A 57,365-nucleotide genomic window follows, 5' to 3' on the forward strand; every position below is an offset into this window, starting at 1 on the left:
CTCTTGGGCCCTCCAAACCAGGCAATAATCACAACATCAGAAAACTCAATTATAAGACTTTAAAACTAATATTTTTCAAAAACTATCCAAACTAACTTTAAAAATTCTATAAACTTGTCCTATGGTCTTTAACAATATTATAAGGCTATTGCAATAGGAATCGTAATTTTCTTATCATCTGTTAATATTTTATAAATTTTATTCTAACCCAGTACAAGGCAAAAATTGAGTAATATAGAGTTCGAGTTTATTATGCCAAATTTGACAATTGGAACGCATCCAGAACGTCTGAAAATAGTGGGGTAACCTATAATCTTGACACGATTCTGAAATAGTCTCAGCACCTTATCTGCTCGATCCGAAATTGCAGATCCGGACGACGATTAAATTTTCATAAAATGAAAGTACATATGCAAAATTCATGATACTAGAATTAGAATAAAAAATATATATATATATATAAAATAATTATTTAAAAATTAGAGATGTTACAATAAATTTCTCTACATCCACCTTATTATTTTGCATTTGGAGCATATTAGCTAAAGTTAAAAGAGAGATGAAGTTTTGGTGCTGTTAACGTTGACAAACTCTACGTCTTAAGGAAATTTGGATAGAGAGATGTGATCATTGCTTGTTGAACATCATAACTGAAGATTTTTTTTTAATTATTATTATTATTATTATTATTATCTATAGAGAGTTGAACTTATAAAAAATAATATCAAATAGCACTAACTATAAGAAACTTCTAAAGTGGTAGATTTTTTTTTTAATGAATCCACAAATGATTGAATGAAATTTATAAATATATTAATAAGGGTGAATTGAAGTGCTAGCTAGAAAATTAACCTTAATCATATTTTCACAATATGGTGCTTTTTTAACTCTCTTCCTTTCTTTTCTCCCTTTATTTATTTTTTTTAATAATCACTGGTTAAAGATGATCTCTTCCATTCTTTTTATACTTTTTTTTATAATTTTCTTTTTATTTTTTTCATAATTCTCAGTTCTCACATCTTTGCTGATTTGGAAAGTATTTTAGGTACAATATTATTAATAGAACTTGAATGAATAAACTCTCAAATCTATCTTTATTAATACATCTTAAGTGAATGAATGATTTTATTGTGTTTTGCTCTTTTAATGGAGTTATTATATATTTTTACTAGTGAATTATTTTTTTTTTTGGGTTGAGAAAAGTGCTATATGAGGTGCATATCATTCTTTAGCAAGTAAGGATGGTAGGGTAGGGTGTATGCAAAAGTTACCCCACCCAACTTCAATCAATCCAAAACCTGATAAAATTTATTTTTAACTATTTAAATCCGTTCTAAACTTAATTATTATTATTTAAAAAATATCTGAACTCATTTAATTTTATAAATTTTAATTATTAATCTACATAAAAATTTATTTTTATTAATAATTTATATTTTAAAATTTTAATAATTTCATAAAAAATTTAAATTCTATTTTATATAAAATAAAATATATAAAAATTTATAAATATTATTATAAAAAAAATATATTTTATATTTAATTAAATATTTATATAAATAGATTCAGATAATGGATACTCAACATATAAAATTCAAATCCGATTCGAACCAATCACGAGTATTATTCTTTAAACTTGAATCAGTCCCAAATCTAATTATATACAATCTAAATACGTTTTATTAGGATTCAATTGGATCAAATAACCATAAAAACTCGATCTGTTTATCATCCCTATTAACAAGAGATCTAAATTTGAAGATTATTTTGTGAGTTAACGAAAAGACAATGAAATTAAAAAGTTTAACAAGCAGTCCGCCTATTAACCAAGGTAAATATTTTGTTAACACTATCCAATATTTCAAATCCTTTGTATTATATTTTATATAAATAATTAATTTTCTTTATATAAAAAATAGAATGTGTTATTCTCTATTTTCAATTAATTAAATATTTTTCCTATAAAAAAATCAACTAATTTTAATAAATAAGATTTAACAAGCCAGTAGAACCTTGACGTATTGCTTTGGCATAAATATTTGACAACTAAAGCACATAAAGTTGAATGATTGGTGGCGGAAATTAAAATTAATTATTACCATCATGTACCCACAAATCAAATTGTCCATTATATTATGTTCATTAATGGAAAAAATTTCTGTCATTTTCTATCCCTATTCATGTGTACTTGATATAATTATATTGAAATCCCATCAACTTTGAATCTTAAAGTAGCATACCCTCATTTCCATTTTTTAAAAAGAATTCAAAAAAGGTGGACCGTTCATTTCACATTTCAAGTTGGAGCCCTTATATTATTAAGGGTTAGATTTTATTAACATGACTTCCTACCTAATAACTTCAATCTCTTCTTCAAAATGAAGCCAGCTTAAAGAGTTTATTAGGTGACAATAATTCTATTAGTAACTATTTAATGATTAAATGGGTTGTTAAATAGACATTATTATGGTCAATTATTTCACAACTTGTGCGAGATTAATTAGCAACATAATTATTCCAATTTATTTTTCTATTTTACTAGGCCATTAAAGGTGACAATTCTTACCCATCCCAACTTGTTGAAAAACGAATTAAAAAAAAAAAATTCAGGGGATAGAAAGCTGGCTGCAAATTGCAAAAAGCAGCATAATTTGGCTGCTATTCACACAGCTCGTCAACTAATCCAAATATCCAATTGCTGCATTTTCAATACTTTTTGATTCTTTTCATTTTATTTTTTAATTCCATATGGTAGCACATCTAATTTAATATGTACTATTGAATTATCATGCATTGCATGCTTGTCTTCCTCTTTGCCATATTTAACTCATTATTCATCAACATCATGTTGAATTTCCTTTCCTTTTTCCTTTGCAACTTATTTATCTATTTTACGAATTGCTTTGTAATTATGTTGTTTTTCTTGCAACTCATGTTGATGTTAACTGTATTTGTTAAGCTGAGTATGATCATTAAGCCTAAATCAGATATTTTGAGCATTATAATCTACTGATGTCTTTATCAATGGTGGTGTCAGAACTTCAGTTAATGGGTCAATTTTATTTGAATTATAATCTTTACAAAAAAATTATAATTGTTCTTCACAAGTTTTTATATTTTAAAAGTATTGAAATAATTATTTTATTATCAATGCTATCAAATACGTTCTTTCCAATGTGAGTAACAATACAATCATTTATCAATTGTCTCATTCGGTTAGGTAATGATTTTTTACAATAATCATTGAAAAAAAAAATGTTCTTTTCAGTTGTTTTTAAGATTTTTACTCATTTTGTTGCCCATTAGTTTTTTAACAATTTGTTGGTTTTCTTTTTATAAGAAATTTATTCATTACCTAAAAATTAAAAATATTTTGTAATTAAATTCAATTATGAAAAAAAAAAAGATGCAATTGTATTAAAATAATATTAAACTAAATGTATTGAAACAAAGTGGAAAATTTGATGCATTAGATTGATATCAAACTAAATGAATTTAAATAATGTCTACAAACTTATGCAAATTAAATCAAGGACACAAAATGATATTCATACAATGAGGTAAAGAGGAATTTCAATCATTTACTCAATTTACAAATTAAAAACTAATTTTCAATTAAAATCAATAAAATTAAAATAATACCTTTATTTTTATAGCTTCTTGAATATGTTTTAATAATAGTTTCTTGAACACTCTTTTGAAATTTTTATCCTCTATTGTGGGATCAAAAATAGGCCAACAACACATAATTTGTAAGAAAAAAAAAAATTCTAGTAGGATCATTTGATTTCTTTCAATATTGCACAGCCACTGTAATTTAGTGCCTCAAATATCAATTGTAATTGTAATAGCCATCCTACATTGGTGGTAAATAGGTTACTAAAAGAGGTTCTTACCCATATCTAATTAATTATCAAGAATTAGAATATATGAGCTATGTAATTTAAGAATTAAAAATTAATGGAGAGACTAAATAGTTTAGTAAAAATTAAATAATATATTTTTTAAAATATAAAAATTAAATAATTAATTTTTTTAAAATATAAAAATTAAATAATAATATACTCTAAACAAAAAGTTGAAATGTAAGCATGAAATAAATAGCAATCTCAAGAACACAAGAATCAGAATCAACCAAAGCTGTGTTTTTCCATTTCCCTTTGTTCTTTATCCCTGTTAATTACTATTGTTTTATGAGCAAAAGAGAGCCAACACAATAATTAATACTCCAGATAGCATCCCATATATAGGACAACCATAGCCATCATTAGATGGCGTTTGTTTCCACCTTTATACTTCCCAGAGCTTCATTTGAAATAGGTAGGAAGAGGAAAAAGAAGAAGAATAACTTGTACGCAAAAAATGACAAATTCCAATCAAAAGATATTATCAGGAACGAGCTGTGCCTGACTCAGCCACCCATGTTTTTATATCATTGTTGTATTTAATTATTATTCTCTTCTCTGCCCTCTACTTGTTTGATAGCGTTTTGGCATTATTGAAGTATAGAAAACAGCTTCCAAATGCACTGTAAATTTGGTAGAATGTTGATTGGGACATCAATCTGAGTCAGAACCAACGCACACAAATCTAAAATTTCGGTGTGGTGAGCCCAGCATTTGACAATTTCAGCTCTTCATTGCTACTTGGGTACCCTCGATATGTACCTTGCAATTTCAGTCCTTCAACATGTGATCTCTTCTTTAATATATTATTTGTCTAGCAATCCTAATCATTGTTATTTCGAAAATGATATTTATCAACCACGAGAGTTATTTCTTCCTGCTAGCTAGCTGTACATGTATTAACTTATCCGATTAATAAATGAATTATTGATTATCAGTCTGGATGTGTGATGCTGTTCTCCTCCTTTGCAAGTATGGCTGTTAGGTTCAGAAATAGATCCACAACTAGGGCAGAGCACTATTCGGTTTAAACCGAATTAACCGAACCAAACCGTCCTATTTCGATATTTCGGTTCGGTTTTAGGAGTGGTTCAATTCGGTTCGGTTTTATTTTTAAAAAATTTCGGTTATCTCGGTTCGGTTCGGTTTCACTGACCAAAAAGTTCGGTTGAACCGAACCGAACCGAAATTTATTAAAACACATCATTTTGGCCTTGAGATTTAGGGTTAGGTGTCGTTAACTTCTTCAGTCCCTTCCTCCAAACTTGCTAGCGAGAACATAGTCATTCGATTCTCACTGCGCGACTCGCCTCGTCAGTCCTCCAAACTTGCTCGCCGCGCGATTCTGGAGAACATAGCAGCCAGTCATTCGATTCTCACTCGCTGCGCGACTAGTCTGTCGTCTCGTCAGTCTTCACACTTCTCACTCTGCTCATTCCTCTCCTCTCTTCTCTCTCGACTCATTCTTCTTGCAACTTGAGGCTGTCGATTCGTCACTGTCTTGGAGTGCTTGGTCTCTCGCTCTCATTCTCCAGTCCACGGTAGGTTCAACTCTCCTTAGTTCTTTTCTTACTTTCAATCTGAAATACAATTGAGTAGTTTGAATGTTTGATACATGATATTATAAATTTATATCTACTGCATGTTTAATTAAATGCTTGATTTATACTAAAATTTCTCTATGATTATATATCTTCCTTCCATCCCTCTGTGTGTGAAAGACATGGAAAATTCTTGCTTTATTTGGAATATCACTTGTGAAATTTAAGGGCAGAATGATGAATGTGAAAATATTCATATTATACGTATAGCATTAGCACTAAGGAAGCAAACGCTTCAGATAATTTCCAAGCATTCAGTTAAACATAACAATATTGTGTCGTTTATTATCATTGGAAAATAAATAAACATTGAGGCACATTTTCATGAATTTGTACCGTAGGTTCTGTAAGCCCCACCAGAGACAATAGAAATACTTCTCTAGAAATTCAGAGGAGACAACATTCTGTGTCACAGCATTTGCAAATATCCCATAATAAAAATAAGATAGCTTAATCGTGTCTTTAGTAATAAATCCGTAAAACAAGATCCGGATCGCATTGCTAAAGACTGAGTCTTTGCCACGCTTGCATTCATCTTTGGTCAAACTACTACAATGCAACAAAGGAAGTTTGCACTTTACAGGACTAAATTCATGTGTGCAAACAGATTTCCAGCATGTTGCATGACGCTCAATTGACAACAAATACCACGATGCCCCTAAGACCTACAAGATCAGAAGGCAATGCATAACTGATTTAAAATGACTGATAGTACAAACAACATTTAGATAGAGCAGCATGTAAACCAAAAGCACGTTCATATAGAAGTGGTTAAAAATAAGTCATATAAAATTCCAATATTGAATTATGATCCTACTTCAGCATTTTTGCATGAAGTGGTTGCTGCTCTTAAGAATTGAACCTATACCCTTGTGGTTGCAAAACTCATGCCACTTCTATGTTTAATCTAAGGAGTAGGAATGCTGAAATTCAATTAATTATTTGTCTTTGATTAGATTAATGAGCTAATATATATATAAGTAGATGTATTATGTTTAAGTTTCAATCCTTCATAAAACATATTAAATGACATGTAATTGTATATTATATGTAATTATATATTTTGATTTCATATGCAGGTTAATTTTTAAATTTCAAAGATGGCACAACAAGAAACAACAAATGATCTTCTTGTGGAACCTTCTCATCCACCTCCAGTTGCTTCAAGTCAAACCGAAGTTGATGAAGCAACTTCTAAAATGAAGAGGAAGGGCATGAAGCCAAGATCAGCTGTTTGGGATCACTTTTCAAAGTTTGTTGATGGTAGTGGCACACAAAAAGGCAAGTGCAATTACTGCTATAAAGAATTTTTCTGTGACCCAAAAAAAAATGGAACTACTGCACTTAGAAATCACATGTTTGCATGCATAAAGAACCCACATGTTATGACTACTAGGCAATCACAATTGTATTTACAACCATCTTCTAGTATACAAGAGGGAGGGGGAAGTCATTGTGGTACACTAAATACTTGGAATTTTAATCAAGAGAGGTCAAGGCGGAACCTAGCTAAAATGATAATTGTTGATGAGCTCCCATTTATGTTTGTGGAAGGGGAAGGGTTTAAGGAATTTATGGAAGTTACGCAACCTAAGTTTCGAATTCCATCCCGTTGGACAGTTTCAAGGGATTGTTATGACTTGTACATGGAAGAGAGAAAAAAATTGAAGAATTACTTTCAAAATTCTAATCAAAGGGTTTGCATTACCACAGATACATGGACTTCATTGCAAAGAATCAATTATATGTGTATCACTATACATTATGTTGATGATAATTGGACATTGCATAAAAAAATTCTTAATTTTTGTCCAATTACTAGTCACAAGGGTGATGATATTGGCATGGCAGTTGAGAGTTGTTTGCTAAATTGGGGAATTAAGAGAGTGTTTACAGTAACTGTTGATAATGCAAGTTCAAATGATGTTGCTATTGCCTATTTGAAAAAGAAAATAGTTGGTTGGGGGTTTAGCATTTTAAATTGCAAGTACCTTCACATGAGATGCATTGCACACATAATTAACTTGGTTGTTGTTGATGGATTGAAGGAAACTAATGTTTCAGTGAAAAGGGTTAGGAAGCGTTGAGATATATTAGGCAATCTCCTGCTAGGTTGCAAAAGTTTAAATCATGTTGTGAGATGGAGGGGATTGAAAGTAAAAGTTCTTTATGCTTAGACGTGTGCACTAGGTGGAATTCTACTTATTTGATGTTAAATGTTGCACAAAAGTTTGAAAATGCATTTGATAGATATGCTACTATAGATCCATGCTTTAAATTTGATCTTCAGTCAAGTGATGGTTTGCCAGATAGTTTGGATTGGGAAAATGTTAGGAGACTTGTAGATTTTTTGGGCCACTTTTATGATCTTACCTTGAGAATATCAGGATCTCGATATGTCACTTCTAATATATTTTTTAATGAGATCAGTTCAGTTGATTGTTTATTGCAAGAGTGGCAAGGGAGTAATGACGTAGAATTGGCATGTATGGGTGAAAGGATGAAGGTAAAATTTGATAAATATTGGGGGGATCCTGATAAGATGAATAAAATAGTTTATATTGCAGTGGTGGTTGATCCTCGATATAAGTTGGAATTTATGGAATTTGCTCTTTCAACTGTGTATGGGAAAGAAAAGGGTATGGAATTGGCAAAGAAAATTAAATTGACTGTATATGAGTTGTTTGATGAATACAAGAAAACATATCAAGCTGAACATGAACGTGGTAGCAATGTAGCTGGGAATACAAGTGAAAACAATGAAAGTGAAGGAGCAAAAAAGAAATCACGGTTGAATTTGGGGGATCAATTCTTGAAACATAAAATAGAGACTGGAGAAGCTAATAGCAAGTCTGACTTAGATTGCTATTTGAATGAGGGCATTAAAGTGGTGGATGAAAAAGAAGAATTTGATATATTAAAGTGGTGGCAACTTAATTCTGGTAGGTTTCCCATCCTTTCAATCATGGTAAGAGATATATTAGCAATGCCTATATCTACAGTTGCTTCGGAATCAGCCTTTAGTACTGGAGGTAGAGTACTTGATCCTTTTAGAAGTTCTTTAACTCCTAAAATTGTTGAAGCATTAATATGTGCACAAGATTGGTTGCGGAAGTCCCATTGCTGCAAATCCATTGAAGAGCAAATTGCTGACCTTGAAAGGCTTGAAGAGGGTATGTGTTTCGATTAATTTACTTTTATTTGTTTCTAATTTATTTGCTAAATTATTTTTTATTTATTTTTCAGCATTTTCACTTTGTGAAATAAATAGCATCAATGATAACACTGTGAACCGGGATACTTGATATTACAGGTAAATATGGCTATAATTGTTTATTTTGTTTATTTTTTTAAATTTTTTTTACCAATTCTAATCCTTTTCATGTTTGCATATCCATCAATTGGTATTTGAAGCATTCAGGCTTGCTAGTTGGAGACAAAGTGATGGAACTATTGTAATATTTTAATTTGTAATTGAATGATTTTTTATGTTGGACACTTGCTTATTTGCTTTCATGTTTGATGTATTTTATGGAGTTTGTTTAATGTGGACTGTATAAGAACTTTTATTTTATTGGTTTGGATGGCTTTCATTTTATGTATTTAGATTGTCAAGGACTTATCCATTTGCTTTATGATGAATTTTTTTTTTAATTATTTTATTTTTATAGAGATTTTGAGTACTATATGTTTAATTTTATTGATTAATGTGAAATTAGGTCTAAGTAGGGTAAAAATCAAATCAAAAAAGCAAAAATCAGGTTCAAGTAAGGGGTAAAAATCAAATCAAAAAAGCAAAAATCAAGTTAAAGTAAGGTGAAATCGGGCCCAAAACATAAGCCCATTTAGAGCCCAAACCGATTGAACCGAACCGAACCGAACCGAAATTTTTCGATTCGGTTCAGTTCGGTTTATTATATATTTCGGTTCGGTTCGGTTCATAATATTATGTAATTCGGTTTATTCGGTTTTTTTGGTTCGGTTCGGTTCGGTTCGGTTCGAACCGAATGCTCAGCCCTATCCACAACAAATAAGACCACCAAATAGGTTAATTAACCGACGCTCCTTAGTAACGAGAATTGGGCTAGAATAGGATAGATAAACCTGATTACTGTGTATACTTGATAATCATATTTATGTTTTGACGTAAATTTCTATTAGAATTAACAGTTTGTGGTTGAATATAACTAAAAGACTACTTCGCTGGTTGAGATATCTGGGGATCACAATATTTTCTGTTGAATGTGTGATCAATTTATTAATATGGACAAGAACAGTGGCATATTTAGAAAAATAAAATTTTGGATTGACATATAAAAAATAAATAATAAATCAAATACATATTTTTTTATATAAATAATTAAAAGTCATTTATTAATTTATTATATGTATAATTATATTATTTTATCCTGATAAATTTATTATTTAAAAAGTTATAATAAAATTTTGAAAGCACATAATTTTTAAATCCCAATTAATTTTAAAATTTATCAAAAAAAAAAAGATTTAATAATTAAATATATAAGAGTTCATCTGACCCTTCATTTCCTTAATTATATCTGCTACCGAGTGTGAAAAGCACAATATTGTATTTTATTATACCATACAAAACATTACCATATTGGTATAATTCATTTGACAATGACAAAAGAATATGAAAAACATGTGCATTGGTCTCTTCCAAATTGGAAGAAGGTGGTGGACGAAGCTTCTTACTTTGTTCAGAATATGAAATTATAGTTTGTGATTGCATTAATTAATTAATTAATATATAATCACAACTTGCTCCTATCCCTTAAAATATATAATTAAAAACTAATTAATATTGTATAGGCAAGTGGTCAAATACTATCCGATCCAATGTTATTAAATTAAATTAAATTGATGGGAAAATTCAAAAACGTCACGTATTGAATTTTAATTAGCATTTGCATGCCATCTTGTGCATCTCTACTAATTAGTGCATAGTTGAAAATCAGGATGATATCAACTTAATTTGATATTTTCCATCGTTAATTTAATGGTCTAATTTTGATTAGCATACGTTGAATATGGGATTTAGTCTCATTCTAGAGGTAGATCTAATTACAAGTAGTTAAAGTCGGTCCAATTAAAATAAATAATTTTTGAAAATCCTCATTGAATCTTAATTAATAAAGAATAAAAATTTTCACCCTTATCGTCCAAACTAACCCCGTTGAATATTGAGCTAGTAATTTAAAATTGAGAGAAATACTTAGATGTTACACAAAATTAATGAATAAATATATATTTTTACGTAGTTTATATTTGATCAATAAATAATTATTACGTATCTTTAATTAATTTACATTCTCCTCCACATGACGTTCATCAAACCTTGACCGAAGAGAGGGTGAGATGGTCAAGACGTGCAAGAAAAGTTGATTTTTGTATTGAGGAACTAACAACTCGCAGTCGAAAAAAAAAAAAACTAACAGCTCTTGCCTTTTTATGTAAAATTATTATATAAATTTACATATATATATATATATATATATATATATATATATATATATATATATATATATAAAATTCAATTTATACCACTTATATTATGGACAACTCCTCTATTATAAATAGATACCAAATTAAACATTTTAATTATCTCAAATTAATGTGATTTATTCTTCACTAAACTTCTAATTTTATAATTTAGTCATTAAAGTGAATTTTTAATCTACAATTTTGTTTGTAATTACAATTAATTTTTAGTATAGCTACTAAGGCTGTGCATGATTTTTGAGGGTTTCTAATTGAATTGAAAATTTATATTAAACCAAATCAGAATTGAAAAAAAAATTGTTACTATAAAAATCAAACTGAATCGTATTGATTTGAATTTATTTTATTTGATTTAATTCTTATTTTTTATTAATAATTGAACTGAAATTATATTGAGTCGAAGTATTATTTTAATACTAGTATCATTATTTTTATTGTTACTTTTAAGATTATATTTTCTATTTTAAAATGAACACAGATATTAATATTACATTTTTAGGTATAGAAAATAAGATTTAAAATAAAATTAAAAATTAAAATCAAAATCAAAATCAAAATCAAAATCAAAATCGTATCAAAATTATTTAGAATCTAACTAAAATTAAAATTAATGTTTAGTTTTAAGTTTGTATTTTAAAAGTTAAAGAATTGAAAGGTGGATTCTGATTCTTAATAAAAATCACATCAACCAAACACCCCCACATAGCCCCTTGATCAGAAACCACTGCACGGATTGTACTACACGAGTAATTAATTGTGCTGTCTTGATATCTACATATATCAATAGAGAGGTTCCTAATAATATCTATAAACTGCTGACACCATATCAGATATTTATTTGAAAATCATCTTATTAGTAAAGTGAGGCAAAGATATTAAAGAAATTATGAAGAAAACTCTTCTTTTATTCTTAGAAATCTGATTGAGAGAACAGAAATAAAAGTTATAAACAGTCCATGAATTCAAAATAACTATTTAATTAATTAAAAACCAAAGAAAAAGAGGAGTTTAAGGGCGGCCGCGTTTTGCTAAGGAGGCCGCAGGAAAGTTTTCGTTATTTTTCTCGTTCTTTAATTTACTGAACTGGATTGAATCCACCTATTGCAGTTGATCAGTTTTACTTTCAAATTAAGTTGATCCACTTCGAAACTGGACGTTTCCTGGTCTATGTGCAAGTACACAGTAAATAAAAACTCAAATTTTTTTTTTTTATTAAACAACACCACAATCTAAAAGCAATAGCTAAAATTTTCATGAATGAGTTGAAGATTTTCTTATGCCAGTTTCTTTCGTCATCAGAAATCGTTGTGTGAAGTTCAAAGGCATCCTCCGAAAACCTCGACTATCAACTGTATAGAAATTCTATACAGAAACAAGACGGAGAAAATCCTGTCGCTTCCCATCTACAAAATCATATGATATGCACAGATCAGATGGGGCTCCTACCAATCCTCTGTTTCAATCTATTCAATGGTGTCCCTGAACTGGAGCACCGATTCACTGGCCCTCCCATAAAGCTTTCAGGAACTCTACAATTGGAATTTTAATCTTCTTCTTAAAACACAACGCTGTCAAGTTGATGTAATTTACCTTGATATGAAACAGAGTCCTTGATAGCCGAATAGTAGTATCCTTCTGATTTCCTCCTGCCAGGCTGCCACCAACTATACCCGCTCAATTTTCAAGTTGGGTCTATAATTGGCTCCATCAAATTCAAAACCAAAACTCATCAATAATTTACACCAACCATCTTGAGAGAAACTTACCTCCTTAAACTGAACCGCATTCAAACCAATCGGTGATTCAATTTAACTAGCTTTAGCATCTAAAATCTCTCTGTCAAACATCTGCGTATAGATATTGCAAATTTGCTCACCTGGTTAGGGTGGAAGAGGATGGCACATACTCCCAAACAAAGTGCAAAAGTGGCAATTAAAAATACTGTGGGGCGCGACTTCAGGACTCTGTTAGAAAAACAGAGACTAGATGACTTGTTTGGACATTCTTTGCTGAGCCTCACATCCATAACAACCTCTTTACTCAAAAGTGGAACCTTGTCACTTCTAACAACAGCATATAAGTTTGAAATCACTCCCAACTTACCATTTGAGCTTCTTTCAAGATCCTGCAAAAGAAAATAACATTATGAACCCTCCTGGAAATGAGGAATAAGTACCAGCTGTTAAAACAATATGGAGAGGAAACACAAATTTTCAGATACTAAGAACGCAGACCACTAAAAATCTCCTAAACAGAACACGCATGGTACAAAAAAGACAACACAAAGATTCTAGAAAGCAGCAGCAGCAGTGTTGCTAATTTAGCTAGAAGAAAAGGGGAGAAAAAGAGAGAATGAAAAAGAAAACCTATATAAAAAGAAGCCAGACCATGGAAAACAACTTCTTGATTTCAGAAAACCGAACCGTTTTCCAAATAACAAGAAAATTCATGATGCTCAAAGAAATCAACAGAGTCACACTGATAAATGATCCAGGGGTTGAACTTTAAACGAAAATGTCTAGTTGGCTGAAAGCTTAAAGAATAACCAGAGTTCCTTATGAGTCTTGCTGTGTCAGATAATGTTTCCACATCATTTCACAAAGATAACAGTATCAACCACCTAAATCTTCTCATTTATCCCCTGGATGTAAAAATAAAAATAAACAAATAACTCACCTCACTGGTGAAAATGGCAGCAACTGATGGCATGCTACTTTCATAACATCTTCTAACATCACTTTCGTCCACAGTATATTCCCAGTGGATAGCTAAATCATCACTCTTCTTAACCTTTTGAAGAAGAATATCACTGGCACTATCCATATATTTCTGTAATAAAAACATTTCAGAATCACTAATGCCATAAGCTACCCTGTTTTTCTCCATTTCATCCAATATGATTTTCAGATTTTGTAAAATTTTATCCAATGTGGCAGTTGATTCATGGTGTACCAAAAAATTCAACAAAGAATTGAGCCTTTGAATCTGTGAAGACCTCGTGATTTGGTGAAAGCTTTCTGACGAAGGCTTCTTTAATAACCATCCTATATCCACAACTAATTCTGAAAAAGCCATTTGTCTATGTGCAGAAAACTCACACTGTGAACCGCTTGACAGATGAGATGAAGCAAACCTCTGCTGAATTATTTTCATTTCAGAACAAATTTCTCCATTCCCAACAAGTACAGGAATGAAGTTTGATAATCCCCTCTCATTTTCAACCTGCAAAAGACATTTACAGGTGAAAAATCATTTCTAGCACGTCAAAATTTACATGGCTAACTAGAAATCTTATGTTTGTACAAAATTAGCAGCATCTAATTAGAGGTTCCACAGATTCAGAATATAGACCAATGTTATCAGCAACAGCCAGAGTATCACGCACTAGATATAATTTGGCATCTCACAAGTGAAAAAAGAAAAAGGTCTGCACTAACAACACAAGAATTTTTTTTTTCTTTTTTTTTTTTTTTTTAATTTGGGACATAAAACTGTTTAAAGAGACACGTAGGTTAAATGGTCCTGCATAACTACAGAGTCATTGCTAAATGCAATCATTGCGCAAAACTGACAGGACAGCCAACGAAACATTGAAAATGAAGCTGGAGAACTACCTCAATAAATGCAGGACCAAAGAGATTCGGTTCAACATGAGGAATAAATATCTTGCACAACTGATGGTCAAGGCTGGAACATCCTTCAGTGCGATCATGTGGTAATACTATGCAGTAATCATATGCAAGATATTTCCCAGCAAATGATACCAGAAGCCTGCCATCACAAAGATTTTTACCATACTTCATGCTGTTCTATGATGCAAGATAACATGCTAGAAATCCCCAACTCATTAATCACATTTTCCCTTGAACTGAATTCAGCAAAACAAATTCTATAATTTTTCAAGAAAAAAAAAAAAAGGAATTACTTAACACCATTTACAAACAAGGCACTAAGCAAATCTAAAACAAATAAGATAAATAAAAGAGATAGGATTTGGACTTAGCAAGCTTAGAGGTGTTATTCCATACCTGAATTTGGGTTGCAACAGATTACTTCCACAAGCAACAAACTCTATGGGCTTCCCAGCCTCAAAGCATGTTGGATGAACATAGTGCAGTCTTGGGGCACGCCGTTCCATGTTTACTTTTGTTACTGAATTTCCATCTATTTTAATGAAAAATTGAAGGATTAAAGAAAATGTTTGATAAAATAATTGAGAAGATTAAAGAGTTAATTATTTATGAAGGTTTCAGGTTAACCATCTTAGTAACTTGACCTAGCAGAACTTGGAATCAAATTTTCCCACCAGGGAGCAGTTTGTAACATCCACACATATAGATTTCAGTGTACTTGATTGAGCCATTATCTAAATTGAGTTAATTTGCTACTTAAAATCAAAACAAATAAAAAGAAAATGATTTCAACTGTAAATTGAAATGGTTAGCAAATTTGAAGTCCCATCAATTCAAAGGAAACGCATACAAGCCAATTGAGATCACAAACCAAAGCAGGTTAGAAATAATCTAAGTTTGAAGACTCAGACAATATAAGATAATAGCAGTAAGGCCTTTCCATTGTTGATATGATTGGGATAAACATGATTTCGTAGCTTTCTTCAATATAGCACATCACTGTCAATGCTCCAAGGAGATACTGTTTGTTTGAGATAAGCAATTCCTTATCGGAAATATTAGGTTCAAGTTTCATTGGGATGAGAAGGCTATCTCCATTCTCTAACGTAACCTAGGTCCATTAGACCTCCTATGGACCATAAACACACACACACTAAAAAAAACACCTTTTCCACAAGTGTGTAAATGACCACAGAAGTGTATGGCTCGACAATTGCGAAATTCTGCCAGTTTAAAGCCATTAGTAAAACTAAAGAATAATGAATGAGCAAGAAAAGGACAGCATAAAGTCAATGTCATTTACATCAAACAACACATAATTTCAAAAACCTTCCAGAAATAATTCTGAAAGTCTTTTTACTTCCCCACTTCAACCACAAGGTTCCATACAGCAATCCTTTAAAAGGCAGAATTCTTATAACAGCAATATGCATCAAGAAAGAGGACCAAATGAAACCTACTTATTTTAAAAAATAGAATGACAGCAATCAATAGTTAATGAGCTACTTAAAACAAAGAAACACAGCATTGTGAGACGCAAAAAGATGAAGTTACACATTCAATGATATCTTACCCTTCATAACATGGAAGATCATGTTGTTCAGATAAATTAGCATTGGGCTCCTCTTGGACAGCATTTTTCCAGGAACGATAACAAAATCATGCAAGTATGACACAGGGTCTTCCAATAACTACATGATGTGACAAAAGATTGAATTCAATTATGTAGATTCTGCTAATATAATAATGACAAAAGGTTTACGGAGCAAGGTGAAAATAAATAGAAATTGTCAAGGAATAATACTTTTGATAAATAGCACATTCATTGATATCTACACTTGTTTTCAAATTTGTATATTTAAAAATAAATGCGTTTTAATTAGCTGCAGTAGTAGTTTTGTTGATTCAATAAGTAATGAAAACCATGATAAATAGGTCAAATGAAAAAAAAAAAGTATTTTCAGAGTGAGACCCACAAATAGAATGAATATTACAAAATCTCAGGTTCAGTAGTATCATGAGAAAGATGCACACTTCATCAACAGCACTGTATTCTTTTAACATTAGAAGTTATAAAATAAATGGAATGAAATTAAATTATTACCTTTGCCCACATAAATGTTGGCATTGTAAGAAATGCAGTCAAGATGGTACAACCAGGGCGAATATATCCCTCCAACTCAACTGGCATACTGGCCAACCATTCGAATATCTGTAAATAAAGTTAACCACATGTTAACCAATTCCTAATATCCTTGACCATCCAAAAATTCATTACCCTTCAAATACTAAACTGTAAAAATTCTTTAAAATACTTGGTGTCGAAGCCTTCTAGGGAATTCTGCTGGATTCCAATCGTAAAGCTTGAATGAGATCCGACCTGTTGGGCACTACAACAAAACTTAATTTCAATTTTACACATAGTGCTTGGTTCTTATATATTCATAATAAATATGAAGAAATGTGCAATGCACAACATAAAGCATAGAGCGACTCAATGGAAACCCACCGCAGATGAGTAAAAACTCTTATTCTCACAATTGAAAGGAGAAAGCGCAAATCTGGAATCGTCTTTTCCGCTATCCTTTGGGGTTCCGACAGATACACCACTATCGCTATTGAGATTTTGGGAATTGGGAGCCGAGTGAAGGCCGGAAACTTTTCCATCTTCAGATTCAACCAATGCTTCTTTCTCAACTATCTGACAGTCTACATCATAGAAGATCACCTAAAGCCACAGCCAAAAAGCACATTTATCGAAACAAATTAAAAAGTTTGAAGTCATGATACCTTTTTCAGCTTCACCATCACAAGCAGTATCTTCACTAAGCAACTCCCCTTGAGGTTCCTTGTCTACCGCTCCCTTGGAATCATGGGGCTGTCTTCGTCGTCTATTGTTGTGACGCTCTAATTTTCTCCTACAACTCCGTTTACCTTCGTCAAAATCTGACAGCAAGTGAAACCTGCCCAATAACACAAGCCCAAATGAACAAAACACAATGCATCTAATTCAAAATAGATTTTAAAAAATTTTGAGGGAAAACATCGGATAAGAGCTTACTTGCCACACTGTTGACAGTATCTCTTGTTCTCTCCATCAAGTACAACAGTACTAGCATTCGCGCATCGTAAACAAACCCTGTGCCTCTTATGATACCCCTTAAGCTCGCTAATATCAGCCTCGCAGCCAGGCACCTGACACCGAGTAACACCAGTACTGGACCTAGTCGTTCGGACCCGCTTCTTCCCCGGCATACCCTCTTCCTCTAACTTCTCGTCGAGCTCCGGGCACTCGCAGGGGACCCTGCCTGCCCGAAAATTGGAGCAGGTCAACCTCGGGTCCCGCTTCCTAACCCGATCTGGAACTGGAGTTGCCTCAATAGGATCGACTTGCGAAACGATAGTACTTGCGGTGTCGACAGAATCGAAAGATATTGGGAATTGATCGTCTACGGTGAAGTCCAGTAGATCTCCCCAGTCCCAGATTGAAGACGAAGGATCTTCAGCCACCGGTAGGTGAATATCCATATCGTCAAGCTTAGACCGACGAGAGTCAGGAGAAGGTGAAGAGGATGGTTCCGTCATGGATGTGAAAGCCCTAGATTTTTTAGGATTGAAAACGTAGCTTTTACGATACGAAACAGAGAAAGATTCGTCCAGTGGTTGAACGGGTGGGTAAAGTTCGGTTGGTTTTTGGGCCAGGGGTCAGCCGGTGGTGGGTGGAGACGCGAAGTCGTCGTCGAATGATTAATAAAAAATGAGGTTATCGTAGTGACACAATACTCGAATGTTGCTCAAAAAAAGTAAGTCCACGCGCTTTTCAAAACACGCGCAGCCGCTATTCACAGAAACAAATAATATAAAATATATATATATATATATATTTTTATATAAAAATTGACGAAAAAGGACAGATGTGTTATCGAAAGTGTAATTTTAATTTTTTATTACTGGGTTAATTTGTCTTCATATTGAGGATATTATTAAATAACTGGAACAATACTAAAGTGAAGGGTAATCCATTTGCTTCTTAAACAGTGGGGAGCGGCATGGAAAAATGGGAGGTTGGCGGAGGTGGCGCGTAGGTGTGGCGAGTGAAGGAGGCGGATGAAGCATCATTGTCAAGAAGAAATGATGGGTTCTTTCCCTACCTCCAACAATAGCGGACAACATATTCACAGCTGGAATCGCGCACGGTCTTTCGCCCACTTCAAAAGCTTTATTATAACGAGAAGCAGTAGAACCCATTTTCCACTCCCATGTTTTTCTTGTAATAATTTATCAGATTTTACCCGTATTATATTTTAAACACAATTTCACTTTTACTATTTTTTTTTTAATTGTTTAGATATTTGCAAAATAATAGTACTAAATTATAAAGCTACTATTAAATAAATTAATTATTTTATTGAACAAAATATTTATGTTTATATCAATATATATAAAATGACAATTATACATGTTGTATAAATTTATATTATTTTTTTCAAAAAATATTAATAACGGATATGTTTAAATTAAATATTAAAATTAAAAATTTTTATTTTTATTTCAATTCAAATATAATAACTATTTTATTGATTATAAATTATTAAAAAAAATTATTGGCATTCATATAAATATAGCTTAAACCAAATTTAAAAAAAAAATATATATATATATATATAATTTTTTATTTTCTTTTATTTTTATTAAAAATAAAATAAAATAGTGTTATATTCTCAAATTATTATTAGCTATATTAAATTAAAAATTAATTTTTATTTTAAAAATATCAATAAATTTATTAGAATTTCATTTTAATTTGAACTAATTTGGGTAAGTATAGTAAAACTAACATTTTTTTTTTCAAAAAAGTAACAATAATTTTACAATATTGATAAAATTAATAAAACTAAAAGTTTAAATAAAATTAAAAAAATGCTTAAATTTTTTTTAACTACATTTATTTTAAATAAAAATTTAAATTTAGTGTCATCTAATAATCTTTTAAAATAAAGATTTTATATTAAAATATAATAAAATATTATAATATCAAATTTACATACTCGTTCATTTGAAAATTTATTTATTAAATATTTTTTATTATTATCTAATTATTTAGATATATAAATATTTAAAGTTTTGTTAAATAATTAATAGATAATTATACTAATATATTTTTATTTTTATAATTTAAGTTATCATCAATGATGTACACTTTTTATTATCAATATTTCAATTTATTATTTTTTTACTTATATTATGTAGAATTATATACATATAAATATAAAATAAATAAATAAATCCCAACATTAACCAAACTTTACATTAATAATATTGTATTATTTTTTAATAATTAATTAATAAATATAAAAAAATGAAGTTTCTGATAATGAAGTTTGAAATACTGTCTAGTCTGAACCCTTGACCCTCAAAGTTCAAATTTGAATGTGTTGCATAATTTCAAATGTTCCCATTATGCCTTCGTATATTGACTATGTTATGGCCTATGGGAGGATGAGGAATTCTGCTCTCTGCCTCTCAAGCCTATCATATAGAAACACCATAATGAAGAAAAGGTTCTTGTGGTTCCTAATTTCCTTTGGATTATTGGCATTTTGACTTTGGATAATCGTAATTTGTGCTGTAAGTGAAAGTTTGCTGACGAGCCTTGTGCATTCTTTGTAATAATTTTGTAGTTGAAGATGCTGATCACATTTGATACTTTTCGTTGCCGTTCTCACTGACAATAATGTTGCTATCTTGCCCTGTTCATGGGGTTTGCATCAGAAAGTGTACCTTGGGCACAAGTTGAGCAAGAAGATGTATTGTCTATTTGGTTCTCGCTCATGGATCGCCCCTTTTTATTTTGTTGTCTATTCTGTCAGTGATACGGTGTGTCCGCAAGTGCATGGGTCACAGTAGTATAGTTTTAAAAATGATATCGATCCCACAAGGAATTGTGCTTAAATTGAAAATAAAAGTATAAGCTAATTAGAATGACAAAATTTAAAAGATATTAAAAATGAAATCTAAAAATTAAAATTGGTATTTGAGGAATTTAAACTAAATCAAACAATTAACTAAATTAATTAAACTAGATTACCAAGATTTAAATTGAAATTTGCTATTTATGAAATTTGGAGGAATTAAATCTAAATTCAATAAAAATTAAAGTGATTCTAGAGATTGGATTTTCAATATTGTTTGCATGTGATTTATCCCTAATTTAGCCAAACACATGATAATTGCAATTTTGAAGGAAATCAATTCTTAAATTTTTGAAACCTTTTTCAAGCATTTCAAAGTTGGTTTTCATTAAATCAAACCCTGTTTTCACGGTATTTCAAACCTAACAAAAACCCAATTAAAGCTCTAATTGATTTTGGAAAATTCCCCTTAATCCTCTTAGCTTATCTCTAACACTAAGAAAACAAAGTTTATTGCAAGATTATCTATCTCTAATATTCACTTTTCAGTCCATCTATTAAGGATTAAAGCTTAACTTAATGAGGGCCCATTCATCAAGCAAGGCAACAAGCTCACAAGCAATAAATCAAAATGTAACAATACTCATTTAAATGGCTAAATCAGTTCAAAACCACAATACAAAGCAATATTTACAAACCCATCTCTAGAATCTCAAACAACTACTCACTAATCATAGTTTCAAGACAAACCCAAATATATAAATGAAGAAATAATGGAAATCTAAGTTAAGGAATAGAAAAACTCAGAAGAGTGCTGCAGAATCTGCTGCTGGATGAGTGCAGAACGAGCTCCTGCAGCTGCTGGAAAAGATGGCTTCACGTGATCCCTCTTTCTCCCTTTCTTTCTTGCCAAAATTGCCTCCCTTCCTTCTTATGGAAAGAAAATGATAAAGGGGACTTTATATAGGTGAGGGGACTGCCCTAGAATGGGTAAAAAGGTGGAAGATTCCAGAGAAAGTGAGGTATAAAATCAGAGTAATAGAAATGCCACATCAGCCATTTCCAGTAAAAACGACATAAGCTGAATCGGTTGTGTCGAGGGTTGTGTCGCGGGTTGTGTAGCTCTCAGCCTGAATATCTGACGATCGACACAACCTGCGACATAAGCTAATTCGGTTGTGCTACAGGTTGTGCAACAATCTGCCTGAATATCTGACGATTCGACACAACCTGCGACATAAGCTAAATCGGTTGTGCTGCAGGTTGTGTCGCTCTCGGCCATTTTTTTACTCAACTTCAAAAATTTTTGCAATTCAACTCTAATCTCCTCCAAATGGCTACTCTAATCAAAATACATCAAATTTCTCTAAATTTAACCTACAAAAAAAATAAATTCCAAAAATTAAACTAAGAAATGTGAAAATTGTAAAATTGACTAAATATATACTAATATCTATAATAATAGCTATGAACAAGGGTAAATTATGTGCAAAAATTATACCTAAATGATGATCTAAAATGCATGCATCAAATTCCCCCATACTCAAACTCTTGCTTGTCCCCAAGCAAAATTTCATTAAAACTCATTTGGAAGGGAATAAAATCAGTCTTTGAAAATACAAAAATCACAAATCCAAACCACCAACTTACCCCTAGCCACCAACATTCCAAATTCCCACCAGCGAAGCACAAAGAATGAAGCAATCACTCTCAACAATTACAAAATAGTTAAGAGTTAACCAATCAACCCAAGCAACAAATACCAACCAGCTACAAGAGTCAATTGTGCCAAAACAAACCTAAATGAAATAGATAGCCAATGTGTCTCAAATAGATGGTGAGTAATGTATGGAAGATTATATTGCCAAACCCATATGCAAGCATAAAAGATCTAACTCTACTAATGTAACAAGCATTTTTCAAAGAATCATTAGGTCTTTTTAAGGGTTGTAATGGGGTCAAAATAGGGTAAAATTGTGTTAACAAAGAAAGGGAATAAGGAAAACAAAATATGAGAATAATATTAATCATGAAACTCAAAGTGCATCCTTTTTTTTTTTTATCAAGAGGAAAGAAATTCACAATGAACCTCAAGTGCTATCACAATAAAGGGACTACTTTTATAATATATATTTTTTTGTATGCGTCCCTATTTCATGTCACACCCAAAATTACCTTTGGGATATTTTGGTGACCATTTTTTTTTATCAACTTTCCACAATTACTCTAGCACTATTCAAGATGTTTCAATCCTCCAATTTTTTTTTATATCATTATTTATTTTTTTTTATGCACTTAATTGCTAAAATATTATTCTCATAATAGGTGGTAGTGTTTAGGTTTAATGGCTAGGTAAATGATTTGGGTTCCAAAGAAATTAGGGAATTAAGGTTCAAGGGGGTTTGCAAGGGTTGAAATGAGATTAAGGTAGGTTAAGGCTAAATGTGAGGTTTAAAATATGAAGAAATGCCTAAATCATATTCTTATCAAATGCAAGTTAAAAATTTTGCTTTGAAAGATCTAAGATACTTGTTCTAGGAATGGTGAGACGACAATGACCATTTTCTTCCTTAAAGGCTTATTCGGACACTCAAAACTCAAAATAACTAATCAGAATCTGCATACCTAGATGAATGTATTAATTTTCAGCTATTAAGTAAGAGAAAGAATAATGCTTAAGACTTTGTACCCAGCTGAAACTTTCATTCCACTAACCATCTAAAGGCAAGTTGGATTGCTTGAATAAGTGGCTTATGGAATTCAAAGACTGGTTTAAAAATCCAAAAATTTTAAGTGAATAAATGAAATGCATGAGTGTGTAAATGTATAGTCAACCTATATGTAACTAAGTATGCATAACTAAATGTATGAAGCTATATGCAAGTGTATGTATGTGAATATGTACAAGTATGAAGTAATGAATGAGTATGTCACTATATACAAGTAAAAAAGGAAAAATAATTTTGCAAAAAATTTACCCTCTCCCCCATACTCAGAATGAACATTGTCCTCAATGTTAAAAGAGTGCAAGGAATGGGATAATTTGGCTATATGTGCAGAAAATGGGTGGCTCATATGTGCATAAAGAATTATTACCCTGTTGCATAAGCGATAGCACAACTTGTGGTGAAAGTGACACAAGCTGAGATGAGAATTGTTACCTCATTGAAGTGCAGCCAATTTAATTAAGTAAAATTTGGACAGCTGCTGCACTCATTGCAAAAGAAACAGTGTAATGGAATCCATTAAATCAATTAAACTCAAAAAGTTGAAATAGGGAAGTTAAGCTAAAAAATATAACCATGAAGTGTAAATCCGAAATAGTAAATCAAAGCAAGTGAGCAAAGTGCTAAAGATTCAAAAGACAAATATACTTTATGAGGAACTAAAAAAAAATACTGAAGAAGTAAATGGTTCAAGTAAAATAAAGACAACACAAGCAAAATATTAACTAAATAAGTTCAAAACATTAATTAATTAAGCAACGAAATTAAAGACATGAAATGTAAATGGAGAATAAAAGCTGGTCAGTCAGGTATGAGAACTCCTTTGCCCTTGCCATCTTGAGGAGGTGGTGGTGCATTTGGTGGTTGCTGTGGAGAGATGATGCTCAAAATCATTGCCTGGTTCGTTTCGATCTTCTCCAGCTTAGCTCACATGACTTTCAACTCGTCTTGCATTTCAGCACTTCTATCCAAATATATGTCAGCTAAATCTCGTAATGTCTGAAAAGAGACATCCGTCATTTGCCGAAAAGAATAGATCTCATCACTGAGATTCTCCATGAATGTCAGAAGAGTTGCTATGGATGGTCCAGAAGCTGTTGATGAAGCAGGTTGGGCAGCTGGTGGAGCCTAGCGTGAAGGTTGTGAAAAAGGCTGCTCAGATGGTCTCTCAGATTCTGAGGAGGAGCTAATTGCAGTGGGAGAACTAGGTGGTGGTTCTGTTAGTGCAGGAATCTCATACAGCTGGGTAGCCTCATTTTTGATACAAAATTTTTGGTTGGCCAAATGAGGTCCATCCAAAAATAGCAAACCAGTTGGAACAGCAGCACACTTGTGAACTTGAGGATTAAAGCCAAAATAATGTGCAATGGGTGTGACCAAACCTCCAAACACAATGTTGCCAGTACCCCTAGTAGTCTGGCGGATCACATGACGGCAAAAATAGTAACCAGGTGAAGCTTTTTTACCAGTTTTTGCACACCACAAAAAGAATAAATCATACTGAGACATTGTGGCAACACTAGTTCCCCTTCCTAAAATTGTATTTGCAATTAATCTCTGAAGCAATCTCAAGGCATGATTCTCAATCTTGGAGGCCTTACTATGCCTCGGTTTGAAGGTACCTGCTGAAGGTGCAATTTGCTGCCAAAATTCATACCCATTATAGTCCCTTTGGCTAGTAGGTATTTTGAACAAACCATCAGGTGGAAAGCCGAATATATGGTGAAAATTATCCATAGACAGCACCCTATCTTGACCAAGGCATCTAAAATTGATTGTCAAGTCATTATCCAAGGCATTTTTATGCTCACTAGTGGACAGGGAGGCCATAAATTCCTGCACTAGAATGGGGTAAACCAGTTCCTGTTTATGTGCAAATCGCACCCAACCTAAAGCATCTAACAGAGTCTGCATTTCATCATATATCTTCAAAGATTTAAGTGTAGACACATCCAAATACCGAGTTTGAACCATTTTTCGAGCTTCGACTCTTGCCTTGTTTCTTTTCATTTCGGTAGTAGGTAATACCCAATGTCGAGTAGCAGGCAAAGAGGAAGGAATTGCAAAGTTACCTTTAGATGTACCGAGGCGCTTGACCACCGATTTCGGGATTCCACGGCGGACAGCAGGTGCAGCAGACATTGGGGGCGGAACTGGGAGTTGCTGTGTGGCCGGTTCGATCGCTTCCTCTTGACGCCGCCTGTTGATTTGTGTGCCTTAATGCTCTTTGCCTTTTTCTTCTTGTATGTGGCGATCGGTGCATCACCAGAATGGGCCGCCGGTGAGTCGGCATTCAGGGGTGGGGTGGTTTGGGGCTGCGGCGGCTGTGGGGAGTGGGGAGGTGAGTTTTCGAAAGATAGTGGGGAGTCGGGCATGGTGAAATGGAGGGGCTTGATCGAAAAAGAAGGATAATGCAGAGAAGTAGAAAAGGAAAGAAAGAAAATGGTGGTTTAGAAGGGGGTTGTGGAGGTGACGATGAGGATGAAGATTACGGCGAAGAGAGAGGGGGGGAGTGTCGGGGCTAAGCCGAGAGGAAGAAGGAGGGTTATGGGTTTACGGGTTATGGGCTTGGGGTATGGGGTTTAGTCAGTTGGGCTATGGGTTATGGGTTTTAGGTTTGGTTTCGGGCTTGGGCTTATGGGGTATGATTTTTAGGGCTTTGGGTAGCTGCTGGCCCATTCTGGTGAAGGAAGTTTTTATCCTGCAAAACAAACAGGCGACACAAGTTAGAACAAAGGATACCGGTTATGTCGGAAGTTGTGTAACAATTTGCCCAAAAATGTGCCTAGCGAACATAAGCGGTGACACAAGCAAAACCGGTTATGTCGCAGGTTGTGTAACAATCTGCCCAAAAATGTGCCCAGTGAACATAAGCGGTGACACAAGCAAAACCGGTTATGTCGCAGGTTATGTAATCTGCTGCACAAATTTGACCAAATTTCATAGCACCTAAAAATTTGAAACAAATTAGATTTCAAATGATTAAACCTTCATAACATGAATTCTAATTGTTCAATTTGTCATGTTCATCAAATACTCATAAAAAATAATTTTTCAAAGCACCAATTCACACATCCAAATTCAAATAATTTTCCTTTTAAACCAAGATGTCAAGGTTTGGAAAAATTTTCTCTTAAAATTAAAAAAAAGGGCAATGAATCCAGCAAGATCCACCAGCAAATACTCAACAAAAGAAAGATAAAAATTATAAGTAAACAAATTTGAAACTAAAATTTAAAGCTAAAAATTTAAAGCTAACACTAAAATAAAATTTTTATGCTCATTTGCTTGCAATGCATTGCATCCCATCTGCACAAGGAAATTAGAACAATGTTAAACTCTGAATAAGGAGTATATAAAAAAAAAAAAAACTAAAACAAATATATATATGAAAGAAATAGAGAATCAATGAAAAATTGTGAGTTATGCCAAAAAATGCTAAGTTTAGGTCTTTATCTTGACCATACTCACTCAAGATTTTATAGAGAATGAGAGAGATAGCAAGTTGCTATCTTCTCAATTGGCTCACCAACTGAATAGTGCCTCAACTTTTGCCCATTTACCTTGAAATTACCAGATTTTTCACAAAAAATTTCCACAGCACCATGAGGTAAAACTTTCACAATTTTGAATGGACCTGACCACCTTGATTTTAATTTTCCTGGAAAAAATTTTAACCTTGAATTGAATAAGAGAACCAAATCTCCTTCTTTAAAGTCCTTTTTCTTGATATGCTTATCATGCCATTTTTTAGTTCTTTCTTTATAGATCCTAGCATTTTCATAAGTATCAAGTCTCAATTCTTCTAACTCATCAAGTTGTAAAAGTCTTTTGTGTCCAGCAGCTTGTAAATCAAAATTGATTGCTCTAATGGCCCAATAAGCTTTATGTTCTAACTCTACGGGCAAATGGCATGATTTCCCAAAAACTAACCTATAAGGTGTAGTTCCTATGGGCGTTTTAAAGGCTGTTCTATATGCCCAAAGAGTGTCATCTAATTTAAGGGACCAATCTTTTCTGGACTTATTGACAGTTTTCTCCAAGATTTGCTTGATTTCTCTATTTGTGATTTATACTTGGCCATTTGTTTGAGGGTGATATGGTGTGGCAATCCTATGCTTTACCCCATACTTTCTCATCAATTTTTCAAATTGGTGGTTGCAAAAATGGCTACCACCATCACTGATTATGGCACGTGGGGCACCAAATCTAGTTAAAACAAATTTTTTCAGAAATTTCATCACAACTTTTGCATTATTGGTAGGTGTAGCAATAGCTTCTACCCATTTAGATACATAGTCCACCCCTACCAAGATATATTTATTCCCATAAGAAGATGGAAATGGCCCCATGAAATCAATTCCCCACACATCAAACAATTCAACTTCTAATATGGACTGTTGGGGCATCTCATCTCTCTTGGAAATGTTGCCTACCCTTTGGCACCTATCACACTTGCTTACAAGGTCTCTCACATGTTTAAACATATTAGGCCAGTAGAAACCTGATGTCAAGACTTTTTCAACAGTTTTTGAGACACTAAAATGACCACCATATTCAGAGGAATGACAATGGTAAATAACATCATGTATTTCTTCCTCTGGTATACATCTCCTAATTATTCCATCATTACATCTCCTAAACAAAAGAGGTTCTTCCCAAGAATAAAATTTAACATCATGCAAGAATCTTTTCTTTTGCTGCCAAGATAGATCAGGTGGCAAGACACCACAAGATAAGAAATTCACAATATCAGCAAACCATGGAAGTGCAGATTTCAACACATACAACTGCTCATTCATAAAAAATTCATCAATTGGCACAATTTCATCATCTTTATTTTCAGTTTTTATCCTAGAAAGGTGATCAGCCACCACATTCTCAACACCTTTTTTATCTCTTATTTCCAAATCAAATTCTTGAAGTAACAAAATCCATCTAATCAACCTAGATTTAGCTTCTTTCTTGCTCATCAAATATCTTATTGCTGCATGATCAGTGAAAACTATTACCTTTGAGTTGACCAAATAAGAACGAAATTTATTGAGTGCAAATACTACCGCAAGGAACTCCTTTTCAGTTGTAGCATAATTGACTTGAGATTCATCAAGGGTTCGGCTTGCATAGTAAATGGCATAAGGTTTTCTATCTTTTCGTTGGCCAAGGACAGCTCCAACAGCAAACTCGCTTGCATCACACATGATTTCGAATGGCAAAGTCCAATCCGGGGGTTCATGATAGGAGCTGTTGTTAATGCCGTTTTCAACCTGCAAAAAGCAACCATACAATCTTGATTAAAATCAAATTTAACATCATGATTCAAAAGATTTGTTAAGGGTTTAGCAAGTTTAGAAAAATCCTGAATAAATCACCGGTAAAACCCGGCATGTCCAAGAAAACTCCGCACTCCTTTGACAGTGGTTGGAGGGGGCATTTTTTCAATAATTTCTATTTTAGCTCTATCCACTTCAATTCCCCTATTTGAGATCAGATGCCTTAAAATGATCCCCTCTTGGACCATAAAGTGGCATTTCTCCCAATTCAACACTAGATCATTTTCAACACATCTTTGCAAGATTTTAGACAAATTAGTCAAGCATGAATCAAAATTAGTGCCATATACTGAAAAGTCATTCATGAAGACCTCCATAATTTCTTCAATAAAATCAGAAAAAATGGCCATCATGCACCTTTGAAAGGTTCCAGGCGCATTACACAATCCAAATGGCATCCTTCGATAGGCAAAGGTGCCATAGGGACAGGTAAAGGTAGTTTTTTCTTGGTCATCAGGATGGATTAGAATTTGAAAGAAACCAGAATATCCATCTAAATAACAAAAGAATGAATGCTTGGCTAATCTCTCTAACATTTGATCCATAAAAGGAAGGGGAAAATGGTCTTTTCTTGTAGCATTGTTCAACTTCCTATAGTCTATGCACATTCTCCAACCTGTAACAGTTCTAGTGGGTATCAACTCATTATTCTCATTTTTAACAACTGTCACCCCACCTTTTTTTGGTACAACATGCACAGGACTCACCCACTCACTGTCAGAAATGGGGTAAATAATTCCAGCAGCTAGTAATTTTAGGATTTCCTTTTTCACAACATCCTTCATTGTAGGATTTAATCTTCTTTGGTGTTCAATGGAAGGTTTACTATTTGGCTCTAGGAAAATCCTATGCATACAAACTGTTGGACTAATTCCCTTTATATCATCAATTGCATAACCCAAAACTCTTCTATATTCTCTCAAAACTCTCAACAATTTTTCATTCTCAATATCAGTCAAAGATGCATTAATTATAACAGGATATGTTCCATTGGGTCTAAGAAAAGCATACCTGAGGTTGGAAGGAAGAGGTTTAAGATCTACCTTTGGGGCATCCTCTACCTTTAATGATGGTGGTTTAATCTCCAAATTTTGCACTTCTTCAAGCTGAAAAATTGTGGCTTCAGGATGTGGTGGAGAGCTCTCCAAGTGTTGTGCAAAAGCAGCTATGTTGTGATTGTCATCATCAATGCTCCCACCATGGACTAAGCAATTTTCAAGAGGGTCTTGTGGATAGCTTTTTCTGAAATGCTCTTGAACAATCTCATCAATAATGTCTACCCGCAAACAAGACTCAACTTCTTCATGTTTCCTTTTCATGGCAGGATTGATGTTGAATATCATTTGATCATCTCCCACTCTAAGTGTCAATTTCTCACCCTTTACATCAATTAATACACCAGCTGTTGCCAAAAAGGGTCTTCCCAATAAGATAGGAACTTTTGTGTCTTCTTCCATATCTAAAATGACAAAGTCCACCGGAATGTAGAATTTCTCAACCTTGATAGGCACATTTTCTAGAATGCCTTCTGGATACTTAATTGAATGGTCAGCCAATGAAAGATACATGTTTGTGGACTTCAACTCTCCCATATTCAACTTCTCATATATTGAAAGAGGCATTAGGCTGACACTAGCTCCAAGGTCACATAAGGCATTTGCCACACAATTATCACCTATATGACAAGGAATGGAAAACACACCCGGATCTTTGAGTTTGGGAGGTAACTTCTTCTGAATTATAGCACTGCATTGCTCTCCCAAGTTGATGGTGTCATAATCTTCTAGCCTTCTCTTGTTGGAAAGAATCTCCTTCAAAAACTTGGCATTTGGGATAGTGCCTCAGTGAATGGCACATTGATATACAACTTCTTTAGCACTTCAAGGAATTTGCCAAATTGTTTGTCTAGCTTATGCTTGATGAATCTTTGAGGGTAGGGAAGGGTGGGCTTGTAAGGTTCAGGTGGGATGTTTGGTTTCTCTCCCTCATCTTGCTCATTTTTGCTTTCTTCTTCTTTTTCATTTTTCTTGCTCTCAATTGAATTTTCTTCTTTTGTGCTCTCTTTTTCTTCTCTCTTGTTTTCATTCTCTTGACCAACTTTCTTACCACTTCTCAAGGTTACAACCTTACATTGTTCATGAGGGTTTTGTGGTTGGCTAGGTAGTTTCCCATAGGAGTTGCTTCCTGATGAGCTTGCTTGTTGAGCCAATTGAGTCTCCAACATGCGGTTGTGGACTTGTAATTGATCCATGGTTTGTCTCATGTGTTGCATTTCTTCCTCCAATTTGCTATTCATCTTGCTTTGTTCAGCAAAAAATTTTTCCATCATGCTTTCCAAGGTTGGCTTCGGTTCATGAGGTGGAAGGGATTGTTGTGCTCTTGCTTGATATCCAGGTTGTGGTTGCCTTGTGGGCTGAAATTGAGGCCTATTTTGCTGCATATACTGTTGGTTATGAGCATAATTTGAGCTTTGACCTTGTTGAGCAAAAGTTGCTTGTGGTCTCCATGTTGAGTTGTTCACATTAGAGTAAGAATTTCCCATAGGTTTCTATTGATAACCTCCTGCATAAGCAGCTTGTTCTTGCAAATAATCATCACCATAAGAAGAGTAATCAACTCCACAACTTTGGGTTCCATCTGTGAAGGCAACTTGTTGCATAGTTGTAGGAGTTGAGGTTGTTGCCTTTGTGCAAAAATCACTAAAAAGCTGAGTCAACTGGTCAAATCTTGCATTCATGTAGCTAACTGAGTCAATTTCATAAATCCCAGCCTTCTTTGGCTCAAGTGCTCTAGGATTTCCCCACAAATGGGTATTATGAGCAATCTTCTCTAATAAATCATAGCATTCTTCACTTGTCATTCTCATGAAATCTCCTCCTGCTTGTGAATCAATTGTGTTTCTTATGGCTGGAGTAACTCTGGTGTAGAAATTCTGAACAATCATCAATTTCGGTATTTCATGATGAGGACATTGCCTTTCAAGCTCCTTAAATCTCATCCAAGATTCATACAAAGTTTCATCGTCCCTTGGTTTAAAAGCTACCATCAAATTCCTCAAATAAGTGGTCTTCCCAGGTGGGAAAATTTGAGATAGAAAAGCTTGAGATAGCTGTTCCCAAGTAGCTATAGTAGCTTGTGGAAGTGAGTCATACCACTCCAATGCTGAATCCCGAAGAGAGAATGGAAATAAGGTGAGCCGAATCACTTCATCTGAAACTCCAGGCTGCCTTTGTGTACCACATATCATCAAAAATTTCTTCAAATGAGAATGAGGATTTTCAAGTGGACTACCTCCAAATTGTGAATTCTGAACCATTTGAATGAGACCAGTCTTTAACTCAAATTGATTAGCTCCAATAATAGGTCTGTTATCTCTCACATCTGCACATCTAGGAAAAGCATAATCTAACATGGATCTTCTCTGAGGATCATTTTGATTAACAACTTCATTCTGCCTATTTTGCTCATTTCCTCCATTATTTCTACCAATAGCTCTATTTTGATTTTCCATATTTTCAATTGTCTCCTCTTGCTCAAATCTTTGTTGTTCTTCTTTTTCTGCTTCTTTTCTTATCTTGTATTCCTTTTTGTTGGCTCGACAGAATTTTTCAATTTCTGGATTGAACAACAATTCAGTATCACTTGTACTTTTCGATCGTCTCATAAACAAGAAAAGTACCTGAAAAACACAAGGAACAATAGTGAAAATAAAAGAAAATAAAAATTCTAATCAGCTTAAAATAATTAAAATCCAACTTAAAAACAAACAATTCCCCGGCAACGGCGCCAAAAACTTGATACGGTGTGTCCGCAAGTGCACGGGTCACAGTAGTATAGTTTTAAAAATGATATCGATCTCACAGGAAATTGTGCTTAAATTGGAAATAAAAGTATAAGCTAATTAGAATGACAAAATTTAAAAGATATTAAAAATGAAATCTAAAAATTAAAATTGGTATTTGAGGAATTTAAACTAAATCAAACAATTAACTAAATTAATTAAACTAGATTACCAAGATTTAAATTGAAATTTGCTATTTATGAAATTTGGAGGAATTAAATCTAAATTCAATAAAAATTAAAGTGATTCTAGAGATTGGATTTTCAATATTGTTTGCATGTGATTTATCCCTAATTTAGCCAAACACATGAGAATTGCAATTTTGAGGGAAATCAATTCTTAAATTTTTGAAACCTTTTTCAAGCATTTCAAAGTTGGTTTTCATTAAATCAAACCCTGTTTTCACGGTATTTCAAACCTAACAAAAACCCAATTAAAGCTCTAATTGATTTTGGAAAATTCCCCTTAATCCTCTTAGCTTATCTCTAACACTAAGAAAATAAAGTTTATTGCAAGATTATCTATCCCTAATATTCACTTTTCAGTCCATCTATTAAGTATTAAAGCTTAACTTAATGAGGGCCCATTCATCAAGCAAGGCAATAAGCTCACAAGCAATAAATCAAAATGTAACAATACTCATTTAAATAGCTAAATCAGTTCAAAACCACAATACAAAGCAATATTTACAAACCCATCTCTAGAATCTCAAACAACTACTCACTAATCATAGTTTCAAGACAAACCCAAATGTATAAATGAAGAAATAATGGAAATCTAAGTTAAGGAATAGAAAAACCCATAAGAGTGCTGCAGAATCTGCTGCTGGATGAGTGCAGAACGAGCTCCTACAGCTGCTGGAAAAGATGGCTTCACGTGATCCCTCTTTCTCCCTTTCTTTCTTGCCAAAATTGCCTCCCTTCCTTCTTATGGAAAGAAAATGATAAAGGGGACTTTATATAGGTGAGGGGACTGCCCTAGAATGGGTAAAAAGGTGGAAGATTCCAGAGAAAGTGAGGTATAAAATCAGAGTAACGGAAATGCCACGTCAGCCATTTCCAGTAAAAACGACATAAGCTGAATCGGTTGTGTCGCGGGTTGTATAGCTCTCGGCCTGAATATCTGACGATCGACACAACCTGCGACATAAGCTAATTCGGTTGTGCTGCAGGTTGTGCAACAATCTGCCTGAATATCTGACGATTCGACACAACCTGCGACATAAGCTAAATCGGTTGTGCTGCAGGTTGTGTCGCTCTCGGCCATTTTTTTACTCAACTTCAAAAATTTTTGCAATTTAACTCTAATCTCCTCCAAATGGCTACTTTGATCAAAATACATCAAATTTCTCCAAATTTAACCTACAAAACAAATAAATTTTAAAAATTAGACTAAAAAATGTGAAAATTGTAAAATTGACTAAATATATACTAATATCTATAATAATAGCTATGAACAAGGGTAAATTATGTGCAAAAATTATACCTAAATGATGATCTAAAATGCATGCATCAGTCAGATATCACGATGCAGCTCTTTTTGTGTTCCTTAATTTACTCTTTTAGTTTGACCGGTGAAATGGGAATTTGCTGTATCTAAGGCTCAAGTTGCGCCTTACTTGCCCGTTTGGATGTTGAGAATCATGATTTGGTACTGTAAATCAAAGGATTTTCTAGTCATTTAAACTGTACAATCTTCTGCTGCATACGTGGGTGCAGTAGACGTTACTCAATCTCCTCAGTGTTCTGTGTGCTCGCTAATGTTCACAATTATAGACTTGTTACAACGCCAGTAACTATAACATTAACATGTGTTATATAGAAGGGATAAATTTTGACAATAGTTCCTGAATTTATTTAATTGTAATATTATAATATCTCAATTTAAAAATTTAACATAAAATCTCGTCAATTTTTAAATTTTATATAGTAAAATCTCTCTAACTTTCAATTATCAATTTTTCACTTGAATGCTGGCCTGAACAGTTTCAACATGAAGCTTAGTCAGTATTTCTCTTTTCTTTCTCAAGCCATGTATAAATTGAATCATTTTTTCCTTTATAGACATAATAATTTTTCATGTGTAAAAAGAATAATTTTACACTTTATATGAGAGAGGAAAGAGAAATATTGACTAAGTACTATGCGGAAGCTATTTACGTTATTTTCTAGCTGAAAAATCAGTAATTTAAAGTCAAAAAAATTTTATTATACAAAATTTAAAAATTTAGAAAATTTTATGTTATATTTTAAAGTTAAATGACTATAATGTTATAACTATATAAGTTCAGAAACAGTTATTGAAATTTAAAATAATTACTGAACCAGCTCAGAATTGCGCATCCAGATTCAACCCCAAGTGCTGTTCCTTTTTTTTGATGGAAAAGTCCAAGCGCTGTTTCAAATCTAACAGTTTATATTTTATAAGACAATTCAGAGAAAACTCATCTTGATATTTGCTTTCAGCCACGAGCAAGACAAAAAACTTCATTTATCCTGCAAAAGACGGGAAATTGTGACTGAGTGCAACTGAGTAATTCTGCGATTCTCTGGCCTCAGAAATTTTACTTTCGTCCTGAGTTTTGCATAAAACTTTCCATGAACTAGCTGCTGAATAAACATGGCTCACGTAATTCAAGATTTTTATGGAAAACAAATGCACTTGCGGAATCTTTTAGATAATCTTCTACATCTTTCTATAATTTGCTCGCTAAGGGCAAGTCAAATCCTAACCTTAGTACACCCGCTGTCACAAAGTTCTAGTACTCCAGACATTCATTTGCCCACTTACCCATAAATTCAAACTGAATACTGTAAAAGCAAATAATGTAATCAACATCCTTATGCTTAAATGGAGGCAAGGTCCCATCTTTCTTGATTTGAAGCAATCTTCGAAGAACGATCTAAGCCGTACAAAAGGGAGATGATTCATTTCAAGACACAAGAAAAATGTATGCAACAACAGTATTTGCTCATTGCAAACTGCTCTAATTATTGCAATTACGGCTTTACAAGTTCAGTTTGCCAATCATTCCAAAGGGCATACTTTCTCAAATGCTTGCTGCTCTTTGCGACACAAATCAAATTCATTTGTATGGTAATACATGCAACCAACGTAAGCATCCATCTCTTTTGTGCACCTCTGGTGAAGATCTTTCATCCTGCAGCACCAAACATCTCCGAATTCAGAAAATGCAAGCAACTATTCTTTTGTGCATGTGTGTGGTTGTGACCTTGTGTGATGCAAAAAGTTATTGGATTCCTGTGCAAGCTTAATTTAATAGAAATATTATATAAAAAATTTTTAGTTCACAAATGTATAGTTGATTGCATTACACATTTCCGAGAATTTAACCCAAAATCGTTTAGAATAGAGAAAGAGAATCCATATAGCCGACCCCAAATTCTTGGGATAAAGGTTGAGTTGAGTTGAGTTGAGATGTATAGTTGATTAACATGTGCATTTAGAATTTTAACTCATTACAACCCAACCAAAGTTCAATCTTAAATTGGTTGGAGTTGGCACATGATCACAACCATAAATCATGTAAATTTACTGTAGACTACGAAGGAAACATAAAAGACAACCAGAAAATGGAGAAGGAAAAAACTTTGCAGTACAAATTGCTCAACAACTTCATATACAGGAACAGAATGACATTTGGAGTATCTACTCTCATGCAGAAATATTGTTCAACCAAACTACATATACAGGAAGAAGCATGCTGTTCGGAGTATCTGCTGTTCCACAGGATGGCCAGGATAAATGGCCAAGGTATTCAAGAATGATAATATACTAAACAAACACTAGGGATGAGAGAATTTCCCCCCACTCTTTATAAGAAAGTGTGGAGAAAATACAATTTGTAAGTAGTTTTAACCTGCTAGCATATGCATGGAGGTAACTTATGAAGAAAGAATGAAGTGTAATTCACAAGTCCCTAATTTTGCATTAAGTTCACATTGCATTGGAATTTGGAAGGGGCGCGTTATTGGGGAGGGTTAATGTGACATAGAAACTTATGTTACTGTGTGTGCAGTCGAAGGCCAATAAAAAATTCTGATGGACCCAAAAGAGAGGAATTCATCAATTGGATGTATTGCTTAAAACAGTGTGGATCATGGACTTCAAAAAGCTACAAATAAAAACTCTAGTTCTTATGACTTATTAAACATAGACTCTATCAAGTTGGCTTTAAATGTTAATTCAATTATCAGAATGTTAAGGTTTCTAAATCCTTAAGAAAATGAATAATTGATATGATTGCCTTGAGTAACTACGCTGAGGATCCCAAAATCAGCAACCCAAAAAGCTCATCAAATCCATACATTCAAAATTGTTGGTACTTGGCCATCAGGTTAAACATCATTTAAGGTCCAACGTCCAAGGATGTGAGTGTGAGGCGGCAGCTGAACCTTGTCACTACATAATATATTATATAATTAATAGTCCAGCAATAGTCTAGATTATGAGAGCATATTGTTTAGTGCTATCTTTCTCACAGCCACTACAACTAGATTAAAATGGATGTTAAATTCATTATGGCAGCATTTTTCCAATAGAGATGCTGCAAGCAAAAAGACTACATAGACATGACTTAACGATTTGATGATCTTAGGGAATGTCAAGTATGATTTTGCAAAACTAGGAATCTTTAAGTTATCAATGGTAAACACTTAAAACTCATGAATTCTATGGCTCAAATTTAAGATTTAACAACAATGTGTTTGCTCTACTGCAGTAATGATGACAATAAATTCAATGTATCAATAGATATATGATCATGTGTGAATTTTGATGTTCTAAGGGGAAAAAAAACTAATTTGAAAGAAACAATCAAATAGCTGCAATTTTAGCTCCAGGAACAATTATCAGCCAGCCAAATAGTCAATGTTAAATGAAGTGATCATTCTTATGTGATGTCTGTATAAATAAAAGCAACCTTGAAAAGCTGACACCTTTTTTAAGATAAGAATCAACTCATCAAATCAGAATCATGAACAAGACATTTATGTCTGAATGGGCAAATTGGAAAAAGAAAACCAAGAGATAAGAGAAAATGAATGTTAACTGTTAAGTCACCCCTAAAGCAGAAAAAATCTCAAGTGAACGAATCAAAGACCTGGTTTTACTTATTGGTCGGAATCGCACCACAGTTTCAGCAACTGAATAGAACCCAAAAAGCAGAAAGAAAAGAAGAAAACTTCACAATCTAACAAAAAGGATTTTCATTTGAGCTTGCAGTACAACACTTCTTGAGGCCAGCCAAACAGAAATGCACAAAAAAATCTATAAAACAATCGAAAAGTAATCATTCAATTCTTGAAATACTGAAATTTACTTTAGACACCATATAATTAAAATGTATAACAATTAATAATGCAAAATGAGCTGCATAATCTGAAAGAAAAAAGAAAAGGAAAAAATAGCACAAAAATATTAGATTGCTTACAGGCCAAGGACGCAGCGAGTGACTTCCTGGCCTTTATCAAGGCATTTCTCCGGGTTCGCATCCTTCTTCTTGCACTTGAGAAAAGCCACATTTTCCTGTAAGCATCTCGTCGATATGTGCTTTGATGACGCCGTCAACACCGCCGATGTGGGGATCGGATTACCCGTAGCGTCCACCGCACTCGCCATCTCTAACCGATTCTAGAAACTCTAATGGAGGAAAAAACATAAATTTAATTGACTTCTCAACATTTCCCCATTTTATCAGTAAACAAACAGAAAATATAAAAGGTTTCAAAAATAAAATCAAATTGATAGAAATTTTTTCTCTTTTTTTCCTTTCCTAGATTAACTGTACCTCCTCGTCGCTACTGAGAGACGGAGAAACAGCCTCTCGAGTGATGGAGAAGAGAAAGGAAACGAGATCGTTCAGGTGCTAGGAAATCAGGGAAAGGGAATGGACAATCCTAGTGTGCGCTAAGGGGTAGAGGAATAGGATAACACCTATTCAGGAGAATACGCCTAAACAAGGGCACTTATGTCATTTCACATGATAAAAAATTTGTCACCTTGGCTCGCTTCACTTCTTCTAGGGTTTTGGGTTCTCGTTGCTGTGATCTTTCTTACATTGCATTTCCTGGTCTATAGCGTACCTTTTTCTTGACTGTTTGGAAGAAGATTGGCAGTTGAGTTCAGTTTTTCTTTCTGAATCGATTCATTGATGATAATTTTCTCGCTTTCTCTGCTTTGTTTCCACTGGTTAAATTTATTCTCTTGCTGCTAAAATAACATTAGGTTTTGTTTTCAGATTCTGGCAGACTCGCAGAACTTGCAATTCGTTATTTCTTATTATGATTAGGTACCCTTTTTTTTTTTTGTGATAATTAGGGCAATATGCAACTTTGAGTTTTGACCTTCATAATTGATTCTGGTTCGACCCATGAAAGTTGCTCAAAAGGTGCTCGATAAAATGACCAACTGAGATTCGTTGCTGTAGACGTGGTTTATATGATGTCAGGAATTGAAATTCCGTCTAGTCTAGCAAATTTATTGTCTTTACTATTTTGATATTTTCTTTCAAGATTTAAGACCTGTGCCGGTTGGCAAGGTTTTAGGTTAGAGATGAGAGCATCTGTGCCGGTTGGCAAAGTTTTAGGTTAGAGATGAGAGCATTTGTTATATATTGTCTACAATGGATTTGGATTATGCATATGCTTGTCTGTGATCTATTGTTTCTGACTGTAAGAAAAAAAAATGTTTTCTTTCTTTGACACATGTGTTTATACTGTTTTGATGGCTATGTGTTGTGTCTGCAATTAGGAATGGGCGACAAGAAGAAGAAGACATTCATGTTCATCCGGCTTGTTTCAGCTGCTGGGACTGGATTCTTCTATGTGAAGAGAAAGAGTTCTAAGAAAATTGCTGAGAAGCTCGAGTTTCGCAAGTATGACCCTAGGGTGAATCGCCATGTTCTGTTCACAGAGGCCAAAATGAAATGAGGTGGAAGCATATGTGATCGATCTTTGTTGTTATTACTTTATTTTGGATCAATATACTGCTTCTATGGACAATTTTGAAATTAAGTAGAGATGAATAAGAACTTGTTCATGCTGTTTGATGATTTAGCCCAGTCCAAAATTTTTAGTCATGCTCCTCTTAATGGGTGGCTTAATGGAGGGTAAGAATCACAACCTTTTTTATCTCTTAAATTTTAATTTTCTTGTAAGTAGGGATAATGAAGGAGAGTAATTTTTCTTGTAATAAGCGATAACGAAGGAGAAGTGAGAGTTATGATTATTTAATTTCTTACATCACTTAAATTTAGTCTTTCTTTGCCTCTATTCAAGCATAAAAAATATTTATTATCTCTCTTTATCCTTTTCTCACCTTATCTTTTCTTACCCTTCACCCGTTCCCTCACTCCATTTGAATAGTGCCTCTAAAAAGACCGACCAAGCCACTCTTAATTGACCACTTTTTTTCATTAATTGTTAGCAGCTTAGCGTGATCCATATTGCACTGATGTGGTTCTTGAATATCATGGAATGATTCCTGTGAGTTTCTATATTATCAATCTTGGGATTTCTTGAATCTCAGCCTTAAAATTTCTTTGTCGAGAGAAAAAAGTTTCATATTCTTTCTAAATATTAAAAGGAAAAAATGTCCCAAATCATTTGGACACATTGCATTGTCCCTAACCTGAAGTGGAGACTTTTTGGACGTGGTTGCGAATGGGTTTTTATTTTGTATTGTGATAATGGGCATGTAGATCTTTGCATTTTTTGACTTGGAGGTTCCTGTGTTACATACTTGCAGTTATGGATCCGTGCATCCATAACAGTCCCCTCTCCATTGATGACATGTAGCTAGCTGATGCTCTTGTGCAAATTCCTGCATCTGGCCACAAAATATTGGAACGCCAACAATGATGGTGAAGTGCTTGTTCCAGAATCTAATGTCACAGATGAAGAGGATGCTGCATTTTTCACGTTTGCCAGGTTTCATTTTCTGCATGCGTGAATCATGATAGTTAGTTTCTGGTTGATGGGTATTAATGCTGATGCAGTACTAGAATAGACATCAAAATTTTCCTGTAAGCTGCATATGTATCCACACAACAGAAAGGACATGATCGCGAATTGAGCAACTTGTCAAGAAACGTACATTGAAATTTCTGCTTTCCCCAGCCGGCTGGTTCGCATCCCCACCCTCTCCCCCAAACTTTCACAAATTATTGAGAGCACTAAGAATATTCGTGCATATCATTTTCATAAATTTAAGACTTTAGCTCCACTTGTTTAGTAGAAATAATTTTTTAAAAAATAATTTTTTTATATTTTTTAACATTTAAGACGTTTAAAAAAATTAAATCAATGAAAAATATTTTACTAATAAAAGAAAAAGTAAAATTATTTTTTATTTTTTATAATTTAATAATTTTATAAAAATATTTATGCATACATGGTAAATTATTAATTTAATATTATAACTAAATAATAAAAATATTTTCATGATATTTTACATGAAAAATATTTTTCATATATAATTTATTTTTTATGAAATAAATAAAACTAAAATATTTTTCTATAAATTTTTTATATATTTTTTAATGTTTAGAATACTTAGAAAAATTATTTTTAAAAAAATAATTTTTTTATTCAAAAGATAAAGTTATTTTCTAAACTTTAATAATTTTATTAAAATATAAAAATAAATTATACATAAATAATATAAACATATAAAATATTTTCATATTTTTATAAAAAAAATAATTTATATAAATTATCTTCTGTGATGCTATATTTGTTTAATGAAAAATATTTTATACATTTTCTAATGTTTGGACACTTAAAAAAAACAAACTAATAGAAAATATTTTTTTATTAAAGAAAAAATTAAATTATTTTCAATGAAAATAAATTTTTTTAAATAAAAAATTAAATTATTTTTAATGAAAATAATTTTTTTAATTATTTTTTATTTTTTAAATTTTAATAATTTTATCAAAATGTGAAAATATTATATATATATATATCATTAATTTAATATTATAATTAAATAAAAAAAATATTTTTATAAAATATAATTTTTATTTTTTATATATAAATTATTTTTTATAAAATAAACAAAGCCTTAACTTTTATTATTATTATTATTATTATTATTGTTTTTTATAAATATTGGGTAAATGATCCGAATGCACCTCGCAAGTTGCCTAGCTCTGCAGTGATCGTTCACCTAACAACCATGCTTATCATAATTACTTATTTTCCACACGAAAAGTATTTTTCTCTCTATTTTATTTTTGCATTTAATTTTTATTTAAGTTAAATAGTCAACCTCACAAATTTAGAGGTGATTTCAACACTACCAAATTAAAATTTATTGATCTCTTTTATTTTTCTTTCTTAAACATAAGATGAGAAAATTAAAAAACAAATAAATAACTACCATTACTAATCAATTCATTTATCGGGATATGTCCCATTTCGATAGTTAATTAGGGTAAATATTAAGGAAATTATCGGATAACATTATTTTTAGAAAAAAATAATATTAATAATTTACTATAATATTTATATAATATTATTGAAATATAAAAAATTATTAAAAAAAGATAAATATATTGAGAATAATAATAAATAATGATAAGTTAAAAAAATTAGTTTTCTTTTATTTTTTAAAAATAGTAAATAAAAATTAATTTATTTTAAAAAAAAAATTTTAATCTCTCAAATTCACTCTCTCCTCCTTCTCTTTCTCTCCTTCCTCTCCTTTCACAAACCCGAACGCCACATAACGCAAACCAGAGTAGAAACCATTGTTATAGCTGTGCATCTAGTGGTGAAAATAGGCATAAACAATTAAAAGCTGTCCAGCTTAGTGATTGCCACACTGTTGACAATGAACTTGAAAGAACCATGCTATTTATGACCATCCTGATGACCCTGCAACAATTACTTTTGGACAAGTGAAAGAAAAATTTAAGGTCACTTGAACTTTTGGAGTTGGTCACTTGAAAAAGAAAAAGCTAAATGATGCTTTGATGGGTATTCTTCCAGTTCGTAATCTCATAAGCCCTCCCTATATTTCTACCCAACCATCAATGAATGTGCATAAAATATCAAAATCTGATCACTTTATCATAGTTGAGAGTGATGGATTATTTTATTTCTTCAGCAATGATGAGGCAGTAAATCTTGTCCATTCTTATATCTTGCGCAACCCCGCTGGTGATCCCGCAAAATTTCTGTTAGAAAAGCTTGTGGCAAGAGCAACAGATTGTGCAGGTTTCAATATGGAAGAATTGACGATCGTACCAGCAGGCAGGAGGAGGAAACTGTAATTCAAAGGCATCAATGTACGTGTAAGTTATTATACAACTGTTTTCTGTCTTCATAAGGTAGCTATTATCAACAGTCACCATATCTGATGTCGGGCACATGATATGTATTGTATGTCTACGATACGATTTGCAGTTTCACCGTTGCTATCCTCTCTTGGCATTGGGTTGCATGGACAAAGAGCTGCTTGTCATGTTAAATAAGACAACAATTATTTTTAATTAAATAATTAAATACCACACGATAAATATTAATTGTGTTAAAAAAAAAAAAAAAGTACGAAACCACGGCTACTATCTTATTACAAACTTGACTTCAGAATTTACTTAAAAACGGGCGTGTAATTTTTTTTGGGTAATTTTACAATTAATCCTTAAATTTTATTAATTTTTCATTTCAGTCCCTTGACTTTCATTTGTTATTAAAAAATTTTTAAACTTTAATTTTATTTTCACAAAAATCTTTCTATCATGCTATAGTTCTAAATTAAAAAAAAAAAATTAATTACCTCTTTACCTCATTTTCTTTCACTCAAAAAAATCAGCCATTTAAACTAAAAAGTGCCGAAAGATTTACCTCCACAAAAAAGTGCTGAAATTTTATTTATAGATGTTTGTAGCTTATATAAATTTTTTAATATAGAAATATGCTATTTCAAGTCAAAGAGATTTATTGTGAAATAAAATTAAAATTTAAGGATTTTAATAATAAATTAAAGTTAAGAGAAAAAAAATAGAAAACAAGATATTTATCGAGGGGTAATCATCTAATTTTTTTTTATAACTACCCATTATTTATTTAAGCTTTTTTTTTTTTAATATGTAGTAAGGGGAGAGGAAAGAAAATAGATGATGAAAAATATAGTGAAATTATTATTTTTCTTTGATTCAAAATGGAAGGAAATTAACCAGGGAAAGAAAAATAGTATTTATTTTTCACTTGTTATTCTCTCTAATTTGAAGAGAAAATAAATTAATTAAGAAAAAAAAGTATACTTCATTGAAGAAAATTATCTATATATACAGTTATTTACTCATTTTAATTTTTAAATAATTTATAAAATTAGGAATAAAATAATTAATTTAAAAAAAATTATATTATTTTCTATCTTCTCTTATTTTTTTTCAAATAAGAAAAATAATTATTTTTCCCTTCTTCTCATTATTTTTTTTCATTCTCAAATAAGAATAAAGAAAATAAATATATATATATATATATATATATTTTTTTCCATATTGAAGAATACCCCGCATTTTCCATTGAAAGAAAAAATATATTATTATAAAATTTTTCGTATTTAAATTAATTATAACATAAATTTAAGACATTATATAATTTTTTTTGTTTAAAAATAAAATATGTACACAAATTACTTAGATACTAAATATGATATTTTAATAAAATCATAATAAATTTATTAAGATCTTTTATTTAATATAAGTACTACACACGTGCTCGCCCACTTACACGGACCATAACTCAGGTACATACATCGGCTTACTCCTTACGAGGTTTTTTTTCTTCTATTTGAACGTAAAATACACGGACATAACAAAATATTATATAATTAAATATATAAATTTTAAATATTTATATTAAATTCATGGACCGCTATTCTCTCCATCCATTTGTGATTTCTGACGACGTGGTCCAATGGGAGTTAACCAGACCAGCTACTCTGGCTCTGTCTTGAAACACTTTGTTCTGCTTCTTGCCATAGCTAAGACTATAAATATGAAAGCCAGAGTTAAAATGTTCCACCTTGGTCCCGCTCCTAAAACCCCTCTCGACATCTTCTTTGTTGGCCACCACAAGCTGATTTTAATACTGAATCACCTCCTCAATAGTGGTGCATTCGGACCCATAATCACAATCTCCATTGTGTTTTTGTTTCTGGGTTCTTCTTCCTCTTCTTTTTATCTCTATTCACAATTTCGAACTGTTTTTGAACTCTTTTTGTTGCTTGCTTGCTTCTGTTGGTTCTCTATCTGTGATGGCTCTCTCTGCGTGTTCATTTCCTGCTCATATAGATAAGGCCACAATCTCAGATCTTCAAAAGTACGGTTATGTCCCTTCTCGTTCCTTATGGAGAACAGATCTGTTGGCCCAGTCTCTTCGCAGACTCAATCAGGTTTAATATGTTTAAATGCTCTTTACGTGATAATACCCATGTTGCAGAATTGAGTTAAACAGTGCTGGCTCTTGTTCATGTTGTCAAAATTTCTGTTATTTTAATCGTGTTTAACGGGTGTGGAAGAGCCCACCAAGATTTTTTTTTAATTAATTATTTTTATATTTTTCTTCTTCTTTGTTTTTTCCTCCTTTGGTTTCTGTATGAAATTTCAGTTATTTTTTTCAAGCGGGAAAAAAAAAAAGAACCATTGAAAGAAACGGCTGTTTTGTTCTGTTTAGGCAAAGAGCAAGAAAGGGCCGGGTGGGATTTGTGCATCACTGTCAGAGAGAGGAGAATATCACTCTCAGAGACCACCAACACCTCTCTTGGATACCACAAACTATCCAATTCATATGAAAAATCTATCAATCAAGGTATATAACTAAGACCATATTCAAGAACGAACAAAAAAAGACTTCTTATATCATCATACAGAATTTGTATATGAATATTTATCAATACAGGAACTAAAGCAACTAGCAGACGAGCTGCGGTCCGATGTTATTTTCAATGTTTCTAGAACTGGGGGTCACTTAGGATCAAGCCTTGGTGTTGTTGAGCTCACTGTGGCTCTTCACTATGTTTTCAGTGCTCCTCGAGACAAGATACTGTGGGATGTTGGCCATCAGGTATCTGCTCTAAATCTTATTTGGTTTATTTCTCCTTTTTGTCATTGCTAATGAATGGAAATTTATTACTGTAGTCATAGTACTATGATAAACTGTTCAGAATTTGAATCTTCCACTACTGGTTTGCAGTCCTACCCTCACAAAATCCTGACTGGGAGAAGAGAAAAGATGTACACAATCAGACAGACAAATGGACTTTCTGGTTTCACGAAGCGATCAGAGAGTGAATATGATTGCTTTGGGACTGGTCATAGCTCTACCACTATTTCTGCAGGCTTGGGTAATACTCCAAACATCATGAAATTCTAACTATTTTTTCCACAAAAAAGAAGAAATTGGACTATTTTCAGAGCTCAAAGCCTGCTATGCATTTTATTCTTGGAGACTATGGAGTGTTTATCAACTCAACTCAACTAACTGTTATTCCCAAACTATTTGATTGGTTATAGAAAAACTAGCTATTTTAATAATTCCTTGTGTGGATTGTTTTTGTGATAAAGTTATGTAATTATTCAAAATGACCTAAAAGTGGATTGCTAATGTAATTTTCTATTTGGTTAGCTTATATTAGCTTCCCTATGTTGGCAGACTAGTACAGCTACCTATCATTTAATAAGACATAATATTTGGTAGGGGCCTTTGATCCATACTTATTCTAATTGATAACCATAATTTTTATTTTCAACTGAAATGAAAGAATCGAGCTTGCATGCTACTGGTCTAGTAGTTGACCGGTGGGGAATCCACCTTATTGAAGGAAGTTAGGGGTTCAAACCTTAACAATCTTCTCCCCTTTCCCTTTTTAGGTCCAATATATCTTTCAGGGTATAAACTTTGGGTGCTTTTGGTGGACAGGGATGGCAGTTGGGAGAGATTTAAAAGGAAAAAAGAACAACGTAGTTGCTGTTATAGGTGATGGTGCCATGACAGCAGGACAAGCTTATGAAGCTATGAACAATGCAGGGTATCTTGACTCTGATATGATTGTTATTCTTAATGACAACAAACAAGTTTCTTTACCGACTGCTACTCTTGATGGACCCATACCACCAGTGGGAGCTTTGAGCAGTGCTCTTAGTAGGTTGCAATCAAATAGGCCTCTCAGGGAACTAAGAGAGGTTGCTAAGGTAAATATACAAAGGAGACAGAGGGTTTTATTTGATAAACTACCTAAATCTGGAAACTGATATTGTTGTAACTGAAATTATTGCAGGGTGTTACAAAGCAGATTGGTGGACCCATGCATGAATGGGCAGCAAAGGTTGATGAATATGCTCGTGGGATGATCAGTGGTTCTGGATCAACCCTCTTTGAAGAGCTTGGATTATATTATATTGGTCCTGTTGATGGCCACAACATAGATGATCTTATAGCTATTCTCAAAGAGGTTAAGAGTACTAAAACAACTGGTCCAGTCTTGATCCACGTTGTCACTGAGAAAGGTCGGGGATATCCATATGCTGAGAAAGCTGCAGATAAGTACCACGGTAATTAGAACTGATAACATTTGTAGAGAAAATAAAAAGCATGCAAAATTTGAGTGGCTATATTGTGATTATGTTTATTTTGAAAAAAAAAATAATAATATTGGCTAGCCACTAGTGCCTTGGAAAAAAATTATGTCGTGGATTTATAGAAATTTCATCTGAACTTTTATTATTAGAAAGAAGTAACTGGTTTTCATTTTGCAGGTGTGACCAAGTTTGATCCTGCAACTGGAAAGCAATTCAAGGCCAGTGCTAGCACACAGTCTTATACAACATACTTTGCAGAGGCTTTGATTGCAGAAGCAGAAGCAGACAAGGATATTGTTGCAATTCATGCTGCAATGGGAGGTGGAACAGGCTTAAATCACTTCCTTCGCCATTTCCCAACAAGATGCTTTGATGTTGGAATAGCAGAACAGCATGCAGTTACATTTGCTGCAGGATTAGCCTGTGAAGGCATTAAACCTTTTTGTGCAATCTACTCATCTTTCATGCAGAGGGCTTATGACCAGGCAAGTCAATAAATATTCTTACTTTTTGTTCATTTGCTTCAATACCATTCCTAATCATAAAAGGTATTAAATTAGTATATTGGGTCAGTCGTCTACTTAAGTTCTATTAATAGCATTTTCTGCATGAATACCACAGGTAGTACATGATGTGGATTTGCAGAAACTGCCTGTAAGATTTGCAATGGACAGAGCTGGGCTGGTTGGAGCAGATGGTCCCACACATTGTGGAGCATTTGATGTCACTTTTATGGCATGCCTCCCTAACATGGTGGTGATGGCTCCTTCTGATGAGGCAGAACTTTTTCACATGGTTGCCACTGCTGCTGTCATAGATGATCGTCCTAGCTGTTTCCGATACCCAAGAGGTAATGGTGTTGGTGTTCAGCTGCCACCAGGAAACAAAGGCATTCCTCTTAAGGTAAGTCCAACCAAGTCTTTATTATTTGTCATTCTAGTGGAGGAAAATTTCAAAACCAATTAACAATTTAACTTTAATAAATTTCTCATAGGTTGGAAAAGGCAGGATATTGATTGAAGGGGAAAGAGTGGCACTCTTGGGTTATGGGACGGCAGTTCAGAGATGTTTGGCTGCTGCCTCTTTAGTGGAACCCCACGGCTTTCGTGTAACAGTAGCTGATGCTAGATTCTGTAAACCTTTAGATCACGCCCTCATTCGAAGCCTAGCAAAATCACATGAAGTTTTGATAACGGTTGAAGAAGGATCAATTGGGGGCTTTGGATCTCATGTTGCCCATTTTCTGGCCCTTGATGGTCTTCTTGATGGCAAACTGAAGGTACTGATCTAAATGACTTTTCCACATACCATTTAAGCAATTGGTTATTATCATGGCATTGAAATTGAAACTCCAAATAACTAAATCCCTTAAAATTTACTTAACAGTTTTTGTTTGTTGAATGCCATTTTCAAGTTCAACAGTAAGCATTTTACTTATGAATACATAAATATTTTTCTTATAATGATTCTCTCTAAATTTATTTGTTTTAAATTTCAAACTGCATATGTATTTCTACTTACTGTTTGGTAAAAAACTCTATGGCAGTGGCGACCACTTGTTCTTCCTGATAGGTATATCGACCATGGATCGCCAGCTGACCAGTTGGTGCAGGCAGGTCTAACACCATCTCACATTGCAGCAGCACTATTCAACATACTCGGAAATAAAAGGGAAGCTCTGCAGATATTGTCATCATAGAGAAAGTGGAAACATACCAGTTTTGCACTTTATAACATTGTAAAATAGAATAACTGCAACATTTGTTGTCATCTTCTATTTATGTATAAAATGTAATTTTAGAATCAGTACAGCATCATGTAACAGCACCAACTTCAGTTAGAATTAATAAAAATTTCAATTTTTTTTTTTTTAAAAACTCCAGAATCATTGGTTCCTAAACATAAAAGTTCTTGGAGCTTTTAATATGATATATATGTATCCACAAATGGGTATGCTTTCCAACACTTACAATTCCATTCATTTTTATCCACTTGTGCCTATTTGAATTATATTAATGAACGAATAAGAGAGAGAAAGGCCAAATTTCCCTTACTCTATACTTGAATAGGAAAAGGGGAACTTAATTACCTTCCTCAGAACTTGAACTTTGCTGTTATAAATCTGATAAGAGTGGCCAACCCAGTGTAATGCTTGTAGGGGAACAGGTCATATCAACTTTAGCTATAGAGTTATGCAAATACAAGCTTTTTGGATCCTTCCATTATGAATCTTTCAATCCACAAAAATAAAGTTGGGGCGGTGCTGCAAAAATGTACCTTTATAGCCATATGTGGGATTATGCCTAAGTGCCAACACAAAAGGACTGGAAAAGGATGTTGAATTATAAGGATCTGCTTTGATACTATGTCCACTAATAGAGCAAGTTCTACTGTGAAATCCAATAATATTGGGTTTGATTTGTGCAATTTGTCATTTGGTTAGGTCCTTAGAGATGGGTTCATATCCTTTTCCTCAAAGTAGGAAGTCAACCATAAAACAGGCACATATTAATTCAAGAGTCGGTAGTTGGTACATTAAAGCAAGCATGAATTTAAGCAGAGATGAGAGCCACTTTGTTTCTTTCCTTCTTAAAAGTCCCATTCAAGGATGAAAGTTGGATATGGACGAGGGACTGAAGCAACGTGCTCCAATTTGTAGCATATTTATCAAGTGGCTAAGCTTTTGTTGTCCAATCAAGCTGAAATTCTCTAAGAGAGCAGGACAAAAGATTCCTAAAGCCACTTTCAACCTTAGAATTTCTCTTTGATCCCTTACCCCACCAAACAGCAATAAAAGGAAAAGGTGAAGTTGAAGGTGATGATAAAAGGGGAAAAAAAAAAAAAAAAAAGTCGGTCTGATAACTTGGTTTGATAATTATTATTTTTTAAAAGGATAATTATAAAAAAATTCAAAAAATTTGAAAATTACCTATTAAATCCTAAACTTTGAAATGAGTTACAATTGCATTCTTATCATTTTTTGCACTGTTAAAAGGGGTAACGGCATGCCATGTAGAACACCAGCTCAGTGCCATTCAAATTTAATAACACTGATGAGGATTTCTCAAATTTTTTAGCAATTTTTTTATTTTTTTAATTTATTCAAGTGAGATCATATCTATAATTAAAATTTTTAATTATTTTTTTAGTAGGAGATTAGGGAAATTGATAATTTTTAAAATTTAAGGTAGAATTATAAAATTAAAAAGTTTAGATTTTTTTTATAATTATCCCTTTTTAATAAACTACATAATTATTCCTTGTTTGAACAAGATGAGGCTATGACATAAATTAAATGCAAATATTATGGAAAAAAAATAAAGCGTATGTCTTTTTTTTTATAAATTTTGTTGTGAAAGTATTTTAAAATTATTTATTTTGAATATATTTAATATAAGAGAGCACTGCCATTAAAATCATTTGAGGAGAAGACTTAATATTAATGTGCAAAAATTGACTTGAAAATAAATACTAAAGGAAAATCCCAAAATCAAATATTAAAATATTGTTTTGGCTATGGTCTATCACGTGCATTACAGTACATGGAGACTTTGAGTTCCACCATTATTACCTATTTTATATATATATATATATATATATATATATATATATATATATATATATATATATATATATATATATATATATTTTCTAATACTGTCAGGCTCAAGAGTCAAGTTGAACGAGAATTAATTAATACATGCACTGGTTGAACAAAGAATATTGCCCATAATTCCTGTCAACAGTCGGACAGAGGGATTATTTGGCATTACTATAAGGAAATTATTTTTTTAAATATATTAATTAAAAAATATTAAAAAATAATTTAAAATTAAATTTAATAAATTTTAATTATAAAAATATTAAAATAATAAAATAATTATTTTTAAATTAATTTTTTAATAACATTTAAAATAATATTTTTATTCAAAAAATTGTATTGAACATCTAAACATAATACTAAACAGGCATAAAAAGTTAACTGTTCGTTTGTGTTTTAATTTTCCTCTTCTTTTTAAATCAATACGCAAGAGAAGATATTTCATGAAAAAAAAAAAAAAGATTGGATTGATAGGTCGAACGAGAGATATGGATAAAAATAATAAAATTCAACATTTTCATTTCATTAATTCATTAATAAAAAATGATTAATTAACAGTAAAATACAATTCATCATTGTTTATTATAGTTGAATTTCTTTTTTGTATTATTATTTTATCCTTGAGGATTTACTACATGGCAATTCTTCCTAATCTGTCCAGCAGCTCCTGTAAGCACTTCAATGGCTCCCATTTTCTTCATTGAGATGGCAAACTTGGCGAAGAAGGCATTGGATATCATCAGCCGTCTGACTATCCCGGCCGATTGTTCATTTTGGAGCAGTGCAGCATCAGACTGGAAAAGACCTTCGTTTTGGAGAAGGATTTTGAAGTAATTATTATCAAATATTAGTGAGCTTTGAGGATCCATCTCCACAGTTGTTGCTGGATCGACTAGATTAGGGCATTGGGTTTTCAAGAATTCTGCATATTGTGGATCTAAGGAAGGATCACTTCCATTAGTACCATTGAAGTTATACAGCCTGTTTGAGAAAGTAGCACAGTGAGCAACTCCTATTGTGTGTCCACCTGCTCCAGTGTAAATATAATTCAATGAAATTAGTAACACTCAAAATTTCTTGTGGGCATTACGAGATTTGGAGTTTGAAACGTTCTCCATCCATTAAATATTGATGAAATTTATACCTGATAGAACCACAAGATCATTAAGATCAAGACCCTTGTTGGTAAATAGTTGCAAAAGAGTGGTGAAGTCTGAGAAGGGGGAGGGCAGGTTTGTATCGATATCAGATGCGAGAGAAACATTGCCATCTCTTCTTCCAGTTAAGACTTCCCATAAAGGCCTATTAAACTGCCGATCAATAGAGTAATTTTTTTTTATTAAATGTCCAAAATTGTATCAAGATAAAAAATATTTATTAAAACTAATATTTAATTTAATTTCGACAGACCATCTCTTGAATATATATGATTATTAGTAATTGATTATATATATATTATGACAAAACTATATATTACCGGTAAGGAAACAGCATCACGAGCAGCCAAGGCAAGAATGTCTGCACATGAAACTATTCCAGGGCAAATTTGCTCGAGTTCAGTTTTAATTTCATCAATCACATCATAACCTGACAATGATCCATTTGGAATTGCATCTTTTTCAGCTTCAGTGGTTCCAACTGCATCTAACAGTATCGATGCATCGCATCCCTAACACGTAAAATCATAATTAGACTCTTAAAATGTATAATAATTGAGTGTTTGATTCATAAATTGCCTTGAAAAAGAAAAAAAAAAAGAGGTTAATATATATGCAACTTCGTGCATGAGGAGATATACAAGGCATACCCTAACAAAACAGTCATGAAAGTGCATCCTTAAGAGTTTAGCAGCCAGAGCGGAGTTACTTTGAGCCCTATTTCTTGTGATTGTCCTCACCGTCAGCTCAGCTTGTGGGCAACTTGTGCGGTAGAAATGCTGCCCCAACCCATCAGCATTACACACCGTGACAGCTCCAAAAACAAGAAGTGATAGTATAATGAGTACGCCATCTCTACCCATCGTTTCTTTCGCTCTAGTTCAAGAATAAGTTAAAAAGAGAAACAAACAACAGAATGCAAAATATTTTCAGTTTTGCTGTAGAATGAGAATGAAAAAAGCTCACAAGCTTTTGGTTTTATAGGCAACCCCAAGACTTGCTCGATAATTGAAGAATAAAAAAAATACACCAACTTGTCCATAAACTATCTCAGATTCATGGTTTGTCAACTTGTCCATTTCATCAACTACTTAAAAGTCTTGGGGTGTTGAATTAATAATCATTAGAGCCACCGATTGATTAATGAAGAAGTAATTTACGAGTATTTATCCAGGGATCAGATAGTAACTAGCAAGAAAGCAATGTTGTTGGTATGGTTCAATTTTTACAAGATAGTGCGTAAACCATATACACAACCTGGAGATGAAACTTAATCTGTGGACAAGCAATGAGAGGATATATAGCGTGAATATAATTGTCAAAGATGGTGATGGCTTGATATTCAAGTGACAGGGAGGCGGCCGGGTTAGTTCTCTTCGATCTGGTGACTGCAATGGCATTTAAAATTGGATTGGATCAACAAATACAAACGAAGTTGAATTTGATAGGTTTTTAAGCGTCCTAACTGTAACAAAGTTGGCACGCGGTGCCTTCATTTGTGGTAATTTTGACTTTGAACATATTCGACAAGCATGAATATAATTTTTTTTAAAGAAAAATTATATTAATTTGGACTCCGTTTATTTCAGGAAAAATAATTTGTATATGGAAAATATTTTATATAAAAAGTATTTTTAAAAAAAATATTTTACATAAAAAGTATTTTTTAAAAAATATTTTTTTTAAAATATTTTTTATTATTTAGTTATAATGTTAAATTAATAATGTATGTTTATTTTATGTATATATAAGTATGTTTATATTTTAATAAAATTATTAAAATTTAAAAAATAAAAAATGACTTACTCTTTTAAAAAATAAAAGTTATCTTTTTTAAAAATAATTTAGTTTTCACTTTGATTAGAAAAATATTTTTTCGTTAATCAACATTCTTGAATGTTCTAAATATCAGAAAATATGAAAAATGTTTTTTTAAAAAAAATTTTCTAAGAAACAAAAGGAGCTTTGATTTTCATTTTATATATTGACTAATATTTCATTTGTTTTATGAAAAATAATTTATATATAAAAATATTTTTCATGAAAATATTTTTAATTATTTAATTACAACATTAAATTAATAAGTGTGTTTATATTATTCTTATATAAGTGATTTCACATTTTAATAAGATTATCAAGATCTAAAAAATATTTTCTTTTTTAAATGCTCCGATCACAAGAAAATATTCCTCAGAACAAATGGAGTCTAAAACTCAAATTTTGAATTTACTTTAATTTTGATCGAACTGAAAAAATAAACGTCATGGAAGTTGTGAGGAACAGAAAATAAATCCACCGTCGTTTGACCTTAAAAAAAAAAATTTTAATCAAACATAAATAGCGTAGATTAAAAGCCAAAGGTTACTCGCTTGGGCATTGCAATTCTCTGCTTGAACAATTTTTTTACTTAATTCTTCACATTTATTTAATTTCTTATACCATTTAATTTTTTTTAAAGATTTTTTTTTAAAAAAAATCACACGGCATTTGACGCTCACTAGCCTGACTAATCTATATTCGCGTCGAATAAGCCTATAAAAGAAGATAAAGTACTCCCTTCTAAATTTTAAAAGTGTTCTATATTCAGAATTTAACCTGAGACCATTTATTAAGGTAGAAAGGACCCCGTCATCTCATCTTATCTACTAGAATTCTTATATCATTTATTTAGATAAACTTAAATTAATTTTTTTTAACTTTTATAATGCAAATTTAGAAATTTGTAAATAGGAAAGATACAGACATTTTATTACATATAAATTAGCAAGATTCTCTTGCTAATATTAAATACATATATTTTTTTTAATTGTTGAATTAAATGTAATTTATGTATTGTATCAATTAGCTTTGCTTGCTAATTAACGAACAAGAAAATCACCATTTACCATCACTTGTTTATTAATTAACGACGTGACAGTTCTTCCTAATCTCTCCTTGTTCTCCCTTAAGTACTCCTATTGAACCCATTTTCACCATTGACTGAGCAAAGCGAGCAAAGAAAGCCCCTGGATTTTGGAAAGTCCTGCTTAGTCGAGCTGCTTCTGGGTCAGTGAGCAAAGCAGCATCTGATTGAAATAGGCCCTTGTTCTGGAATAGAACTTCAAAGTAATGGCTGTCAAAGGAGAGTGAGCTTCCAGGGTCCATCTCTACTGTGGTAGTGGGACTGGGAGGGTTGGAGCATTTCTGTTTCAAGAAATTTGCGTAGTCCGGATCAAGTGAAGGATCTGTGTCTCCTTTCCCTGTAAAATTGAAAAGCCTATCCGAAAATGCTGTGCAGTGTCCTAGTCCAATGGTGTGAGCCCCTGCGAAACAATACAGGACTCGGTTGATACAGCTCCGTGCGTATGAAAGAGAGAGTTTTAAACAGAAGAAAGAAAGGAAATTACCTGACAAAGCAACAAGATCAACAACGTCTAGCCCATGGCTTTGAAATTGTTGTCGGAGTGTGGCGAAGTTTGCTGCTGGGGATGGTAAAGATGCATTGGCTTCAGAGGCCAAAGAAACTCTACCATCTTTCCTCCCAAATGAAACAGGCCATAGAGGTCTTGGAAACTGCATATTTAGTCACAAGGGTATACATATATTTGGTTAATTTAATTCTAATCCTCCTAGTCTTATATTTCATTACATTACATTACACTTCCATTCACTAGATTGTCTTACTTGGAAAGCGACAGCATCTCTTGCAGCCAAGGCAAGGATATCAGCACATGAGACAAGTCCAGGGCATTCTTCTTCTGATTTAGCTTTTATTTCATCGATGACATCAAATCCTGCTAGCGATCGATTTGGTACTGCTTCTTTCTCAGCCTCTGTGCCACCAGTTGAATCCAACAGTATTGAGGCATCACATCCCTGCATGCACCAATTTTGATGAAAAATCAAATTGAAATTAATGAGAATGAAATATAAGTAATTAAGTTTTTGTGTATAAATATATACCCTCACAAAACAATCGTGGAAATGCATCCTTAATAGTTTGGCTGGCAAGGCAGGGTTAGCTGCAACTCTCCTCCATGTAATGTCCCTTGAAATTGTTTCAAGTTGAGGGCAACTATTTATTTTTCCATCCTTATGTCCATTACCATGTTTCTGACCATTATTATTATGATCATGATTCCCACCCTTGTCGCCATGATCCTTTCCATTGGAAACCTTGAAAGCAGTGAGCAGTAAGAGAGAAATGAATAGGAGAATGAAGTTATTGGGCTTCATCTTTGCTAACAGAAACCAGATTGAATCAGATGCTATGGGAAAAACTTAAGTTCTTCTGGCTGACCTGAATCCTCCAAAATACCGTTTATATAGTTAACCTGAAACAGCCAATAATTATCCACCTTGATTCTTGGAGCTATAGGCAATAAAAATATATATATAAACATATATTTTGTTATCTTCATGAAGAAATAATTGAAGATTAATGATGAAAGTCAACTACTTTAACATGAATGAACCCAATAATTAATCACTGAAATCTATTCATTGAATTATACTTTTTTTTTTTTTTTTTATAAAACTTCAAAAATTTTTAAGAGGAATGAGCTGTTAGGATTTGAACTCTCCATATTTTATATAAGAAAATATGTAAATTAACTAGATTTTTTGAGAAAATGAAGGCTAAATAATTAAAAAAGAGAAAAAAAAGGAAAAAATTAAATGCAAAAATTGACAATGAGGTTCTTAATTATCTCTAATTCTCTACTCTTTTATTGTTCATTAATTGGTCGGCTTAATTATTGACTTCAATCTGACGACTTAGACAACTTTCTTTATAATTTGTCAAGATAAGCATATAATTAGACATCAGGGTTTATCTTGAAAAATCCTCTACAAATGCAATAAAGAAACCCATCTCTCATTTTGAAGACTAAAATTAAAATAATAATAATTGCCAGGGTGTTAAATTAATTAATTAATAAATTCCGACGCGAGGTCTCATTTGGCACAGGCTTCTAATAATTGCTGAAAGATGAAGGTACTTAAGAGGACCACACCACAATCTCTCATTTTGAAGACTAAAATAAAATAATAATAATAATAATAATTGTCAGGTTGTTTAATTAATTAATTCTTTTTTGTGATGTATCATTGGCACAGGCTTCTAATTAATGAAAAATTTTTATTCAAATTCAATTTTTTATATTTAAAATATAAATATATAAAATTTATATATTTTAAAAAGTAAAAATTATCATATATTTTATATAATAAATTTAAAAAAAAAAAAATAAAAATTAAAAAAAAATTATTAAATATTAAATATATATATATATATATATATATATATATATATATATATATATATATATATATATATATATATATATATATATTTTATTTTTTTTTTTTTTTTTTTTAATTTTTTTTTATATTTTATATTTTTTAAAGAAGAAAGTACTTTTTTTTTTTTTTTTTTTTTTTCATTAAATATTAAATTTAAAAAAATAAAAAAATAATTAAATTTATTTTTTTTTATGATGATTGCCATTGCACGTGCACAATTGATGTTGAGTGATTGAGTTC

General features: G+C 32.4%; 7 protein-coding genes and 1 non-coding gene across 15 annotated transcripts; 4 read left to right on the forward strand and 4 right to left on the reverse strand.

The window, feature by feature from the left end:
- The first annotated feature begins 7,597 nt into the window (after positions 1-7,597).
- LOC131173891 (zinc finger BED domain-containing protein RICESLEEPER 2-like) lies at positions 7,598-9,080 on the forward strand. 2 transcript variants are annotated; one of them, XM_058136557.1, is made up of 3 exons: positions 7,598-8,679; positions 8,753-8,819; positions 8,921-9,080. In XM_058136557.1, exons 1-2 carry the CDS (start codon positions 7,647-7,649, stop codon positions 8,809-8,811), a joined length of 1,092 nt encoding a protein of 363 aa, XP_057992540.1. In that variant the 5' UTR covers positions 7,598-7,646; the 3' UTR covers positions 8,812-8,819; positions 8,921-9,080. The 2 variants fall into 2 exon arrangements, with proteins under 2 accessions (XP_057992540.1, XP_057992541.1); XM_058136558.1 differs by having other exon boundaries at positions 8,928-9,080.
- A 3,136-nt stretch (positions 9,081-12,216) lies between these two features.
- Positions 12,217-18,423, reverse strand: LOC110670884 (squamosa promoter-binding-like protein 7). 5 transcript variants are annotated; one of them, XR_009144080.1, is made up of 12 exons: positions 17,723-18,422; positions 17,452-17,624; positions 17,171-17,370; positions 16,977-17,051; positions 16,766-16,873; positions 16,235-16,352; positions 15,058-15,193; positions 14,644-14,800; positions 13,706-14,251; positions 12,906-13,154; positions 12,620-12,721; positions 12,217-12,432 (listed from the first exon to the last, which is right to left on the reverse strand). XR_009144080.1 is itself a non-coding variant. In XM_058135916.1 (12 exons), the coding sequence occupies exons 1-12, from the start codon at positions 18,244-18,246 to the stop codon at positions 12,392-12,394; spliced, it is 2,391 nt and encodes a 796-aa protein (XP_057991899.1). In that variant the 5' UTR covers positions 18,247-18,423; the 3' UTR covers positions 12,217-12,391. The 5 variants fall into 5 exon arrangements, 2 of the variants coding, with proteins under 2 accessions (XP_057991899.1, XP_057991900.1); XR_009144079.1 differs by having other exon boundaries at positions 12,620-12,683; positions 12,796-13,154; positions 17,723-18,421; XM_058135916.1 differs by having other exon boundaries at positions 12,620-12,683; positions 17,723-18,423.
- A 13,163-nt stretch (positions 18,424-31,586) lies between these two features.
- Positions 31,587-31,693, forward strand: LOC131174311 (small nucleolar RNA R71). The gene has a single exon (XR_009144559.1). It is a non-coding gene; the product is annotated as a small nucleolar RNA R71 (small nucleolar RNA).
- Positions 31,694-35,266: 3,573 nt separating this feature from the next.
- Positions 35,267-38,433, reverse strand: LOC110670921 (NADH dehydrogenase [ubiquinone] 1 alpha subcomplex subunit 8-B). The gene is made up of 3 exons (XM_021833238.2): positions 38,283-38,433; positions 37,926-38,134; positions 35,267-35,633 (listed from the first exon to the last, which is right to left on the reverse strand). Exons 2-3 carry the CDS (start codon positions 38,111-38,113, stop codon positions 35,501-35,503), a joined length of 321 nt encoding a protein of 106 aa, XP_021688930.1. The 5' UTR covers positions 38,114-38,134; positions 38,283-38,433; the 3' UTR covers positions 35,267-35,500.
- Positions 38,434-38,462: 29 nt separating this feature from the next.
- Positions 38,463-39,549, forward strand: LOC110670923 (uncharacterized). 3 transcript variants are annotated; one of them, XM_021833240.2, is made up of 3 exons: positions 38,465-38,609; positions 38,733-38,783; positions 39,245-39,549. In XM_021833240.2, the coding sequence occupies exon 3, from the start codon at positions 39,247-39,249 to the stop codon at positions 39,421-39,423; it is 177 nt and encodes a 58-aa protein (XP_021688932.1). In that variant the 5' UTR covers positions 38,465-38,609; positions 38,733-38,783; positions 39,245-39,246; the 3' UTR covers positions 39,424-39,549. The 3 variants fall into 3 exon arrangements, with proteins under 3 accessions (XP_021688931.1, XP_021688932.1, XP_057992462.1); XM_058136479.1 differs by having other exon boundaries at positions 38,523-38,607; positions 38,730-38,783; XM_021833239.2 differs by lacking the exon at positions 38,733-38,783 and having other exon boundaries at positions 38,463-38,609.
- A 4,962-nt stretch (positions 39,550-44,511) lies between these two features.
- Positions 44,512-48,961, forward strand: LOC110670942 (probable 1-deoxy-D-xylulose-5-phosphate synthase, chloroplastic). The gene is made up of 10 exons (XM_058136762.1): positions 44,512-44,899; positions 45,181-45,315; positions 45,406-45,570; positions 45,700-45,850; positions 46,426-46,697; positions 46,784-47,057; positions 47,262-47,573; positions 47,710-47,987; positions 48,079-48,363; positions 48,631-48,961. The coding sequence occupies exons 1-10, from the start codon at positions 44,762-44,764 to the stop codon at positions 48,781-48,783; spliced, it is 2,163 nt and encodes a 720-aa protein (XP_057992745.1). The 5' UTR covers positions 44,512-44,761; the 3' UTR covers positions 48,784-48,961.
- A 2,299-nt stretch (positions 48,962-51,260) lies between these two features.
- LOC110670891 (peroxidase 24-like) lies at positions 51,261-52,841 on the reverse strand. Its single transcript, XM_058136672.1, has 4 exons — positions 52,493-52,841; positions 52,163-52,354; positions 51,830-51,995; positions 51,261-51,712 (listed from the first exon to the last, which is right to left on the reverse strand). The coding sequence occupies exons 1-4, from the start codon at positions 52,703-52,705 to the stop codon at positions 51,300-51,302; spliced, it is 984 nt and encodes a 327-aa protein (XP_057992655.1). The 5' UTR covers positions 52,706-52,841; the 3' UTR covers positions 51,261-51,299.
- A 1,874-nt stretch (positions 52,842-54,715) lies between these two features.
- Positions 54,716-56,159, reverse strand: LOC110670949 (peroxidase 24-like). Its single transcript, XM_021833273.2, has 4 exons — positions 55,785-56,159; positions 55,506-55,697; positions 55,229-55,394; positions 54,716-55,144 (listed from the first exon to the last, which is right to left on the reverse strand). The coding sequence occupies exons 1-4, from the start codon at positions 56,055-56,057 to the stop codon at positions 54,741-54,743; spliced, it is 1,035 nt and encodes a 344-aa protein (XP_021688965.2). The 5' UTR covers positions 56,058-56,159; the 3' UTR covers positions 54,716-54,740.
- Between the last annotated feature and the right edge of the window lie 1,206 nt (positions 56,160-57,365).

This window comes from Hevea brasiliensis, chromosome 15 (assembly GCF_030052815.1).
Source record: "Hevea brasiliensis isolate MT/VB/25A 57/8 chromosome 15, ASM3005281v1, whole genome shotgun sequence".
Taxonomy (NCBI): Eukaryota; Viridiplantae; Streptophyta; class Magnoliopsida; order Malpighiales; family Euphorbiaceae; genus Hevea; species Hevea brasiliensis.

Bases quoted from the DNA above. Each gene is read 5' to 3' on its own strand.
- LOC110670884 (XM_058135916.1), bottom strand. From the start codon at position 18,246: ATGACGGAACCATCCTCTTCACCTTCTCCTGACTCTCGTCGGTCTAAG. The intron at 14,801-15,057 runs GTATGGAATAAC...TTGTGATGGCAG, and splicing joins CTGTTGCAACCCAAATTCAG to GCTTCTGGTATCATTTGCTG. The intron at 14,252-14,643 runs GTAGTTCTCCAG...TGTCTTTTGCAG, and splicing joins TTGGTCCTGCATTTATTGAG to GTTGAAAATGAGAGGGGATT.
- LOC110670923 (XM_021833239.2), top strand. From the start codon at position 39,247: ATGGGCGACAAGAAGAAGAAGACATTCATGTTCATCCGGCTTGTTTCA.
- LOC110670949 (XM_021833273.2), bottom strand. From the start codon at position 56,057: ATGAAGCCCAATAACTTCATTCTCCTATTCATTTCTCTCTTACTGCTC. The intron at 55,395-55,505 runs GTAAGACAATCT...CTAAATATGCAG, and splicing joins GAGATGCTGTCGCTTTCCAA to TTTCCAAGACCTCTATGGCC. The intron at 55,145-55,228 runs GTAATTTCCTTT...ATTGTTTCGCAG, and splicing joins TGATCTTGTTGCTTTGTCAG to GGGCTCACACCATTGGACTA.
- LOC110670921 (XM_021833238.2), bottom strand. From the start codon at position 38,113: ATGGCGAGTGCGGTGGACGCTACGGGTAATCCGATCCCCACATCGGCG. The intron at 35,634-37,925 runs GTAAGCAATCTA...TTGGTGCTGCAG, and splicing joins ACTCGCTGCGTCCTTGGCCT to GATGAAAGATCTTCACCAGA.
- LOC110670891 (XM_058136672.1), bottom strand. From the start codon at position 52,705: ATGGGTAGAGATGGCGTACTCATTATACTATCACTTCTTGTTTTTGGA. The intron at 52,355-52,492 runs GTATGCCTTGTA...TTTACGTGTTAG, and splicing joins TTCATGACTGTTTTGTTAGG to GGATGCGATGCATCGATACT. The intron at 51,996-52,162 runs GTAATATATAGT...ATTGATCGGCAG, and splicing joins GTGATGCTGTTTCCTTACCG to TTTAATAGGCCTTTATGGGA.
- LOC110670942 (XM_058136762.1), top strand. From the start codon at position 44,762: ATGGCTCTCTCTGCGTGTTCATTTCCTGCTCATATAGATAAGGCCACA. The intron at 45,571-45,699 runs GTATCTGCTCTA...ACTGGTTTGCAG, and splicing joins TGTGGGATGTTGGCCATCAG to TCCTACCCTCACAAAATCCT. The intron at 47,988-48,078 runs GTAAGTCCAACC...AATTTCTCATAG, and splicing joins ACAAAGGCATTCCTCTTAAG to GTTGGAAAAGGCAGGATATT.
- LOC131173891 (XM_058136557.1), top strand. From the start codon at position 7,647: ATGGAGGGGATTGAAAGTAAAAGTTCTTTATGCTTAGACGTGTGCACT. The intron at 8,680-8,752 runs GTATGTGTTTCG...TTTATTTTTCAG, and splicing joins CCTTGAAAGGCTTGAAGAGG to CATTTTCACTTTGTGAAATA.